This window comes from Eumetopias jubatus, unplaced genomic scaffold (genome assembly GCF_037043125.1).
Source record: "Eumetopias jubatus isolate StellerSeaLion01/CBP00866 unplaced genomic scaffold, mEumJub1_p1.0 scaffold_6, whole genome shotgun sequence".
NCBI lineage: Eukaryota > Metazoa > Chordata > Mammalia > Carnivora > Otariidae > Eumetopias > Eumetopias jubatus.
Window position 1 is genome coordinate 25984828 of NW_028274812.1, and position 72089 is coordinate 26056916.

The 72089-nt window shown below is 41.8% G+C and overlaps 1 protein-coding gene and 1 pseudogene across 1 annotated transcript; both read left to right on the top strand.

Moving 5' to 3' along the window:
* The first annotated feature begins 29662 nt into the window (after positions 1 to 29662).
* On the top strand, positions 29663 to 30204 carry LOC114222779 (eukaryotic translation initiation factor 1 pseudogene; annotated as a pseudogene).
* A 25086-nt stretch (positions 30205 to 55290) lies between these two features.
* CITED2 (Cbp/p300 interacting transactivator with ED-rich tail 2) lies at positions 55291 to 57634 on the top strand. Its single transcript, XM_028121437.2, has 2 exons — positions 55291 to 55473; positions 55943 to 57634. Exon 2 carries the CDS (start codon positions 55951 to 55953, stop codon positions 56764 to 56766), a length of 816 nt encoding a protein of 271 aa, XP_027977238.1. The 5' UTR covers positions 55291 to 55473; positions 55943 to 55950; the 3' UTR covers positions 56767 to 57634.
* The last annotated feature ends 14455 nt before the right edge of the window (positions 57635 to 72089 follow it).

Here is a 72089-nt window from a genome sequence, read left to right on the forward strand (position 1 = left end):
GAAAAAACAATGAACAAAAACACAGAGAATCAGGGGGAGGAGGAGGTTGATCTTTGTATGAAGAAGCCATTTATGCATTCGTTACAAAAAGTTTAACCAAACATTGACAGAGTACCTAACTAGTTCCTCTCCTGGGCTGGACACTGTGCCGACAGTGTCCTCCATGAGGACGTCTTAAGGGAGGATCAGTTCTCAACATGTTTGAACTGACAGCTGCTATGCAACAGCCTGGCACCTAAACAAATCGCTGGCCACTGGCCCTAAACCTGGGAATGGCCAAGGGCAGGTGCAGGCAACGGACACAAGGAGCATTCTCTCAGAGGTAAGACGGAAGCCCACTACCAGGGTGCTAGCTGAGCCCTTTAGATTAAAAATTATGTACAAATATTCATTAAAAAGAGCACCCAACTAAAAGCATCATCACCATCATCATCATCATCGACATAACTACTAGTCCCAACACGATCTGCGAGTAGCGGGACATTTGTCCTACACAGACGTGAAGTCCAGCCAAATATCCTTGTGGGCTAAAGCAACTGCAGGTCATAGACCCAATCAATAGAGGCTGAGCTATGGGATGAGGGCCAGAAAATTCTCTACTTTTATTTTTTCCACTTGGTAGAATAAGAACCCCTGTGCTGCATTGGTAAAGACCACTGCTGTGCCTCTTCCCTTTCCAAAAGGCAGGCGGGACATCACTATTTTGGAAACATGACATTTTTCACATTCATGAGCTGGGTTGGGTTTTGTTTTGCTGGGGTTGTTTCCCGTATAATGATTATTCACATACACCTGACTAACCACCTGTCAAATTAAAAGTCAGGGGCCTCCCGTCAGGAATTCTGGGGAAGGATTTTCTCCCATGGAGGCTTCATCAGGAGTTACCTGTTAGAACAACCCAGATCGCCCCAGCTGATTGCAGGCTCACTCTTGCCCCGTGGTCCTTTCCACCACTTCTAAGAGTCCTGGCAGATTCCTGGGAAGTCTGATTCCACGGAGTGGGGACTTAGCTGAAGTCAACTGAGAAAATGGTGTCCTCTCTCTCCCATTTGGACGCAGTGTCACAATAACATCCTTCCTAATAGTTTCTGTAAGGTTTATTTGGCTGTTTCTGCTTTTATTCTAAAATAGCTAGTCAGGGGTCTAAACTGCTGTGGATCACACATTGTCCTATGCAAGCTAATTCGTAATGCCAAAAATGTTCCTAATAATGGATTTTTTACCAGGCATTAAAGAAATATAATCAAGTGAAAGCAGCTGTATTGAAATACTCCTATAAACTCTAAGCACATTTGGATTCTTAGTTATTCCTCCATGGCAAATCAGTAGGTATTAAATGTGGGTATGCGAAGTGGTTACAATTCTTCAAGTTAAGTGAAACTCCCATCATTTCAATATTTCACTAACCTATAAGCAGCTGACTTTAAATTCATCTCATATTTATTAATGATTATGGTGATATATAAAATGATGTTCATCAGTATAAAATAGATATATTTGCCTCATCAGTATTTTGTACATTTATTTACACATTTTATAAACTACAAGCACCCACTTAGAAGCACTTCCTGCTATGCTTCACTAGAGAATAAAAATTCTATTTTTTAAAAATTATATTTGTTTATTGGCCCTTTCCTCTAGTCTCCTAGTTCTCTGACAAAAAAAAAAAAATTATCCTCAGTAATAAAAAATAAATATTCAGAGCTTGAAAACACATGACAATGAAGCAATGATCACATTTATATTTATGAAATACAATAAAAAATGTAATATATGCCATCACTGAGAATTTGCTATATGCCAGGAGCTGTGCTAAGCACGTTATGTCTGTTATCTCTTTTAATCCTCCTAACACTCCTGTATGTAAGTGCTATTGGTATTAGACCCATTTCATGCATGAATAACATAAGATATAGGGGAAGAGAAATATTCAAGGCTCCCCCGATTATAAGCTGTACTGCTGGGATTTCAGTCACAGTTCTGACTCTAGAGACTGAGCTCTTGGCACCCCAGCTACACTAGTGATAAATGAGTGATCTTAACTTGTAGGATCTTAGCTTGTTACGGATCACTCTGAGATTCTGATTAAAGTTATGGAAACTCTCTTCAGACAAATGCATCTCTCTTTCTCTCTCTGTCTTGTACACGTGCACGCCGTGAGCACACACACACACACACACACACTCACTGCATACCATTTCAGAGGATTTCTAGACCTCCTTGAAGACCATCCAGAGTTTTCTTGGAGTCCATTAGCCCCAAATTGTAGAACTCTCGTTTCAGTATTTCCTTCAGTATCTGTGTGTGGGGAATCAGGTCGCTGCCTGTTTAAGGAGCCCTGCTGTGCAAATGAAAAGGTTACCTGAGTGTGGAGAGTGACCTAGATCCTCGGACACCCGAATGCCTACCAGTGGCCAGAGCAATGAATTAAGATAAGAACAGAGTGGACAAGGAGAGAAAGACCCAGGACTCAAACCCACACGTCCGAATTAAGGAGCCCTGCCTTAAGGGGGTCTGTGTCAGGTTCTTCTAGGTCCCAAAAAGAGATGAGGGAGGAATGAATGGTTGTTGCAAGGATACACCCTAGAGAAAGAACCTCACAGAAGTAAGAGCAGGACCTGTGGTAGGGCCAGAATTTTCTGAGCACGGAATTGGACCAGAAGACTGTGCAGGTTCCACACAGCCATCCAGATGCCGGCAACAGGAACATGTGCGTTTGTCCCCCGTGGTCATTCCTTGTCCACTCCTTTCTCGTCTTTCTGACCTGCTTGTTCTTACTCCAGATCGCTTACCTCATCCCACAGAAACTCCTAGGTGTAAGTAAAACCTCTTGGTTTTTGTAAACTCCAGTTTCTGCTTCCTCGTAATTTCAGGTACTCTTACACCCATAGTTCTGACCTGACTTCAGGGCTTCTTTCTCGTGTCTTTTTTCAACTCCTGTTCCACCACCACCAGAAGGAACAGGGTTAGCTGCCCCATTCTTTCAGTATTTCCCAGTTCAAGAGCTTGATGGCAGCTCATGTTTTTTACATGAGGTCATGCCACAGGTTTTAAACGAGCCTTACATTTGGCTGTGATTGTGACACATGCCACCTTAATCCAGCCAGCTCCAGCTGGTGGCAGAGAGGGTAGGGGACTCCTCTATGGGACTGGGCACATCCATGCCAGGCGTGCGTTCCTCATTAGAAGATGTGGGGCAGAGAATTTCCTGTCGATGTCCAGGGACAAACTACAGGACAGACCCTCGGGATAGGCTGCCGTGGGAGATGCCAGGACAACCTCCCACCCTTCACACTGGGTCCATCTACGACTGGGGGAAAACATCTGCATCTGACGTCAGCCTGGTGTGCCCCTCAGCTGTGCACCATCCAGGATACCCGTGTCAAGGGATCTCTGTGTCACGCTTCGGGACACATCCTACCTCTCGGGATGTTCACTGGTTGCTCACTGAGCTTTTGAAGGAGGAAGTGGCTTAATGGGCACTGTGACACATGCAGTACAATAGAGTGACAGAGGTAGACAGGACTCTAAACATCGTCTACTCCACCCACGCATTCGGTGAAGCGGGAGGCCGGGCCTGTGAGGAGCTACGTGCTCGGAGAGACAGACAGAGAGGTGGCAGTGGGGCCCCGATTCCCAGCCCACTTCTCCCTTTAACACACCTATTCCATCAGCCACATTGGCTCTTCATTCCCTTGCTGTCATTGAGCGCTACCATTCTGTAACAAAACAGAAAAATAGAAAGGCCTGTGAAAACATCTCGCACTATAAAGATTCCATTCCAACTTGTGTACAGTGATAGGGTCTCTGTGACCATAAATATATGATTTATGGGAAATAATCTTAGATTAGAAGACTCACTCTGTCAGCCTCTATTTCTTCTTCCGAGCTCTAGCTATTTGTTATGCCCTCATCATTTATCTAAAAAACATGAACAGGGTGTCTGCTATTTTTCGGGCTCCGAGTGTAAAATCCTGTAGAACAATTGTTTTGTTCCTCAAAGAGCTTTTATACTCTAGGAGGGCAATGTTAGAGGCCTGCTGCCCCCAAGGGGTTATGGAGGCAAAGGAGGAGGGGGCAGTCAACTCGTGGCTGGAAGGGGGTCAGGCAGAGTTTGCCAGATGGACCCTTGAAATGTGAAGGCATAGGTAGAGGAGGGTTAGCCAAGCAGGGCAGGGCCTGGGCAGGCAGATGAGGGAACGCATTGTGCATCTGGGGAAGGCACACTATGGCCGAAGCAGAGCTCAAGGGGAAATCAGGGTGGGAATGGCAAGAGATGAGGCGGGCAAGTAAGTAGGGGCCCGGTAACAAAGAACTTCAAGGGCCATCCTCCCTGTTTACCTATTGGCCATGAGTTACAAAGCCAGATTTTGATTTTACAAGTTACTGTAATGGCTGCCTGGAGAATGTGTATCAAGAGCTGAAGACTGGGGCGCCTGGGTGGCTCAGTTGGTTAAGCGACTGCCTTCGGCTCAGGTCATGATCCTAGAGTCCCGGGACCGAGTCCCACATCAGGCTCCCTGCTCAGCAGGGAGTCTGCTTCTCCCTCTGACCCTCTTCCCTCTCGTGCTCTCTCTCTATCTCATTCTCTCTCTCAAATAAATAAATGAAATCTTAAAAAAAAAAAGAAGAGCTGAAGACTGAAAGAATGGAAACAAGTTAGGAGCCTGTTGCAATAATTTAGGAGAGTGGTGATGGTGTTCGGGCAATGGGACCAGAGAGAAGTGGGCATATTCTAGAGATTTTTAAAAGATATTATTTAAAGGCCGTGGAGATGGATTATATGCCCCGGGAGAGCAAGGCTGTGCAGGGGAGTAGGAGGGGAAGAGAACGCAGCACATTCCTGACCTGGGTGGGGTGATGGGCACTAGGAGGTTTCCTTTGGGACATTTGCCTGAGGTTCTGATTAAACAGCCAAGCAGAAAGTTCTGGTGGAAAACTGGACAGGAGATCCAGAGCTCAGCAGAGAAGTTGGCTGGAAATATAATCATCAACAGATACAGGTAAATGGTACTCAAATCAAAGAGTTACCCCAGAAACCTTTTCCAACTGCATGCACCATCCCCTTGAAATTCTCCAAATCCTTTTCTCCCCAGCCCCAACCCCAGAAGGGCTCTCCACGCCCAATTCTTGACTGTGTCAGCCATGAGTGCAGTTAAGTCATGAGCTCCAGTGTATAAAGCGAAGGAGAAGAGAACAGGGGACAGCACCCTTAGAGACACTGACATTTAAGGGATAGGTTAAAGGAAAAGAGCAGTGATAGAACCTGAGGAGCATCCAGGGAGATGGACAGAAAACTACTGGCGCCAAAAGTCCCAGAAGTCAGGAGAGGAGAGGATGTCACAAAGAAGGAGGTAGATGTGAAATAGACCCCAGAAGTGTTAACACTTTCTGCAGCGCCCACAGAGCTGTGACAGGGACCACATATGCATAAGTATATGCAGGTGCTTCCTACAATATAAAATAATATACTACATAAGCAGTTATTATTATAACTTTAAGACTCAAGACAGTTCCCACTGACTCTAGGCGTCCCTCCCTAGACCTTGCGGGCCTTCCTCCCAAGGTTCGCTGAACACCACGATTAGCTGGCCTGCACCCAGGGCGGAGGCTATGTTTAGTTGCCCTGCCCTCCGCACTAGAACGGTGCCCAGCCTACAGGAGACATGGAACACGTGCTTGCAGAATGAATGGATGGTTAGGATTGCATCACTGCATTCCATGATTCTCTTCAAAATGGAACAGATCCCAGTTCAGATTGCTTTTTTTCAAAAATAGAATCTAATAGGCTTATTCCTTTTTCCTGGCATCTCCTTGTTTCTGTTTTATTTTATGCCCTCACAGTTTAGAAAAAAAACAATCAGATCCTTATAGTTATAAAAATTATTTCCAATAGAAAAAAGTTATTTCCTACAGAAAAAAAGATACCTAAAAAAATATATCCTCCCTCTCATAACTTCCATTCTGCTGGGTGCCTTGTATCTCTCGAGAGCCCATGTTTATTGTCTGATCTCCAGCATGTTCATATCCAAATCAATCTGAACTAATTTTGCAAGTAAAATGTTTTGAGAACTCACCCGAAGTGCTTTCCTAAATTCTAAACATTTAACATCTGCTTGGCTGGACTCAGTTCCTAGTCTTTTTAGCCTACTTTAAATTTACCAATTTGAATTGTCATAATTTATCATTTCAAAATCTCTATTATTTATTGCCCTTGATTACATTATCACAGGTGTTCTGTACTACTTATGTTTCCCTCAATTTTCCTGATATTCTCTTGTGAAATCGTCATATCTAATTTACCAGGGGGTCATTTCTACTCTTTCTCCAGATTCTGCAAACTTATTTCTGAATCTCCTCCTAGGTCTCGTGTGCATTTTTAAGGATGATAAACTCAAGAAGTTTCTCTTCCAAACTTGCAGATTTTCAGGGCATTTACATTTCGGAGACCTACTTTTTATGAGCAGATATTTTTACAAGGTGGTTCTACTAGTGATCTAGTCTTTATTCTTCAGGGCTTACTCAGTTTTTCCAGGGCTGAAGATGAGCCTCCCCATACTCAGAGCATGCAGCCCTCCCCCCAGCCACCACCATGCTCCTAGTGTGTCTGCTCTTGGCTTTAGCACACAGGCCTTCCTTTTCCTCCTTTCACACCCAGCAGGGAGCAGTGAGGAGACCAGCCCCACCCTGCAACCTTTGGTCGGAGCCATCTATTGCTCTCAGCCTAACCATCCACCCCTTTCAACCTCAGGATAATAGCATGAACAAGTTTAAGAGCTTCTCATGGGCTTCTGTGTCCACCCTGCAACCTAAAAAGATGGAATGGATTTCTCTCTCTTCCTGCAGACATAGAGTTCAAGGCAGAAGAAAGATCAAAACAGTAGCTGCACATGCCTTACCCAGATTATATATATATGTGTGTGTGTGTATATATATATATCCAACTATATATATATACTCCAATCCCAGCTCAGGATTTATTAAATACCAAAAGCGCAACACATTCATATAGGCAGAGAGATCGATACCTATCTGAAGTCTCAGGAGCAGGCAGCTTAGGACCACCCCTCTTCCATGTTAGGAATTTATTCACCCCCAGATCTTCTGATGTCCCTATCTGTTGATGCCATGCTCACAGGAAAGAGAAGCTTACTTACCGGGCTCGGGTCAAGAATTTCAAGACCAGTCAGCGATTTGTCAGGAGCAAAGGGTTAATATAGACACGGACACTGGGGAAGTTACTGTGGACCATGGAGCCAAACCAATTTGTACCTATTGCATCCTAAAACATGAGCTCTTACTTAGAAAATATTTCTTGCTCACCCTCCCACATCTCTGCCAAAGGGTTTCAGTCCTCCCGACTGATATGTTTTTCTCCAGCAAACCTCTTAAACAGCCTTGTCCGTGGTCAACAGTGGAAATAAAAACTCCTGGGCTGCTTCACTTCTTTCAGTCTTTGGGAAACCAAAGAAAGAGAACAACTTGGAAAAACCATCAGTTAAAATTTTGGTATGCAAGTAAGATAAGATATGCAACATCCTGAAGCCTCATTTTGGTTATTTATAAAGAGGAAATAATTATATCTGTCTCTTAGGGTTGTAGTGAAGCCTGAATGATATGCCTAACGTAAAGCACAGAGCATCTTGCCTAGAAAGAGCTCAATAAACACGAGCTAGAATTATGTACGCGTGTATATACGTTGTCTTTCTTTAAGATGTATTGCTTTGCCAGGAAATGTGCCAACAGTATCACTCTAACCTCAGCAGATAAACAGCTGAGTTTCCAATGAACCCACATTCCTTTATACTAGAATTAGATCATTAGTATACATAGTAAGCATAGGTCCCTGAGTGTTGTCGAAGTATCTTATCGGTTGGAACCCTGATTCCACCTCTCTCTCTGGGTCCTTCAGCTCTCTTAGGCCTTCTGCTGTACCCCAGACCCCCTCATCTCTTCTATGCCTGGTACCCAAAGGTCCATAATGGGTAAACAATTTAGTTGTGCCTGAATCTTATCGGAGGGCATTCCACCAACCTAAGGGAAACTACCCATCTGGCAGAGGCACTCTGACGGTGGAAAATTACTGATCCACACTGAACTATATAAAAATCCATTCGTAAAAATCCTAAGAAGAGCAAACACTTCGCCTGGCAAGTTCTTCAGCGGGGTCCTTGTCTGGCAGGAGCAACCACCCTCACTAGGCACCAACCGAAAGGCCAGCCCTGAGCGGTGACAAATCTGGAATTCTCTGGCAGATGCCAGTCCAGGGCCGACTGCACAAAGGGGACCCTTCTTATGAACTCAGCACTGACTCTGAACACACGGAGAATTAGTTTTGGCTGGAAGGGAAAAGCCAATGTGGAAAATATAATCTGATGGACAGGATTTGAAATGAAAGACACAATACGGCCCCAGCTTCCCGGGCCTAAACCCTTACTGGGCAGAAGTATAAACACTTTTTGGAAGCTGAGACCAGGACACAATATGATACCACAGCAAAAACTCAAAAAGTAGCAAGCGGTTGGAACACTGAAAGACTGACTCTTATTTTCAAGCTGTGAATCACGGGGCTCTAATATAGAGAGGAAAAGGTGCATCAGCTACCATTGACCTTGCCTTGCCTGTGCTGAAAAACTCTCCTACTGCCTGTAGCGCTGTCTCACAAAAAGATGACTAAGACAAGTCCTGGCTTTTGAGGTGTTTGTCCCTGGTGGAGGAGGCTGGCAGGTAACTAAAATACCAGCCTTACTATGGAAAGTGCCAAAAGCTGAATAAAAGCAAAAAGCAGCCGGAGCAGATAGCTCTATTCTCCAGCGGTACGTGAGGGTCCACGCAGAAAAGGGGTCAGCCCATCGGGTCTTGGAGAGACAGCGGAGCAAGGGGGGGACGGTGGAGGAGAGCTCACGAGGCAGAGAGCACAGCGAGCACAGAGGCGGCTCAGAGGGGGAAGGACGGGGCGTGGCAAGGAACTGGCTCAGTCCGGTGGTGGCAGCCTCCCAGCCCAGTGGGGGCGGGGGATTGGGAAGGAGCTGAACATCCGGGAAGATTGGCCTTGGCTCCGTGGGCCTTTGGAACATTTCAGATCTGCTTTTAAAAGGAAAGTCTCTGCCACGGGTGTCAAGAATGAACTGGAATCAGGAAGAGAGTTGAAATGTGTATCTTTGCATATGTATTTTTTTTTTCTTTTCTGCTGTTTGAAAAAGCGATCCCAAATGCAAATTGACAATTGTCCGGTCATTACAGGCAGCAAGCACCTCTTCCTGGATATGTATTTACTCTCCATAGCAGGGATTCTCCACCGTAGGGGATCCCTCCACCCCGGCTGGTCTCACTCCACCTGCCTTGGGTGGGCCACAGCAGACACCTTCTTGCCGAGGGCGCCCCACAGGCTTCCCCCACCTCTAGTCCAAGGTGGCTTACGCTCTCTGCTGAATTTAGCTCACTGAGTGTGGGGTAGAGAATGGCCATCTGATGTGATGAAATAAGGTGGTGTGATAAAGGTGATGCAAACAGAAATCCTTCTACTGCTTTGCAGGCCCTATCAGCCCAGATCAGCTTTCGTCTAGACATTTGCTCTCCCATGTGCTCCTGGCGCAGGGAAGGCTGACCTTCACCGCGAAGGGGTCATTATTACCACTGCAAGTGTACAAGTCCCCACAATCATGTATGGTTTTGTCTCTGCTGGTTTTTTGTTTGCTTTACTGGGTTTCCTCAGTGAATTCCAGATGCAAATAGAATTAAAGGAATAATTCTAAAGGGATGTTATTAAGAACTGAGCTTTTTATACTTATCGTAAAAACACAATCTCATGCCTTGTTGCTAAAATGGAAACTTCTGATGACAATTTAAACATGAAATATCCAGCAGAAACAAACCATGATTATTTATAAAAGTCTCTATCAAGAAATTATTTACTTCTTTAGGCAATTTCCGCTTTGCTTGTGATTTAAGTCCTAAGAGTATATGCATCTAGTTACTCTCACAAAGTTAATGGAACTGTTTCTCATTATGTTTTTGATAGTACAGCATGTCAGATCTGACTCTCATCTTACTTTTCCTAATTATTTGTCAGCTTTCCTCACCTGTGTTTTATTTCTTGCAGAGCTTTTTCTCATTTCTTAAGGAAGGCGACATGTGGAGCCTTCGATGTGTTTGGGGGATGTTCTGTAATGCAGAAGGCCTTGTTCTGGACCAGGTGCTGACCACTCATCTTACAACAATAAGAGGACTAATTTGTAACTGTCTCCTGCAAAAGCTCTTGTCTGGGGCTACCAAATACTATCCTTTGCACCTGATTCAAAGAGGCAGGATCTCGGTGGGACCTGTTATACTTTCTCAAAGTGCCCCTAGTCATCAAACCGCATCTTTGTCTCTGCAGTGTGGAACTCATTGTGCTCTTCCCAGCCATCAAATTAAAAAAGAAGCAATTGACTATAGGATGGGTCATTGGGCAGAAACTCGCTTCTATGGTGATGACGGTGAGGAAAATTCTGGAACAGCACTTCAGACTGAAGAGAGATTTAGGAGAGATGAAGCCAAGAGAGTATCTGTCATTTTTCCAGCACACTTTCAAGTTGGATGAACACAGCTGATCTCTTAATTCCCAAACCAGTGGATTTTAAAGGGCAAACAGTCCCAGCGCAATACTGAAACAGATCGTCCCCGGTGTCCTCTTCAGCCACTGGTTAAGATGAGAGTGTCTTGGAATCAACACGGTAAAGAGAATACATCTTCCACCAACCACATGTGGGGAGCCGACACCTCCTCGATACACCGCAAACTGTTCCTACCATATAGAGTCCTAATGGAGAAATAAACCTGTCACATAAAAACTTCATCCCCAAGAAAGCTTTATTATCCAACAAAGGGGGAGAGGGTGGAAAAGAGAGATGAAAACTAACATTTTCTGAGCATTTCTACCTAAATGCCAGGTACTTCCTCTGTTATCCTTTTTTTTTTTTAAGATTTTATTTATTTGACAGAGAGAGACAGCCAGAGAGGGAACACAAGAAGGGGGAGTGGGCAGAGGGAGAAGCAGGCTTCCCACTGAGCAGGGAGCCCGATGCGGGTCTTGATCCCAGGACCCTGGGATCATGACCTGAGCCGAAGGCAGACACTTAACGACTGAGCCACCCAGGTGCCCCTGTTATCCCTTTTAATCCCTAAAAAAAAAAAAACTTGTAAGAGACCCTTATCCCATTTTACAGAAAAAGAAACTAAGCTTCAGAGAAGTGACCTAAATACACCAAGGTCACACAACTCCTAAAATGTCATGTCAGGTTCCAAATCCTATACTCCCTTATGTCAAAACCCATCTTCCCTTCAAGGAGCCACGCTGCCTAATTTTAACTTGTTGCAAGTCATTCGGTATTGGGTGTATATTCTAAATAAGAGAAGAGGGTGATAAAGACATGGAGCTAGAAATGCCCCAGTTTTTCACATTATTGGTCAGAGCAGTATTCTAGATTATTGAGGATAGGCTACAAAATAAAAGTCATTTATAGCTGGTGCTCAAAAACATTACATAATCATATTTTTGCAATAGCAGCAGAAGTAAATTTACTTTCCTTAATATGTTCTGGTTGTACTAACACTGAAATTAGACCGTGGGTGCTGAGCATGTAGCAACTAATGAAAAGGCACCCAAGAGCTTTTATAGAGAACCAATCTGGGGACAAAGGCTTTGCCACAGATTCCTATAGTAGGAGAAAAATGCCCCATGAAGGCCTGGGGACAAGGGGTGGTGAAGGTGGGGACCAAAGTAAAGGAATTTGGAGATAAAACTTTCACCTTTACATCCTGTCAAATTATACAATCTGACTGTACACAGGCAAATTCCCCCGGAACTTTAGGAAATCAGGTGTGTGTGTGTGTGTGTGTGTACTTGTACTCCAGTCCTGTTTGCTCTCTAAAGAAGACTTACCTAGACTGCACCCAAGGGCGTGGCCCATTTCCAGAAGATCAGTTGATGTTGAATCCCAGAAAGTAAGCAACAAGAGCTTGGAGCGCAGTATGCTAATTAATATTCACCAGTATCAGTAGAGTCTTAGGAAGAACAAAAAAAGATTTTGCACTTGACCAATGTTATGCTGTGGAAAAAAATCCCCCCACCATCATGAACAGGGTGGGTCACCCACTCTATAAGGAAATCTTGTGGCCTCTGAGGATAACCCTCTTATCAAGAACCACAGTGGTGACCATCAAGCACACATTCAAGTAAATTTCTTTTCAACCGTCATTTTCCTAGAATGGCAAATCTCCCAACATGTGTGTATCTACTTAATCACCATATTAGACATTCCCAATGAAGACCAGGTTTGTTCCACATATTGATTTGAAGCCAATTGTTTGAAATTGCTAACACTTTTTCACACACACACACACACACACACACAAAATGGCAAAAAAATATATATATACTACAAAAGTCTACAAAAGAATACTGAGCAAAAGGCAAGACACTGGGCTTCGAGGAGATTCTTTTTATCTTGGTCTCCTCATCCGTAAAATGGAGGTAATAATACTCTTTGTTGCCCACCTCATAGAAGTATTGAAAGGCACTTCTAGAAAATGTGTCAGTGAGCAATACAAGGCATTTTAACCTGGCTCAGCTCATAAAATTGGCATGGCATAGTATGGAATTAGTCTCAAGTGATAGATAGTCATGCCAGCAGTGAAAAACAACTAAGTAAGAAATTGTAATAAGGAAAAAATACTTAGCGGCATATTGAATGTTGAAGCTAGAGGAAAAGCAAGGGCGGAAGACGAAATAAAAGCACATTTGTTTCCTTTTCTGTTTTTTGTTTTTGTTTTAATCCCTTGATCCCATACCTTCTAACACGCTGTGTAACTTAGTTATGATCTTTACCGGGCATAGTCTGCCTCCCTTGCTAGACTGCATGCTCCCTGAGGGCAGGAACAGTAGGCAATCTGTTCACTGATGTGCCCCAAGCATCTGGCACAGCACCTGGCACCTGATGTCTCAGTAAATATTCTTCAACAAATGAATGTATAATGTGATCATGATGCAAGGCTCCCAGTGCACCTTCAAGAAAGAGACTGATGGAAAGTATTTCTTTGGGCCAGTTCCTTAACAAACATTCCTGGGAAAACCCGATGGCTGCTTTCTTTCAGTCAGGACTTCATGATCACCAAGAAATCTGGGATGGCTCTGGACGTGGCGAGATCTTCAGGAGCTGGGATTTTGCTTTCTGAATGGTGCCACACCAGGTTGTGAATCTTTGGAGTAAGAGCACTTCAATACGCCTCGCTCACACCACCTGCTTCTTTTCTCACTGGGCAGCACACCAACACCCCCTCTTTGCTCCCTCAACTACAAGGCCATCCAACTCCCCCACGAGTTGTCCTCTCCCTGCCCCGGGGCCTACTGATGCTTTTTCCTAAGAAGGATCCCCCCCACTTTTCCTAGAATTGCTGTCTTTTATCTAGAGGCCCTGAGCTGGGCGGTGGGGAGGAGGTTGCTGTGCACGGCAGTCCGGACTTCTCAGTGAGGCCAGGGAGCCCCACCCGCCTCTCCCCTCTGGGCAGGAAGGAGAATGGCCTGCCCATGCAGCCCGAGCCAGTTCTGGGATCCCTGCTCTCCTCCAGCCCTGCTGAAGAAGTTTGTGCTCCAAAGCCTTGGTCCTCACCAACGTTTCTGATTTAACTCATTGAATTTTAGAGCTGTTTAGAGACCTTAGAAACCAAATTCAACTCTCCCATTTTAGATGAGAAGAAACTGAGCCCAGAGAGGAAAACTGACCTGGTCAAGGTCACATAACCAACGAGTCAGGCAGGGAAGCCTTTCCCACCTCAGTCCCTGTAGGGCCAGGAATGTCGGCAAAAGTCACTTTTTTCCTAAGAGTGAACCCCAACAGTATTGTCAAAGTAGCAGCAAAAAAATGCATACATTTGTAGGAATGAATCGATTTTCGTAATTTTTTGAAATGCCTCTATCCAAATAAATCCAGTAGTAGTACTTACTTCATCTGTTAAAAAAAAAAAAATACTTTTTTTTTCCCCAAAGGTTTTCCTAGCTCGTTGCTTTAAATAACCTGTTCTCCTTAATGTATGTGAAACATGGTTTTCACTCACACACTTCACTGCTGTACTCTCAATGCATAATGTAGTCTTGTAAAGTGTGATTAAACTCAAAATTTCTTGATATAATCATTAAAACAAATGAGTGTCTACCTCAAGAGATGTGACTAAGTTTTCCAAAATTCTCATTATGGGTTAATAAAGTTAGGTTTGGGGGGAGGGGCGTATAGATGAAATAAAGTCAGTAAACAACTCCAAACAAATGTTTTTGCAAAAGTTAAATTGGTGTCACTGAGAAGGTAGGGGTTGCTTCTAAAGTCTGAATTGGCAGATTAAAGAAGACACAAAAAATGAGAACGTTCGGACCATGGTATTCTAGAGTTGAAAGGCCGTGAAGATGTATTATCTAGTCCAACCATTTTCAAAGTATGGATAAGAAAACAAAAGCCCAGAGCAGGGACTGGCTCACCCAAGGTCAGCAAGGTCTGCTGCTTCCCAGTCAGGTTCTCACTTTATCAGAGTTTTCACACTGGGTGGAAAAAGAAAGGAGTAATAGGGTAAGACCAGAGAGGAGCATGGAATTTTCAGGAAATGTCATGCGTTCCACCCAACCAATAGGAAAGCTCTCAAAGTGTTTGTGTCAATTCGATTTAGCTCTGGCAAAAGAGTAAATGGGGGCGCCTGGGTGGCTCAGTTGTTAAGCGTCTGCCTTGGGCTCAGGTCATGATCCCGGGATCCCCGCATCGGGCTCCCTGTTTGGTGGGAAGACTGCTTCTCCCTCTCTCACTTGCCCTGCTCGTGTTCCATCTCTCGCTGTGTCTCTCTCTCTGTCAAATAAATAAATAAACATCTTAAAAAAAAAAAGTAAATGGATCTTTCAGACTCAGTGGGGGGAAAAATGTGTAAGCAAAGGCTGGGTAAGCAAGCAGGTTTCTTTGGAGACAAATTTATTTCCAGGGATCAAGACAAGGCTAGGGAGAGATTGCCCATGGGAAGGAGTGTGAAGTTTGCCAAAGCCTCTACCAGAGTCCTGAAGTGCATTCTTAAGAAACTTGCCTCTAAGTCAGGGTTCTAAACCCAGAGGCTTTGGGCAATGTCCGTAGATATTTTTGGTTGTCACAGCTGTGGAGGGGACCACTACTGGCATCTAGCACATAGAGGCTAGGGATGCTGCAGAACATTCCAGAATACACAGGCTAGCCCTACCCCCTGCAAAAAAGTACCAGCCTCAGCTGTCAAGAGTACCAAGGCTGAGAAGGCTTCCTCTAACGGCTACTTGTCAATAAGTTTTCTGGCAGATGCATATTACTGCACCAAACGCTCCCTTCCAAACCCAAGAAATCACGTAACAATTCTCAGGACTCAGCTTTCTCTCTTTGGATCTTTAGATTTTTAACCCTCCCCTCCCCCCCAAAAAAAATCCAGATGAAGAGGAGGCAAGCAGAACAGGAAACAGCAATTTCAATAAAAATACTTAGTGCTGAAAATACATGCGTAGGAGAGACTATTTTCCACGCTCTTATATTTTCCTTGCTCTTTGTTGTCTTCCACCATCCTTGGTAAATTTGTTTTCATTTTAAGTGTTACAAGCAGTTATTATGTATTCCAGGCAGGGCTCCCAAGCTGTGACAATTTAAATGAGGGAGGTTTTTTTATAGGGAAAAAAATGATAAAAGTATAAATGGTTTGTTGAAACACTGAAGAAAAGCTTACTTCAGAGAGCAAAATGTTTTTATATGTAGTCTTAATATTAATCCAAAATGAAAATGTCCTTCACTTCAAAAGGGTAAGATTTGGCAGGTATAAGATATAAAAGGGCAAGGATATGTCCCCTCCACATTTAGAAATGCACATCTTCTGAAAAGGCTTTGAAATAAATAGAATATAAGAAGCTACAAGTAATTTTTAAAATGGCTTAACTCTTTTACACGTTCCACTCAAAGGAACAGAAGAGCTTACGATGGCACCATGGAAGAGCAGAAGGGACCTTGGATGAAGGATATGAAAACTTGGGTTCCAGTCTGGGGTCATTAACATTCCCCATGGCCTTGGGCAAATTGTACTTCTTATGTGTTCCTTTACTCTCCAATTTAATAATAATAATAATTAATAATAATAATTGCCTCACAGACTTCATAAGGTTGTTGTGAGGCTCAAAATGCATGTAAGTGTAAATGCCAGCATACAGCCTCCCCACCACCCCCACCCCCACCCCCACACAGCACCAGCACCGTAGACCTCTTTCTTTCTTTCTTTTTTTTTTTTTTTGAGATTTTATTTATTTGTCAGAGAGTGCAAGCAGGAGGAGCAGAAGGCAGAGGGAGAAGCACTGAGCAGGGAGCCTGATGCGGGATTTGATCTCAGGACCCTGAGATCATTACCTGAGCCAAAGGGGCAGACGCTTCACCGACTGAGCCACCCAAGCGTCCCTTTTTTCTTTTCTTTTTTTTAGCATAGACCCCTTTCATCAAAATAAGGAACAGTCACCACTGGCAAGCTAATGGGGCAGGATCACACCCAGAGCCATGACAAAGGAGAGCTTTTGATGGATTACTTACCGCACACTTTAAAATTTCCTTTTTTTGATTAAAAAGACATTTCTATAAGGTGAGGAATTATTGGAGTAGAATGACTATGACCTAAATAAATGTCTTTATAGAAAAAAGTCCTGACAAGGTGTCATGCCCTGAAACCAAAATGTTAAATGTTAACTACCAAAGAGAAAAATCTGCTTCCTTGAAACTTCCAACAAGCTGGCAAATGAGTGAAAGAGTTAGCAACAATTCCCAAGGGGCCAACCAGTGGAATTTATTTACTATGAAAAGTAACTCGAAATCTTATTGGTTATGTCATAGCATTAAAGGAGACAGGGACTATGTCGTTGGTTTGCAGAGGGAATGATACAAACAGAAGATTAATATTAAGGGAAAGAAAAGAAAAAGCAGCACTAGATGGTAAAGTGGCATATCCAAAAAGGAGGAGAGAAGTTTCTGGAAGTTGTTATTTTGTTTACAAGCCTCTGGTATATTTAATGCAAAATTTTACGGAGGCAACAAAATGGCAGACAAAGGAAAACTAGTAGATGTAATTTATTTAGGCTCTCAAAGGGCTTTTGATGAAGTGCTACACACAGACTGTTAAGGGAACTTGCCAACCACTGGGCAAGGGGTAAAAGGCTGTCAATCATGAGTTAAAAGTGAGTTAAGAGATAGAGGGGGAACGAAAGAATAAATGACCAGCTCCCAGCATGGAAAAGAGTTAATAGTGGGGTCGCAGCAATTGGTGTAAAAGTAGTATCCTCCAGGATATTTATTAACACCTTGAAAATAACTAAATAATAAGGAGCTGAAATTTGCCGACTAAACAAAACTATTTTGGTTCCCTAAATCTATACAGATGGATGTGAGAAACACAGAATCCAAACTCAGTAATTGGGTAAAACAGTGGCAGATGAAACTCAGAGCAGACAAGTGCAAAGTATTGCATTTTGGAAGTAGCAATTTAAACTACTCATCCACTCGGGTGAGTTCTGAATTAGTTCTACACTTACAAGGAAAAGATTTAGGCTCAAGGAAGACATCTTAATGAAGATGTATGCATGATGCTCAGTAGGGTTTTAAAAAAGAAAGAAAGAAAGAAAAAGAAAGAAAAAGAAAGAAGAAAGGAAAGAAAGAAAGAAAGAAAGAAAGAAAGAAAGAAAGAAAGAAAGAAAGAAAGAAAGAAAGAAAGAAAAAGAAAGAGAAAGAAAGAAAGAAAGAAAGAAAGAAAGAAAGAAAGAAAGAAAGAAAGAAAGAAAGAAAATACACTATTAAATTGCAGTAAAAATGAAAGTGAATGTATGACAATGTCATTACAGAAATCAATGGTGCCCACTTGTTCTACCTTCAATTAAAATCATCTTGTTTCCAAAGGAAGATGGTAAAAATAGAAAGAAACATCTGATAACACCCAGGAAGCTCATTACAGGTGGTGGGGACAGGCAAAATCTCATATGGGAAGTATTTAAAGTTATCAATTATTAATAATTTGAATGACGTGCAGATGAACATAGGGGGCACATAGGTTTTCCATAAAGGCAAAAACCTTTATTAATGTTTTTGCAACTTAGATTGTAGGGAGACTAGAAACCGTCTGTAAATGGCATCAAAGATAAACTGAATTGTCTTCTAATAAGAGATGCTATGGACTGGTAGGGGCCTCAGTTCTGCCTCATGAGATTCAGTCTGTCTTCTTACCTCTAGTTGCCATTTGTCATTTGTTCATAGATGGGAAATAAGTAAATGTATGTATTATAAAGTCTCATAAATATTTCAAATACCATTTGCAAATTATTTAGCTCTTCTTCCAAGCCAAGAAAGATGCATAAAGATCTAATATTGAAATCATGTACCAACTCCAGTAAAATAAAGGCAAGCGTCAGGTAAACACAATAGTGAAGTCATTACATTCACCTGACCCTGTAAGTTCCCGAATACACAAATCATTGCACACTCCTTTTTCCATCTTCCCCAAGAGACAATTTATCAATGGCTCTGACCACCGGGAGCAATAAGACTGCCCACCCCTGTGCCCTTCTCTTCCCCCCAATGTTTAAGTGAGATTGGCAACTGTGGTTACCAGGGGGTAATCAATCCCCAGGCTTCCAGAGATCAAGCATCTGCTGACGGAGGTCAGAAAGAAATGCTCTCCCACAATGCCGAGTACTTTATAATTGACCCAGTGCTTGTTGAGAAAATGACATCCTCACACTCAAGCTAAGGATCACACACTTGGGCAGGTACATGGAGGGCAGGGGTTGATGGTGGAAACAGTTACTGGCTGATTCCCTTCCTGCAGCATTTAGACCTTGCCAGAGGATTGGGGCTGAGCTATTGGAGTCTTGGCATTTTTTTTTAGCCTGTATGTACTATGTTGAGGCAATTGATGTGGTATGGAACTTCAGAAGTATTTTTCCTTGTTTGTTTTTCTTCCTGAAACCTAATCCCTGAGTACTGTGGTAAACAAAAATAAACGAAGAATGACTAGCAATAAAACATGAGCAAGAACAAACCAAATATTAATGTAAAAACAGCATTAATAGAAGCTAAAAATTGAATTTCACCACAGAAGAATCACAGTATAGCATGTTTTTCTTTTTTTAATCTTGCAAGTGGAGTGTGATTCTTCTGTAAGGGGTCAGCTTATCCTTAAGAAATGATATATTTTTTTCAGACAGGCATTTGAATGCTTAATAAAACATTTCAGATGACATAGATATTTTCCTCTTCAAATATGTACATTCTTTCTAAAAGAGGGCATAAGGTAACATTTTCACAGCAATTCTGCGAAGTATGAAAGGCAGAACAATTTTCTGGGTGTTGGCATAACACAAGAGCATGATATCAAGTGAAAAGTTACTGCCATGGGTCACTCTTTACTAAGTATCTTCACCTCTACACTCTTTGCCCCAAAATATCTTACAAGCTTCTTTCAAAAGGTAAACACACACACACACACACACACACACAGGGAGCTGTTGAATTCTTTGCTATCTTTAGATTACATCTACCCATCATTTATCTCTGTTCTACCAATGATGACTTGTAGATATCCATATTGCCATTCCCACTCCTCACTTGACCCTTCCCCAGTCCCTAGAAATGCCAGATTTTGTGAACGACAATATCAACACCACTATCATCCAAACTATTAAATTAAACATACACACCAGTGGAGTGAGAGAGACATATTCTACCAAAAGGGCAATTAAAATTCCTGTATGGGGGGCACCTGAGGGGCTCAGTTGGTTGAGAGTCCAACTCTTAATTTGGGCTCAGGTTGTGATCTCAGGGTAATGGGATCAAGCCCTGCTTTGGGCTCCATACTCAACAGGGAGTGTACTTGGAGAGTCTCTCTCCCTCTGCCTCTCTCTCTCTCTCTCAAATAAAAAAATCTTTAAAAATAAATAAAATAAAATCCTTATATAGTAAACAACTCATTCAGGTAGGTGGATATTACTCACCTGAGACAGTAACTCTCCAGAATAAAACCACAAAGAAAAAAAGAGTTCCTTAACAGCCAAAATAGATGTCAAAGTCCATGCAATTCCTTTTTAGATGAACCCTTCACGTTGTTGCTCAAAGCCAGTTTGCTTTTTTGTAAGTTAATTAATGTATTGATTGCATAAGAATATTTTCCTTGGTTCAGATCATTCTTGTACTCTATGAATTAAACTTTCATGGTAATGTAACAGCTTTGCAGAGATATGATTCACACAGCATGTAATTCACCCATTTAAAGTGTACAATTCAATGCTTTTTCAAAATTTTTTTTTTTATTTGACAGAGAGAGAAAGAAAGCACAAGCGGGGGGGACAGCAGAGGGAGAGGGAGAAGCAGACTCCCCACTGAGCAAGGAGCCTGACACAGGACTCGATCCCAGGACCCTAAGATCACGACCTGAGCTGAAGGCAGATGCTTAACTGACAGAGCCACCCAGCTGTCCCCAATTCAGTGTTTTTTAATACATTCACAAATATGCACAAATACCACCACAATCCATTTTAGAACATTTTCATCACCTCAAAAAGAAATGCCATATCCTTTAGCTACCACTCCTCTATTCCCTTGCTCCCAACCCTACCCTAGCCCTAAGCAATCACCAGTTTACTTTCTGTCTCTATGGATATCCCTATTCTGAGCTTTCATTTTAATGGAATCATATATGATCTTTGTGACTGGATTCTTTCACTTAGCGTAATGTTTTTAAGGTTTATCCCTATTGTAGCAAGTATCAGTACTGCATTCCTTTTTATGGCCAAATAATATTCCACTGTATGGATATACCACATCTTACGTCTCCATTTGTCAATTGATGGATATTTAGATCGTTTCTATTTTTTTGGCTACTGTGAATTAATGCTGCTGTAAATATTCACATACAAGTTTCTGTATAGACATATATTTTCATTTCTCTTGGATATATACCTGGGAATGGAACTGCTGAGTCATATGTATGGGTCTATGGATCTGTGTTTAATTATTTGATGAATTGACAGACTGTCTTCCAAAGCAACTACACCACTTCACTTTCCCCCCAAGTGTGTGAGGGTTCCGATTACTTCACATTTTCATCAACACTTACTATTGGACTTTTGGACCATAGCCATTCTGTTGAGTGTGAAATGGTATCTCATTATGGTTTTCATTTCCATTTCCCTGATGGCTATTGATGTCAAGCATGTTTTCATGTGCTTAATGGCCATTTGTATATCTTCCTCGAAGAAATATTGATTCAGATTCTTTGCCCATTTTTTTTAAATTGGGAGCCAGTTTACATTTACTTTACACATTATTTCAATAGCTGGTTTTTCAGCTAACAGATAATGAGAAATAGCAAATAATAAGTAGGTAGGAGCTCTTAGAGACAGACACACCAGCTATCCTGATGTAATAAGAGAAGGAAAAAAATTATAAAAAGCAAACATAAAACCTCAGAAAGCAGAACAGTCCTGTAGGATAGAAAGGACAGTTTCACTGGACCCTGGCAATATCTTTTTGTTACAATATGGAAAATGACTGAAGTTTACTGTGATTACCTTATATCTTCTTTACAGGATCATTTCAAATTCTATCCGGGCCATTTACAAAGGCTGGGAGGTCTATAATATCATTTAGGGCTGTAGCAAAGGGGGATTAACACTTGTTACCAACAGTGTACTACTCTTAAATGTTTAACAACCAATTCTCCAGGGAGAAGACAAGGTCTGATTCATACTCCCATAGCTGATTTCAAGCTACCGAAGTGATGTCAACTGGCACAGGAACTTCCTGAAAATTTAACAATTGGCTCACAAGCCAGCAGAAGCCAACTTGGACACATCACAGCATGATGTGTGACTGATAGAAACTAGACACTGTGTTAGTCTCTTTACATACATTACCTCATTTACTGCTCTCAATAATCTTTAAGAAGGAATAAATGTATTCATCCCCCAAATAACATGAGGCTCAGAAAGATTGTATAACCTTGATCAGGGAGACACAGCCAAGAAGTCCATTCTGGTCTTCCCAAAGACTGTGTTCTTCCTGGCATACTAAAGTGATCCTTCATTTTTAAGTTAGTCAAAAACAATTCTTAAATTGGATTAAAAGCACTTCTGAAGGAAAGTTATCCATTACTCTGAAAGTTTACTCCTTCGGAATACCACAAGCTTTTACATCAATGAGCAAGTGAAGTGTCATTCAAAGGTATTCAGAACCAGAAGCAGCTCACTGCAGCTTCACCAGAGACAAACGGACAGAGGCCTGTTATGTGATAAGGCCAAAAGTCAGAAAAGAGTTTGCAAACAAAGCTTCCCAGCACTCTGAGCAGTATAGAAAGTGGCTCTGAGTTACCTAGAGACAGTCCCTTCCAGTTTCACATTCAGCAGGAGCTCCAGCCAAGACCAGCCCCTGCCTGGGAGGGACTGCATGGGACTCTCACCACATCAATTCTGCATGCCCCTGGTTAACGCATTCTTGCATGCAAAGTCAGAGACTTACAGCAAAATGCAGGAAATGCCATTTCAGCATAAATTACATGACAATATTTCCCCCAACATGCATTGTGCATCAAAAACCAACGTAGCACCTGACCATACTTTTTTTTGGGGGGGGGAGGGTAAGTATATCTTGGAATGGAACATCACCAGGATTCTATTCAAATAAAACACCAAATTCTCCACCCAGAAGCTAATGATCACTATACTTAAAAATTTGTAATTAGACAAACTGTATGGAAGGAATCACTTATGCAATCAGTGGCAAGTTTCAACTTCTGTTTCCAGCCAGTATCAAAGAGGTGGGTTGATCCACCACAGGATAACACATTCCCTTTGCCCTCCCTGGCATCCGCTGCGGAATATATTACTCCATTATGGAAGCTGCTATTGTATGCCTGTTAGGTAAGGAGGATTTGTAATTCAGCAACCTAGCTTTGGTAATTATCTCTATGCCAGCCAAGGCTCAAACTTCACCACATACCAATGTCCAAAAGGCTTCAGTTCTCTAAACAATCTAAGAAAGATATCAGTCAAGGCCTCAGAAGGTCTACTTTTAACTTATGGCAAGAACATACAGCTATATCCTCTCAAGATTTTCAAGAAGCTGGGACTATTAATGTACAATACTCTTCATTGTGTTTTGCTCTGCTCTATATTAAAACCTGAATGAACTGGATAAAAAAAAAAATACATGCACTTTTCTCTAACCTTTCACCCAACAAAGAATACAATAAACAGTAGCCTCATTCAGAGATCTTTGGTACCAAGCAGAATGCTTTGACACTTAATATCGCCATGATTATAGGCTTAGTAGTAGACATGCAGGAGAGTAAAGGGAGAAAAGATAAGAGGAAAGCAGTGATGGACAAAATTTGGAGACTGCCCCCCATCCTTTCCTTCCCACAGCCCACATCGGTGGCATCCATGTCCCCCTTCTGCGGATGGCCCATTAATAGCTAAGACTGCTTTTGTGGACATCACAACACTCTACATCAGCCTTCAGCATGCCATGCTCTCTTGGTCTTCCTGTTATTCCTCTCATGCTCCACTTTGCAGGTTAGCCATGTGGAATCTCATGTCCTTAGGGCCAGGCTTTTGGTTGTTAAGAAATACAATACACTAGTCCGATGAGTTAATGGGAAAAGAATAAAGCAGATGGCACCCCTCATCGCCTTGCCTCCTGTAGGTACATTCAGACTGCTCCCTGGGGAAATGATGGCCATCTTTTATTGACACACCACCACCCCCCCGCCCTCTGCCAAGAGTGATCTCAGAGGTGAAGATCCCAGCGCAGACTATGAGAAGAGGGAACACCATGTCAAGCTTCATCCTTGGCCACTGGGATGGAGAGAGTCAAAGTGAGGATTGGGTGGTGTGAGATTACATGGCTAGACCTGGCCCCATCAGCATGCACCTTCTCAACAGTATGCGGATGGCCTGGCAGAAACCCAGCCAGCCTTCCCCGAGGGACTCATTTCCATTCCCATCTCGGTGCAGATTAACCACAATCAACATTTGAGTCACAACACCCAGCAAAGTGCATGGCTTGTAGAAAACAATGTTTTAGAATTCAAGCACCAGAAACACCAGTCTCTAGCAACAACCCTTATCATAACCAAGATGTTGTGAGTTGTGCAATCAATTTCATGTGGCTGGAAGGTTCTTTTGTTTGCCAGCCAGGTAAAACAAGGGCTGACTCTTTTAAACAATCTCCCTTCCCCTACATACCCCTCATACACAGAATTCCTTTTGAAGCCACTGAAAATTCCTGTCACAGAACAGAGGGATGAGAACAATCCGTTTGTTTCTATATAAACGTATGCTCTCCCTCCAACTCTTCTAGTTAGTTGCCTTTTCTTTTTCAGAACTCTTGTCAAAATTCTCACATTCCAGGAAGGCTTTTCCTACAATGGGTCTCCTCTAAATCAAAATGGCTCCAGTCCAAAGGTTGTGCCAAAGAAAAATTCAGTGAGCTGCCAGCAATGTCTGGCAGTCTGACTGACCTTTCCTTTCTCTCTGTTTTTATTTTTTAATTGTCGTGTCTATCCCAGTTAAGTGACAAACATGTGAGGTAGGAATTGCTTTTATCCTTGTGTTTTTACAGTGCTTCAGCTGATGACTCTACTCAATAAATTGAAAATCATTATTATATACAAATGCATATGCTAATGCATGACCTGCAAGCTCAGATGGCAGAGTGAATAAACAATTACTGGCAAACACCATGGCATGGCATTTCAATGAAGTCATCACAGAATCGCTAGCAATTATCTTTGCAAACTTAAGGTGAGGTGTCTGTGGACTGAAAAAAAGAAATGCACACTTGTGCTTTAAAAAGAGAAATAGGGAAAACTCAAAAAAACAGACTCAACACCTTAACATTCAGATCCAGAAATACATTACAATCTTATCAACACACACACACACATGCACACGCACACGCACGCACACACACATGCACGTAATACACCTAGGGGCATGCCGGGTAAAAGCAAGGCAGCTTTGTTCAAAAAAGAAATCCTATCACATCAGTCAAATGCTGTTCCTCAGAAGCATGACAAGATTGGTGAAACCAAGTAGAAGGCAAAGATATGAGATAGTTGGACAGTTTTCAGATTTTTCTTTCTTGACATTGGGCAATTAAAGAACTACATCCTGAAATTATCTTCTCATCAGGTGGACTCATAGTGTTTAGAAGGCCTTTCTCAGTAAGTAATTATTAATGGTTCAGTGTCAGTCCCGAGATGCATACCTCATGGGATTCCAAAGGGATTGGTCTTTACCTGATGCTATTTTTAGTAGTGACTTAGATGGTGGTAGAGAATATGGTTATTAAGTTCAGGGATGACATCAAACCGGGTGTGGTACATTCCACTTCGGAAAACTGGATAGAAGTGCAAATGATCTTGATGAACTGGAGAAGTGGGTGGACATAAACAGATTGAGGTTCTATAGTGTAATTCACATGGGAAGAAAAACAAACTACACAATTGTAGGATTCATTTTGTGATGTCATAAAGAAAACGACCGGGAGGTCACAGTCAACACAAACTATTGGTGTTTCTGCTTTAGCCTTAAAAGCATGACTGATTTAGTAAAAGAAAAACAAGAGGATTTTTCTTGATGTTCAGTATCCTGGAGTATTCTGTAGTGTCTTTAGCCCCGCATTTTTACAGTGGATTACGGAGAATGTGAGGCATTTAAGAAGAAATCAAGTTTTTCTTCTTGATTACAAGTTTGAGAAACAGCCCTTAGAGAAAATAACTAAAATAATAAAGCTACTTAGCCCAGAAAATGTTGAGGCAGGGACTTAACCATTTTCAAGCCTAGGGAGAGGAAGAAAGATGGAAGGAAATCAGTTTTAATGATATTAGAAAACCCTCCTAGCAAAAAAAGCCGTGGAAAACCAGAGAGCGTTGCAACTGGAATCAGACATTCATCACTAAAAACTTCAAAGGATGGGCCTTTCTCTGAATTTGGGAACAGCTTTATAAGTAAACAGAAGATTAGACTAACCATGTGAGAGTAAAAACAAAAGCAAAAATGGTGTTTCCCATTTATCTGTCTTCCCCCCTTTTATTTAAAAGGAAAGTGGTGGGAGGGAAAGAAGGGGAAGACCTGTTCACCATGTTTGGGGACCATCACTTCTCCTTATGAAACCAGATGGTGACTCAAGCTCCACCTCCCACCCATGGTTCTCCGGGTCCCAGCACCACACTGTTCACATGCTTTGTCATGTTGTTTTGGGAATAGTCTTCACAGGTGATCTTGAGCCCCAAAGACACCCAAGCCCTTTGCCATGTCTGAGTAGAATGCACCCTGATTCTTTAAAATTACACTTGGCTCACTCCCATCACTGGGTTTTTGCTCAAACCTTGGGCCCTGATCTGCATGCATAGTAACAACCTTTTGTCAACCTCCTAAGAACTTCCTACCTTTCAAGGCCGGATACCAACCCCACCTCTCCTAGAGCTCATCTAACCTCTCTTTGCCACAGCAATTTCTCCTTCCTAGGAATTCAGAGCTTTATGTACTATCATCAATGGCATCCATTTAATACATAGTCACATACAGCCATGTGACATCTCAGATACTCTTCCATCCCCCTTAACATATACCGTGCGTCTGCACTGTATTCCCTCAACTGAAAACTCTTTGATGGTGAGGATTATGTGTTACATTGTGTTGTATCCTCCTATAGCACCCAACTCAGCTAGTATATGCTCATGGTAGGGACAAAGTTCATATTCGCTTCATGAATGAAGGAATGATTAACGAGAATTTTTTGATTTTCATCTAGAAAAGTTGCCTTCTAGGGGCACCTGGGTGGCTCAGTGGCTTAAGCGGCTGCCTTCAGCTCAGGTCATGATCCCAGGGTCCTGGGACCGAGAGGTGTTGGGCTCCCTGGGGAGCAGAGAATCTGCATCTCCCTCTGGCTCTCCTGCTCATGCTCGCTTGCTCTCTCTCTCTCTTCCTCTCTCTCTCAAATAAAGAAAATCTTTAAAAATAAAAAGAAAGAAAGAAAGAAAAGTTGCCTTCTATCTTAGAAAACTATTTTTAAGGAGAGAAAATTTCGTGAGAAAATAATAACCTATTAAGGGGAAAATATTTTATAAATTCTTAGTGGGAAAAGTAAATATTAACATATAAAACCCAATTAAACAGTCACAATGGTTCTTTACATATAGAAAATATTAAATTACAGTCTCCAAAATTATGTAGATCATAAAAATTATGCAGTTGGTGATATTCTCATCTGAGTGAAACATTTTTCATCAGCACATGCAATTGTAAAAGCAAAAAGAAACTACCGTGTGTGTGTGTGTGTGTGTGTGTGTGTGTGTCTTTTAAGATGATTTGGTCTAATAAAATTTGAACACTTTTATTTTTTTAAGATTAACATTTAATGTGCATTTTACCCCAGCTCACTACAAATAGTATTTCTGCCAAGGTATCAGAGGTGGTAGCCATATTTAAAATATATCTAACCACATCTTAGATTTTGAGTTAGAACCATGGTTCATTTTACAAAGATCAGTATTACATGATAGTCACTAATCTGGGTTGCATTTGAACCTATGACCTAGAACCTAAAAGCACCATATCCATAGCACCTTTTCAAAAATCTCAGCATGAAGCATTATCTGAGAATGAGCAGACATTGCTACTATAAGCACTGTTCAGTTGTTTGTTATCTAAATACTGTTAGATGGTTAGATGTTGAGATCTTTGAAAAATAGCAAGCAGGCATCATGATGTGCATTGATTGAGGAGGTTGTCTGACATCGAACTAAAACTTGTTCTGTGCTTGAGTTACACTTTGAAGTAATTTCCCAGGAACCTATTGTGCATAGTAACACAGAATATTCCCCAAATTTCCAAAATAATTCTGGGTGTCCAAAGTTCTTGTAAAAGCAAGTGGAGTAGGTTGGGGGTGGGGAAATGAATTTTGGCATAAACTGTGGGTTTGAGAATCAGTCAAAAATAATAATTTCCTGCCAAAACCTACATTACCTCGTTTCTATCTGAGACTGTATAATAGAAGTCTGTTTCTATACTAACTCTTATGGGATTTCCGTTGAAGCCTGGCTACCACCCCCCCTAATTCAGTCACGTATGTTTGTCCAGTTGCCCTGGGCGGATGGGGGCAGGGCGGGGGGCGGGGCAGGGGAAGCTACGTTTTTGACTTTGTTAAGGGCCCTGAGCAGAGCAGTCAGCTGGGTATAATGGAATGCCTGCATCCCGCCAACGATGGCTGTACAATGGAAGGGAGTGCCTAGGGACCTGGGAATAGAACGGGTCCTTACAACAGTAATTCTTGGTGGTGCTGCTTCACCTATTCAGAGTAATCAGAAAAGGGATCTTCACTCTTCTGATCTGAGATCTGAGGTTTTCAGTAAGGAACAAGTTATAAATTCAGAGGCAAAGGGCTGGGGAAAGTTCTACTCCTTTCTGCCAGACACCGGCAGAAGATTCATGCTGAAGAGGGTGACAGCTGAGGAGCTGGCTTCAGGGGCCCGCCAACAGCACGCTTCCCAGCTGGTGACTTCATGCCTTCACGCAACTCAGTTAGCCTCTCTTAACCTTAGGTTCGTCATCTAAATATAATCTTTACCTCAGGTTGACATGAGAATTAAGTGAAATAATATTTGTACAGTGTTTATCACAGCACCTAGGACATACTAACCTCTCAACTAATTGGGCCTTGTGGGATCATCACTGTTATTTGGTATAAAGAAGCTCATAAAACATCCAGGGCAGCCAAGATAACCTGCACTGAAGCCACGTGCACTGAGGCAAGGCCTGAAATGAAGGATATCTCTAACCAGGTCCAGGTGTCTGGATAAACAGAACAGAGGCTCTGAGCTAGCGGCAGGGGGCCTATCTTTCACCTGTTTTCCCAGAGCCTCTGGTGATGCCCTAGACACAGGAGCATTTTTTTTTTTCAAGTATTTCCTGAATAAACTGTACAAAAGAGCAGGGTGCAAGGGGAAGGAGCAGAAGAAGCATCTGGAAGAATCTGAGGGACTAGATAAAAGCAATTATAAACTAAAATTCCAGAAACTTCTCTTCAAGTCAATATTCATTCTCTTCAGGTGCATTACCTTGACACGTTTTTCCCTTCTCTTTCCTCCTCCTCTCACCTTTTGGCCAAAATTTGTGATCTCCAAAAACTCAACCAGATGTAATTCATGACAACAATTGCCAAGCATGCCTCCATGCCTTTTTCATTCAATATTTGTGAGCAGGTCAGAGTGTGACAGACACAGGGCTAGGTGCCCAAAAATTGTGACCCATTTCAGGGATTCTTCTTGCTCATTCAATGAGTGTTCCCAAGGATGAGAGAAACCACAGGCCGAGAGGAGGAAATGGGACAAACCCATCCACTGCTCTCTAAGTACCCTTTCTTCTGGGTCTGGTAGCACATCAGACCTGCTTTTGCTGTTTGTCTGCCACTGGTGTCACTTCCTGGCTGTAGACCGAAGTGAGAGAAGAGGAAGAAGTAGATGACTTTCAGCAGCTTCCCCCTTGAGCCCCCTCGCTTCCCGACGCTCCGTCCCACCCCCGCCCCCGCCCGCCTTCTCCTGCCGCCGCCTTCCGCAGGCAGTTTCCACCGATGAAAAGGAATCGTATCGTATGTCCGCTATCCAGAACCTCCACTCTTTCGGCCTCTTTGCTGACGCAAGTAAGGGTGATGATCTGCTTCCTGCTGGCACTGAGGATTATATCCATATAAGAATTCAACAGAGAAACGGCAGGGAGACCCTTACTACTGTCCAAGGGATCGCTGATGATTACGATAAAAAGAAACTGGTGAAGGCGTTTAAGAAGAAATTTGCCTGCAGTGGTACTGTAATTGAGCATCCAGAATATGGAGAAGTAATTCAGCTACAGGGTGACCAGTGCAAGAACATATGCCAGTTATTGGTAGAGATTGGACTGGCTAAGAACAACCAGCTGAAGGTTCATGGGTTTTAAGTGCTTTGGGCTCATTGAAGCTTAAGTGAGGATTTCCTTGCAATGAGTAGAATTTCCCTTCTGTCCCTTGTCACAAGTTTTAAAACCTCACAGCTTGTATAATGTAACCATTTAGGGTCTGCTTTTAACTTGGACTAGTGTAACTCCTTCATGCAATAAACTGAAAAGAGAAAAAAAAAAAGGCATCTACCTACACCAGCAAAAAAGGTGTAGGGATGTGATTCATAAGTTCTTCTGATGGGAAATAGATCGTTCCTGTTTTCATCCCACTTCCAGTGCTTGCTCTGAAATTTCAGTCCTTCAAGTGCTGAGGATTTAGGAAGACTGGCTGCATTTGAGCCAAGAAGATACAGAATAGTTATGAGGTAAGAAGAAATTTTACTTTGTTTTCTAATTGAGTCACATACGAACACAGAATTTTCCCCCAAGTTCCCAAGATATTTCATGTGCGACTGACACTCTTCAAAAAAAATTAATCCTGGACATCCCCTCAAAATTTTTCAAAGCCAGAATGCTAGTTAGAAGATTTTAGGTCCAGGGGCTATTAAAAAATGGTGACCCAAAAATCCAAAGATCAGTTACATTTCAAATAAAATCATAATTTGGCATTTAGTGTCAGATGTATTAATTTCAACAAACAGTAGTGTGACATTTATCAGAATGTAAAAGCAATTTCAAACTTGGAAATACATGTTAAATAAATAGTAAAGGGGGATGTTACAAAAAAATTCATGAATTTTCCACCTAAAAGCTATGGCAATTCCAAAATTATGCTTAATCCCATTGACATTTATTACAATAGCACAGAGTGACTAGAAATCAGAGATGAATAGGATGCAGTCATTGCCTCACAGAGCTCCAACTTACCCTAGCTATGCAAGGCAAGAAAATAAGCAAGCAAATTGGTATGATACAAAGCGGCACAGCTTATTGTTGGCAATCATCCCAGAATGATCTCCTAATCCAATCTGGGGGAAATTGGGGGAAGCTTCTCTGAAGATTATGCATAAGAAAATCCTGAAAGGCAAAGAGGAATTTTCCAGGTGGGTACATGTCAGAAAGAGAGCAACAGCAGAAACCATCATGGAACTCAAGGCGGTTTGGCGAGGCTGGAATGAAGCATCCATATTGTGTGGGGTGGCAAGGAAGGAGACTGGGTAGAGATAAAACTGGAAAGTAGGTGAAGGTGGAGACACTGAAAGCCATGAAGTGACTGGTAGGGTAGAAATATATCCTGTATCGCCCAGGTAAACCCCATTTATACCTGTAACCTCAAGGTAATCATTAACAGTCCCCCCTTGCATGCTCAAAAGTGTTCCAAATTGATTGAGTTTTGCAGTCTTCCTTGTGATTGGCCCTAGAGATCCAAATATAAATAAAATCTGATCCCTGCCCTCCAAGAGCTCACAGGAATGGAAGAGGAAGACACAGAAAGAACTAATTATAACACAAATTAAAAGATAATATGCTAGGGGCACCTGGGTGGCTCAGTCGTTAGGCATCTGCCTTTGGCTCAGATCATGATCCCAGGATCCTGGGATGGAGCCCCACATCGGGCTCTCTGCTCAGCGGGAAGCCTGCTTCTCCCTCTCCCACTCCCCCTGCGTGTGTTCCCTCTCTCGCTGTGTCTCTCTCTGTCAAATAAATAAATCAAATCTTTAAAAAAAAAAAAAAAAGATAATATGCTGTAAGAATGAGTAAACGCTCCCACAAGTGACAACATCTGAGCAGAGCTCTGGAGGACAAGAAGAAATTATACAGGAATGCAAGACCATTGTAGGTATAAAAGGTCATGCCATGTTGCAGAAAGGCAAGTATCCAAATTGGTTGGAAGAGAAAGGACCTCCCTAGCCCTGGTGGCAATTGAAGCTGAAGAGTTAGCCTTGAAGACGAATTGTCAAGGGCCTTTGAACACCACATCAAGAAATGTGGAGTTGAAAATGGCAGCCACGAGGAGCCCTCAAAGATTTCTAATCAGGGGACTGATGGGATCCAATCTGGCTTTTGAATCAAAAACTCCAGCTTCTCCGTGGAGGCTGAACTAGAGTGAGGAGACACATAATGGCTGCACTTCGGATAGAATGGAATTCGATGCTGCAGATTTCAAAGCGTGATTGCGATCTTCTATGAAGCTTGGTTACTATGACTTTGGGAGTCCAGAAATGAAGAAAAGAGTAGCCTTATCTATGAATGATGGTAAGCAAGAAATGGAAGAATATTTACAATCCTAGGAAGATGTGTCAGCCAAACAGTACAAGGGATTGAGGAGATATTACAAAAGATTTGATGAGTTTACTACTCCAAAGGTTATGGCAATGTTTACACACTATAAATTTTGTAATAAATCATAAGACCAGATGAGCCCATGGAAAGGTTTGTGACAGAGCCAGAACTACTAATGAAGGAACTTTTGCCTTCACTGGAGGGGATGAAATTATTTATAATAATGGTGTTTTCTAAACCAAGTCAGTGAAATATCTGGCAAATTGGGAATTTGGGTTTTATTTCGATAAAGTAGCCTGCTGGCTGTTTTCATAACCAAAACAGACTGGCCAGAAGCCATAGGAAAGAGAGAAAAACTCATTTGTCTCCTTTGCTCTCTTATCTTTTTATTGTTTCTCTCTTTTATTTTGGAAGATGGTAACAATGAAATTTTTTAAGCGAAGGTAAGTTCAGCTCAATAAGCTATATTAAATTTAATGATCAGCAGATGGCAGACAAAGAAACCAGATCACTCTCACATCCAATTGTCAATGGAAAGGTTAAAAAAAATGTTCAACAGAGAAGCCAAATATGCCTAATAATAAGATAATTTCCTAAGCTTTCTGGAAAGGAGATTCTGTACAAATAAGAAGGTTATGGGCTACATGAGTCCATTAACAAAAGCACAGACTTTCCCATATTTGTACCACGACGGATAACTTTCATTAGGAGTTTTCCCCTATGAGTCCAATCTTTGAGAAATTTCTTCTACGAAATTAGCAGTATTTAAGTAACAGAGAACTTATTTTCGTATTGTTTTATTAATCACCCATAGCCTTTCCTGCCAATCAAAGTTTCTGATCATTAAAAGAAAATCCCTATCACCATATCAAATTGATATGATTTTAGCCAAAAGCAAAGAAACTTGACATTTTATTTTTTAGCCTACAGGGACTTATCTCAGCTTAATGTAGTGGTTTCTGTTAGCTTTTTTGAAATACTGAAAATAGCTCAAGGTGTCCATTACAATCTTCAAGGACTCTGAGGGATGTAGAAGCCTTTCACAGGGAACGTTCACACCAGAGAACAGACTTTCAGAGGGTGATTAAGAATAAGCAAACCTTGTATGCATTATATTCCCCTAACTCCTGTCCATTCTTTTTTTTTTTTTTTAAGATTATTTATTTATTTATTTATTAGAGAGAGAGTGCGCGCAAGCAGGGGGAGGAGCAGAGGGAGAGGGAGAAGCAGAGGAAGGAACCGGACCTGGGGCTTGCTCCCAGGACCCCAGGATCATGACCTGAGCCAAAGGCAGACACTTAACCAACTGAGCCAGCCAGGAGTCCCTTGTCCTTTCATTCCTACATTCACTCCATTTGACAAGAATTTATTGAGCACCATTAGTCACGTATTAGGCACCGAGGTAGCCATGGGGGATACAAAGACAAAATTCTCTGCCCTCAAAAAGCTCACAGCCTAGTCAGGGAAATAGAGATATGAACAAACCCAATACAATTTAACAAGAGCTCGACCGCACACTCATTCAGCACCATAGCTGCAGAGGCATTGTTTCTTAACGCCGCTGCCATGGGGAGCCTTGGAAGTTTTCCAGAGAAGTTAACAAGTGAGCAGAGACGTTACAGTGCAGAAGGAGCCAGCTAGTTGAACAAATGGGATAGCCCTTTCCAGGAAGTGGGAATAGGGACATAAAAAGCCATACGTCATGGAAAAGAATGAATGGGATGTACAGAAACAACTAGCAATTCAGCAGGAGAGGCAATGTAGTGTAGTGGTTAAACCCACAGACTGAGACCTCAGACCGCCTAGGAGAAGGGACTCTGGGCTCCACCACTTAGAAGCTGACGACTTCACAGGAGTGCATTCACCTCTCTAGGTCTCTGTTTTCCCATCTGTAAAATAGGGATGCCTCCTTCTTGGAGTCCTTAAGAAATCAAAGTGCACTGTAAAACATCTAACTCCGTGCTTGGTGCTTGGTAAACTGTGCTTATGCGCACAGCACCATACCATAGGGCTTACACGGTTTCTCTTAAAAAGCACACTGTGGGAGAGTGAAGGTGAGCAAGATGGCGGGAGCCAGTGCCGAAGGCTTTCTCTGCCATACTAAAAAGATGGCCCTGCCGTCTGTGGGTCCTCGAAGAATTTTAAGTGAGGAGTGAGAAGTGATGTGATATGATTTAGAGAGATCACTTTAACTGTAGTGTGTGGGATGGATTTAAGAAATGGGAGACTGAAGGCACATGGCGAACTACGGGATTATTTCAATGACACTGGTGGCACTTAGTATCACTGAGTGGTAATAGTTATAACTGTAATTGCCAAGTTGAATCAGCTAAGGAAAGAAAATATTAGTTTCGTTCAGTCACACCAGGTCTACAATATTCTGTGAGAACTTCTCTTCTGAAGTGTTTGTTTTTCTCCTTAAGAGCAACAAAGCATCTTTTGAATTAGCATCGCAACCAATGTGGGAACTTTGTTGTCAGCTCAATGCTGGGGAATGTATAGAAAGCCCTTTCTAAAGAGTTCCACACCTGTAAAAAGCTTCTTTGCCTTAAATGTGATGACTTAACTAATGGGATAAATAAACCCTCTTTGAAATGCAGAAGCAGCTTAGAAGGAGCCTCTAGGAAGTCGTATTTGATATGCACAAGCATCTTGAAAAATAGTTTCCCTCCCCCAGTCCCCACTTGGGGATCCATGGAAGACAATTCTTCAAGCCAGGCAAGAACACCAGCAGAGCTGGGTCTTCACAGCTTGGTCTCCACCCCCCGCCCCAGCAGCTGGGCTTTAAGAAAAGTACATATTGTAAACTGCCTTTTGCCAGAAATCTCCAACTTTAGGCTAACACAAGGCCGCCAAGGGAGATGGGGAGCTTGGGAAGTGTAAGTCAGAAAAAGGAGACCACCAAAGCTAGGGAATCTTGAGGAGATGATGCCGAAGGGATTCTGTCCACCAGGAAAATAACTCTACCATCAATTGTCCCATTCCTCTAAAAAGGTGTACCATAAAAAAATATTTACTGGATAGATACTTAGAAAGGGAAAGCCAAAACAGCTTTAAATAAAAGTTCTTAGGTAGGGGGGTGGGGAAATGAGAAAGTATTTGGAAAAAACGAAAGGACTCTGAGAGCTGAAAGCAAAGTGCCGTATTTGAAGCTAGTCTGTTTTGCCCAAATGGTTTCTTCACAGCCTCTTAAATGACAGCTTTTTCCCCTACTGAAGACCACCCAGATGTGATAATTTGGCATTTAGAAAGGCAGATGCCTGCAGCCCAGGGAGTTAGAAGTAACCCACGGGGCAACTCTAGTCAAATGCAAGTTCAAGGTACAAGGTGTCGCAATCACCACCGCTGGAGAGAATCCTATATTTTTCACCCCAGTCTTCTCTGGAGGCCTTGGAAACTCCTTCTGGAAAGTAGTGGAAGAAAAAAAAAAATCCTATAGTATCAACTTTAGGAAAATGGCATTTTTTGTTTCTTTCTCTTTTTAATGTCTGTCTGTATTTTCCATGAAAGTTACTTATTTACAATGGAAAGTTAATTTTCTTATAATTTTACTCTTCTATAATATGTTTACATCCATTGCTTTCATCGCAATCGTACAAAATTTATTAGAAATCAGCTGTAAATTGATTGCACTGCTACAATGTGATCTCCCCCTTGGTCTTCCAGCAAACTTCAATAAAACTTACTCTACATGCAAAAGGAAAAAAAAGTTATACCCCTATATAAATGTCAGAGGTACACAAAATCCATGGATGCAGCTGTCCTCAAAGAAAGCAGATGTAGAAATGCAACTGAGCAACTGTTACTAATAGGAAAAATAGTCATGATGATTCTAATAAATGTGAAAAAGAAGAAATGGATTGTTCAAGTCCAAAAGTAAGCACTCTGTGGAAAGTTTTGATTTTTGACACAGGAAACAAGAAACAAAACAGAGAGAGAGAAATACTCATGGTTCAATCTGGAAGTATAAATAGGAGCTTTATTGAGAGAAACAAACATATCAGTGGGTCATAGGGCAAATGAAGAGATATGGTTTAAGGAGTAAAATTCAGATGTCTTGCATTATTGCTATTTCCAAAGTAAATATTGATAGTGGATTTTTTTAAAGTATAAAACATTATGAAAATCTAGTCCCCATGGAAAGATCCTTTATGTGCTGTATAGTGTGTGTGTGTGTGTGTGTGTGTGTGTGTGTGTGTGTGTGTGTTTTATGCAAAGCACAAGAGCCAGCATGGTCCTTCTTCATAGGAATTTTTGATCTAAAATGTAGCAGGACAAGAATAAAGAGGCCTACACTATAAAACTACGGGAGAAATATTCTGAACAGTATCATGAAAGAAGGCTATTAAAGACTTTTTTTGATCAATATATCAGAAGTTAATGTGCCATGTTGAATAAACAACCAGAACATAAAAATTCACCTCTCAGCCAGAGTTGTCTGTCAAAGAGACATCTGTAATGGACAAAAAAAAATTATCTTAGCTTTATTTTTTAATAAAACTATTCTCTAGTATTTTCTCACTTATGTCATTCAATAGTCCTTGTAGGATAACTTACATGATAAATTCCTTTCAGATGTAAGAGTAACAAAAAAAAAAGTGTATCTTTCCTAATGAACTAGTAGTCCTTTCCTTAGTTGACAATGAAAGCCATGTAACACAACATATTTCTCCCTTCGCCTTGGCTACCAGGAAACTCTGAGAAAATTTGCTTCCCCCAGGGTTTACTGATATCATTATCCATTGTTCTTCCTCCTTTGATGTTTATCTTTCACTGTTTTATTCTTGTGTTAAAATTCTTCTGTCTTATTGTATCTTTTGAAAGCTGTTCTTTCATTCAAAGTTGGAAGGGAAGGTAGAAGGTAGAAAGAAGAAGAATGAGCATTTTGTTTTGTTCCATTCAGGATACTGTGGATTATCATCCTTTCCTCAAAGTGGAGAAAAGGAGGATGAAAGGCCAAAGAATTTTGGAGCAGTTTTTCTGCATTTGGAGAAACGAGAAAACACAACCCTGGCTTTGCAAAACTTAACTTTGGTCTGGAGTCATATTCTACCCCACTGTCTTTTAAAAGTCATAAACAATAATAGAAAGCCTTTCAACTGTGGAGTCAGGCAGACTTTCTCTGAAACCCCAGCTCTGCCACTTGGCAGCTCAGTAACTTCAGGCAAACCCCTTCGCTCTCTGGGCCTCTGGAAAGAGTACCATTTTAGCAGAGTTGATACTGAAATTCAGTAAGACAATGTAGATGGAAGGGCATGGCATACTATAGGGCACGTGAGGGACACTCAGCAAGTGAAGTTCGTCTCCTTTTTCTCTTCCTTTTACTTCCCCCAAGGGCACACTCCTTTTCAATTTCTAAGTCATCAGACACAGTGTTGTCTAAGGAGGAGAATCCAATGTGGCAGCTGATGACAGCCAAGAGCCAGCACTAAAGACCATTTTTATTCATTTTTTTCTCCCTTAGAGCCTATGTGGGTTTTTTTTTTTTTTTTGGCGGGGGGGATCTGTAGCCAATTGAATGAATCAATAATTAACTTTCCTATTCTTACTAAATAAAAGTAATATATAACGGCCAATTACAATGGCTACTTGAGCTTCCCATTGTTACCAACAACCGTTGAAATAAATTAAGTCAAAAGCAAAAACAACTGAAACTTTTAAATAGCCTGAACAACCTGATGGCCTATAGGGTTCAGGGTTCAGATGTATTGAAGGGCACTAGAAAGTTTGTCTTACTACCTTGGCTAACTTGTAGGAGTCTGGAACACTTCCAGTGAGGCATCACTAGTTTGGTGGCTAATGTGGTAGATGTTTCTGATAAAATCTACTGGGCCTGAGATACACTAACAATGGCATCAGAAGCAAAGGGTGCAGTCTTCATAGAGAATGAGCTGTGGGCAGTGGTCACCATGTTTTAGAATGTGATGTGATGAGCACTGGGTGGTATAGACAACTGATGAATTACTGAAGTCTACATCTGAAACTAATGATGTACTATATGTTGGCTAATTGAATTTAAATTTAAAAAGGGGGAAAAAAAGAATGTGATTCTTAGTTTCCATGTACAGAAACCCAATTTAAGTGCTATACACACTCTATGGTCTGACACATCCTAACCAAGATTCAGTTAAAATATATATATTCATGTCTAAATTTATTAATTTTTAATGGGAAAGGGACATGCTTTTTCAGTGGCTGAAATACTTAGGTCCACCAAGTAGAATGTCTTTTTGCAGTTATCACCCTATCATGATTCTTTTTTTTTTAATATCTTACAATTTTATTTCTCAATTATCCTTCAATAAAACTGAAAAAAAAAAACATTGTGAGGAACATTTATGTAGATCTACATAGACCTAGCTAGCTTATTTATTTTAACTGCTGTGTAGTATTCTGTAGTATGGCTGTAGTCTATTTGATGCATTCCCTTCTTTTACATATGCACAAGAGAGTCTCTAACGCATACATCTTGAGGTAGAATTTCTGGTTTGTTGGGTGTGGGACTTCTAACATGACTGTAGCAGTCCACACTCCAGTGCAACATTTACATTTGCTTCCCCACATTTTCATCCACATATTTCTGAACAACAAATACTATTAGACTTTTTAGTTTTTCCAAACTCATGAAAGTGAAACTAAATCTCATTGATACTTTATTCCAAATTTTCCTGATTACAAGTGAATGTGAGCATCATCTCATATATTTATTAATCGTTGGATTCCCTGTGGCTTACTGGGAAACGCTTGCTCTTCTTTCCCCCCCATTTTCCTATTGGGTGTTTTTGTTTTTGTTTTTATTATTAACTTGATTGCATTTCTTAAACATATTTTTACATTTTTTACATATTTCCATAGTTTAGATAGTTTAGGTAATAATCCTTTTCCTATTGTATATGTTACAAATAGATTGTTCTAGTCTGCTATCTGTCTTTCAACATTATTATCTCATTTGTCTTTCAGAAGCCTAAATTTTAACATAAAGTCATCAATTTTTTCCCATGTTATTTATGCTTTTTATATGTTGCTTAAGTTTTTCCCTACCCTAAAATCTTAACATTATTCCTTATATTTTCTTCTAGTTGTTCTAATTCTTAAAAGTTGAATTATTTATCAGAAATTTCACTAATAGACAAAGAATCAGCACAGGGAGAAGAATGATCATGGGAAATAGTTGACAGACACTATGGTAGAGCCACTGAGTGAACTTTCCCACACAGTGGAGGACACTTCTCAACATACCAAAATTTGGAGTTTTTTGGTCCAGGGCAGCTAAACACAGCCAAATTCTTACTCGTTAGATTCTATTTCATCTAGATGTCATGCTGACCTTCAGTTAACACCTCTTTCTTCAGACAACTCATTAGACCTCAGGTTTCATAGGTGATTCTAATCATTTATGCAACTCTGGCTTTTCCAACATGGTATCATTGCTCTATTGTCATAAGAGTGCCTCCCTGAGATTCATAGCCTGGCCAACATTGACTAGACGTGAGTGATTCCTGTTCTCCCCAGCCAAATGTGTATAAATAATCTCTTGAGGTATTTCTCTAGATAGCTAATCTCATGCAATATGTGTGGTCCTTCCTACTTACACTTCAAAATTCCAGTGATGCCTGACCTCACTCTATGCTCTGAAATTAAAAGAATTTTGTAATAAACAGGGGAGTTTGGAAAGAACAGTGATCAAGTGGTCTCTCTGGCACTGATAAAGGGACACAACTGAGTTAAGAGAAATGCTTGGTTAACTTGTCAATATAATCCATATTGGGCATTTTTCTTTTTCAGATTCTATTTGTCCACTGAGCAGTCTTCACCTGAGTCAGAACTGTAAGCTTGCCTCCAGGTGTTCCAGAATCCTAATTGTAGATCCTGATTTCCACCTTCTTGAGCACCATGTTTGCCCCCAGTATTTTCCAAACCAGTGCTTCTGCTTTCTGTAAATGGCTCTCATAAAATAATCTGAAAGCCCAATATCAAGATACTATCAATGGACTGATTCTATACCTTTGTTTGGACCAGGGGTCCCTGCTGTTTTACCCGCCTCGGAGGACACTCCTGGCCAACAGCATGACTTAGACATATGTGCTGGCTCCAGTTCTGATAGGGATTTGGCTTTCTAAAGATTCCTGAGAGCTAAGAATACTGTCACAACAGCCGTCTTTGCTCCATATGTGAGGGAAGGGTTCAGCTGCATGGAGGTTTTCTCTCTTGCCAGGTGTTCTCTTCAGGTTTGTCAGCAAGGCTTACACAACAGGGCATGAATTCCCCAAGATGGTTCGTAAAATCTTGTGTACCTCCTTCTGGCTCTTGAGTCTCTCTGTGTCTGGGGGCAAGTCATTTCACCTCCCTTAGCCTGAATTTCTATACTCTCTAAATGAAATGGGTTGGACTAGATGGTTTTCATGAGCCTTCCCACCTGTCACTTCCTATGATTCCATGAACCTTATGAGTTTACTTCAAAAGTTCCATTATCAGCATTCAAGGTGTGGCACGAATCAAGCACATTTCTGCATGTGGCTTGTGAAATCTTTCCCATTATTTTATAGTCACACTTTGTGCACCAACTGCTAGATAAACTAGCCGAGGATTATTTTTACTGAGATACAATTGACATATAACATTACATTAGTTTCAGGTGTACCACATAATGATTTGATATATGTATACATTGCAAAATGATCACCACAGTAAGTCTCGTTACCATTCATAAACACACACAATTACAGTTTTTTTTCTTGAGATGAGAACTTTTAAGATGTATTTTTTTAGCAACTTTCAAATATACTATACAGTATTACTAATCACAGTCACCATGCTGTACATTATAAGCCCAGGATTTATTTATTTTGTAACTAGAAGTTTGTAAGTTTTGACTACCTTCACCCATTTCACCCATTTCACCCACCCTCCACACCCCCATCTCCTGCCTCTGGCAACCACCAATCTGTTCTCTGTATCTATGAGTTTGGGGTTTTTTTGTTTGTTTGTTTTGAGTTTTGTTTTGTTTAGATTCCACATATAAATGAGATCAAACAGTATATTTCTTTCTCTGTACGACATGTTTCACTCAGAAAATACCCTCAAGGTCCACCCATGTTGTCGCAAATGGCAAGATTTCCATCCTTTTTACGGCCAAATAACATTCTTTGTTATTTGTTATATGTTAAAGCACATCTTCTTTACCCATTCATCCTTTGATAGACACTTGGATAAAGATTTTTTAAAATGTTGGTAACTTGATGCATCTAAAGAAAACAGAAAACTTTCTGGCTCTAGCTGCCTAGGCTCTTTCAGTTTTAGAAGCATTGCTACATCAAGTTGAATCACTACCATTATGATTCAGCTGTACACTCTTGGTGGCAAAGAGGGAGTCCCACAGAGAACCACCAATGATGGTCAAAGCACAACAGATCCAAACATCAGTGAACCTCTGTAGCATCTAAGCACAATCAGTAACTGTTAAGAGTCCCTTTCTAAAGAGTTTTGTAAAGCCAATTTACCCAGTGTGCTGTTTACCAAATTAATATATATCTGAACATAGTTTCTGACCTTCATTGAATTTTAGGTCTATATGTAAACAAATAAGACAGTTTCTGATCTATTAAGGAAACCATTTTTACTTTCTGAGAATAGCTTTACTTATCAAAATCTCTCCTCCCCTGGATTAATGTCCCTCCCTCAGCCAAGTACAGTAAAAAGGGGATAGGTTTGGGTGTCATACAAAGCTTGTTCTGAAATCACACTGTGCCAGGACTTAGGACACAAAGGAAAATAAGTCATGGTCCCCAGGATGGAGGAGATTTTGCTGGTGGCAGTGTGAGGAAGGGGGTGACATGTAGGAAAACCGTTCTCTGTCAGAGCTGGCTGACTGAGTTTCGCTTTGTGGGTTCCAATCTTGCGGCTTGTATCTAATCAGATCTCAGAGAGCAGAAATCATCCAGCCTTGTGAACTCTGGACTTCTTCCCTTATGTCTGCACTTTTGTCCACCTCCTTTTCAAGGAAACTCCCTGCTAAGCTAAAAAGACCATGGAAAGCACAACATGTTGGTGTTATGATGCTCTGGAACTTCTACCTAAATTCCTACTTCATAGAGAGCATCATGGTGCCCCGCTGCTGCACTAGAGAGCATGGGCATACCTGAGCATACTGCACACAGGTTCTTCTGTAGCACCCACTTTTATAATATCCTCTTAAATGTAGAAAGAAACAGGGTTGAGGAGCCCCTCCCTCCAGGCAGAGAACTGATTCTTGCTCAGAATTCTCTTCCTCCTGATGATACCATGAAAGAGTCACAAAGCCAGTAAAAAACACAGGAACGGAGGCCTAGAGGAGAGTTTAAATTCTGGGGGGTTGCGGGGGGCGGATTTGGAATCTTGAAAAGGTGGTGAACAACAAAAGTACTGAAAACATTGTGACAACATAAATAATAATTTTTATTAGATCCTCCTAAGTTATTTAGCATAGATTAGCAATTATAGAGAAAACTTTTAGAGGGTCCACAGAGTAGCCAACTAGAAAACTGAAAAACATTTTCAATTTCTTTTTTTTAAAAAAAGGTTTTAAATTAAATCTCAATTGCTTAACTGTAAGGGTGAAAGGAATTAGGATGTTTAGGTTTGTGATCACGCCCTCTGCGTCAGGAAGTGTTTTTGCACTGGGGATACAATGTTGTGACACTGGGATAAGATAGAAGTATGGTCCCTGCCCTCATGGTGACAGTAATCAAAGAGTCACAAAATAAATGTGGAACTCCACTTGGTGAGAAGGGCCATGAAGGAAAATCACAAGGCATTGCACATAATAGGAGCAATGCTGGGGGGCCTACACTGTCTGGGACAAAATCACCATAAAGCCGGAGAGAATGGCAAGGCATTATAAGAGACTGGTAAGTAGGATCCTGATGGTTCAGAATGTCAGATTATGTCAACAGACCCATTATAGTTGTAGTTCAGAGATAGGAAGGGAGGAAGGCCAAAGGATCATTCACAGCTCCTGTATCTTTCCTTTGGTGGTGATACCAGAGACCAAGTTCTGGTCTTCAGCTCAGCTGGTCCATCCATCTAGAGCTGTACTGGCTCCCAGTACTAACCAGAAAAGACTGATGAAGTGCAGTTTATTAACTTACGGCAGAGGTACGCCCTTCTGGTGCCTGGAATTCTTACGGCTACTAACTCTCAAAGTACCCTTTGAGGCCTCCAAAGGCCTCCAAAGCTGGAGCTATCCTGCTGAAGATGCTGATCCTGTCTTGTACATGTTTGTGCTCCTTTATTTCGCTTCCAAAAGATAATCTTCTCTCAAGGTTCTGAGGGTGCTTCTGTGGTGCCCCTGCATAATAACTCCAGAATCCAGGCTGAATATCAAATTAGCTTGGAAATCCCTTGCTCACGGGGCACCTGGGGGGCTCAGTCATTGGGCGTCTGCCTTCGGCTCAGGTCATGATCCCGGGGTCCTGGGATTGAGCCCCGCATCGGGCTCCCTGCTCCACAGGAAGCCTGCTTCTCCCTCTGCCACTCCCCCTGCTTGTGTTCCCTCTCCCACTGTCTCTCTCTGTCAAATAAATAAATAAATCTTTGGAAAAAAAAAAAAAGAAATCCCTTGCTCGCTACATATTAATGGTGTAAACAAGATTGTTTAAAATACTTAAAGAACTAAAGTAGCTACAAGCACGCCAAAAATACCACTTAAAATATAAATACTTGACACACTAACACAAATCATTCTCATCTAGTTATTACACAGGCATTTGAATGAATGGAAGAAGGAACTAATGAATCAACAAGTGAAAGAAGATCGAACCCCCAGACAATTTTGGGGTCATGTATTTATTTGATATAGGAAAGAAATCTGCTTTTTTTAAAAAATCCCCGTGTAGTTAACATACAATGTTATGTTAGTTACAGGTGTACAATAGAGTGATTCAACAATTCTGTACATTACTCAGTGCTCATCATGATAAGTGCGCTCTTACTCTCCTTCACCTGCTTCACCATCCCCCCCACCCCACCTCCCCTCTGGTAACCATCTATTTGTTTTCTATAGTTTTCTGTAGTTAAGAGTCTGTTTTTTGGTTTGTCTCTCTCTTTTTTCCCCTTTGTTCATGTATTTTGTTTCATAAATTCCACATATAAGTGAAATCATATGATATCTGTCTTTCTCTGACTGGCTTATTTTTTTTTAAGATTTTATTTATTCATTTCACAGAGAGAGAGAGAGAGAGAGAGAGAGAGAGGGCACAAGCAGGCGGTGTGGCAGGCAGAGGGAGAGGGAGAAGCAGGCTCCCCGCTGAGCAGAGAGCCGGACATGGGGCTCGAGCCCAGGACCCTGGGATCATGACCCAAGCAGAAGGCAGACGCTTAACCGACTGAGCCACCCAGGTGCCCCTGACTGGCTTATTTTGCTTAACATTATACTCTCTAGACCCATCCATGTTGTTGCAAAAGGCAAGATATTTTTCTTTTTCATGGCTGAATAATATTCATATATATGTATACCCCATATCTTCTTTATCCATTCACCTACCAATGGACACTTGGGCTGCTTCTATAATTTGGCTATTGTAAATAATGTTGCAATAAACATAATCTCTTCGAATGAGTGATTTTGTATTCTTTGGATAAATACCCAGTCATGCAATCACTGGATTATAGGGTAGTTCTAATTTTAATTTTTTAAGGAACCTCCAGACTGTCTCCCACGGTGGATGCACCAGTCCCCATCCCCACCAACAGTGCACGAGGGTCCCTTTCTCCCCACATCCTCACCAACACTTGTTGTTTCTTGAAGAATCTATATTTTTAAAAGAAAATGGCTAACCTTCCAACTTCCCAGTATTTAAACTCTCCAGTCCCTCCCTGCCTCAGCCACTGATCCAAATTATTTTTTTTTAAGATTTTATTTATTTATTTGACAGAGACAGAGACAGCGAGAGAGGGAACACAAGCAGGGGGGAGTGGGAGAGGGAGAAGCAGGCTTCCCACCCAGCAGGGGCCCCGATGTGGGGCTCCATCCCAGGACCCTGGGATCAAGACCTGAGCCGAAGGCAGATGCTTAACGACTCAGCCACCCAGGCGCCCCCAAATTATTTATTATAATCAATAATTATATGATCCAAAGTACTTTTGATATTAAAGCTGGATTCCACCAAAACCAGGTTTTTTTTTTTTCAACTGGAGTTCATGAGCCCTTCATACTGTTTAAAATGTGCGGGGGGGGGATTCTCTTTTCCTCTTCAAGAACTCTTTATGTTTTCATTTTGTCGGTAATTTTTAACAAATTATTGCAAGCATATTGTGCATCACCCAGATGACCATCTTTCAAATTTGGATTTGTGATTCCAACTGTGGTGGTGTCAAGCCATATTACTTTAAACATTAAACACTACAAAGAAAAGAATAGAGGTGGTTTTAAAATGTAAGGAATACGTTCACACCATATGGAAACCAAGTGAAGTCATGGTGCGCTCTGTACAAGTTTTTGCCGTGGTTCAAGTAGAGAATCTCATCGCACAGTGGGATATAGCATCAGAGGGCCAAACTTGGTAGAATAAAAATGTATTCTTGTTGCTAGATTCACACTCTAAGGGATGATTTGATTTTGACAAAACCCTCCACTAAATGCTGTTAATTTTAATTTTTATTGGTTCTCCAGTTTTATTTTTTGTTTAGCATGGAAATGAGTTCTAGTAGTACAGTTGTATAGGAGCTTTGAACACAAGGATGTCACATATTGTTTTCTATTTTCACATACTTAAGAAATATAATAAAAATAATTTAAGTAAGCATTTAAAGCCTCAGAGATGTTTTTCTCTTGAAAGGGGTCAATACATTACTTTTGAGAAACACTATTTTAAACCAGCATTTTTTCAATATTTCTGTCCTGCGAGTCCTCCTCCCTATTATTTCGTGAGCCACGTAGGTATTTTTTTAGTCATTTAAAAAAATTTTCGTATGCTACATCAAAAGAAGATAGTTCACAGAAACTATTAGGTTTTAAATAAGTATATTATTGAAGTATATTTTGTGGAATTTAAGTCAATCTTTAATGATATTTACTACACAAAAATATAAAAACAAAATATTTTGTCTTGTGTTGTGGACTTCTATTGCATGATTTCTTTAGAATCCATTAAGGAGGGACACCTGGGTGGCACAATTGGATAAGCTTTCCACTCTTGGTTTTGGCTCAAGTTGTGATTTTATGGTCATGAGATAGAGCCCCGCATTGGGCTCCCTGCTGAGCATGGAGTCTGCTTGAGATTCTCTCTCCCTCTCCCCCTGCTGAGCATGGAGTCTGCTTGAGATTCTCTCTCCCTCTCCCCCTGCTGAGCATGGAGTCTGCTTGAGATTCTCTCTCCCTCTCCCCCTGCTGAGCATGGAGTCAGCTTGAGATTCTCACTCCCTCTCCCCCTGCTGAGCATGGAGTCTGCTTGAGATTCTCTCTCCCTCTCCCTCTGCCCCTCCCACTCATGCACATCCATACTCTCCTGGAAATAAATAAATCTTAAAAAAAAGAATCAATTATTAAGGAAAAGCATCATTGTTGACAAACTGAAAATTGACAATATCTCTCTTTGGATTTTGTACTAAATGCATACTTAAGCATAGACTGAAATATAGCTACATGTAGGGACATCAGAAACTGACACAAAATACTTTCATTTCTTGATGCTTTTAGTTCTTGTATTTTGTACTTAAAAACCAACTGGGGTTTTTAAAAAGAATTCGTTTTGTTTGTAACTAATAAGATAAGAGGAAAAGAGTTGGAGGCTCTTATTTGTAAACACACCTCTACTATTGTTATATGTGACAGCTGAATCTTTATTTCTAATAAATTGAAGGCCAACTGTTTTCTCTTTCACCTCTGAGTTTTGAGTTGTAGAGTTATGTATTGGTGCTACATAAGAATTTTCATTATATGAATGTAGCCTCTGCATGGGGTGAGCACCATCCTAAGTCATAGGCAGAAAAATTATCACAATTATATTTCTCATTGATTTGTTTTATTCAGGGCCATTTCTCTTCGATCTTACAAAAAAAATCCCCAAAGGAAAAATAAAATAAGATAAAAACAGCACATGTACTAAAAAACAGAGAGAGAGGCAAACCATAAAAGACTCTTAGCTGTAGGGAACAAACTGAGGGTTGCTGGAAGCGGGGGGAACCGAATGGAGTAACTGGGTGATGGGCATGAAGGAGGGCACTTGATGTAACGAGCACTTGGTGATATATGCAACTGATGAATCACTAAATTCTATCCCTAAAACTAATAATACACCATATGTTAACTAACTTGAATTTAATTTTTAAAAAACATGAGAAAAAAAGGGGAAAAAAATCCCTATGTGAATGAGAATTAAAGCAACGCAAAGTTGTACAACGGTAAACGTCACCCTCTGATGGGGGTATTTAGCTAGAGGGTCAAGTTAAGTGCCTGCTCATCAGATGTGGGATGTCTCTGACCAGCTCGGTAGGCTCACTCAGCACACACTCAGAGACTTTTAAACTTCCATTTTGAACTGCAAAAATACTTTTAAATGATTTTATTTCTCACTTTTTAAAAAGTAGGAATTGATACAGATTCTGTTACTGCCTTTTACAACACATCCACCTATAATACAGAGCGCCAGTTGGGAAATGCTGGTTTAAGCCATTCAACACATCTCTTATCCTATTTCACTGAAGTCTTCATAAAGACTTAGTTCCCTCTGATAATCTGCTCTGGTGTTTTAAAATCCTGATGTTAAGGAAGTCCTTTACGGGCAAGTCACTTAACCTCTCAGGACCTCAGATTTCTCATTTAGAAAATGAAGGGGTTAGGATAAGATTCTTTTTAAAGTCCCACCTAGAATTAGAAGGCTATGATTTTTGTTTTATCTAAAACTTTAGTTTTCATAACTGCTTAATATCAGAACAATGTTTTAAAACAAATTCAAACGAGAAATCCTTAATATATAAAGCACATAAAAGTGAAGCTGAGAACACTCAAGGTCTGCAGAACACAATTCGAAAACCACGGATCTAAAGCTCTCTTTTAAAAAATGCTTTCCTTTTTTCTTTGTCTCAGTGGAAAAGGAAAACATCTGGAAAGGATCCACCATATTAGTTTCCCTATGTGTACACCAGAACATATGTATTAAGTCACCTGTCAGCTTTTCTTCCCCAGATTAAATAGCCATTATAAGTCCCATTTCCCATCCCTTTAAAATATATTCTCCCTCTTTTTTTTTTTAAACGAACTTTCTTTAGTCTCTGTAATTCTTTATTAAAATGTAAAGTTACAAACCAACCACAATCTCTGAGAAGAGCCAAGTGTAGCAAAAGGATTACTTCCAGCTCTATCATATGATATTCTCATTCCCAACACACTCTGAGTTGTTGCCTTTTTAATAACCACATTCCATTGCTGCCTACCATTCAACCAACAGCTTGGTCGGACCCACACTTATTTTTTCTTTTTTCTGTTTTTCTTTCTTTCTTCTTCTTTTTCTTTTTTTTTTTTTTCCTTTGGCTAAACTTGTTATATCTAGTCAAGTAATTTCCCACCTAATACCCATGTAATTTGTTATTGTCCTCATGGGCCCTTTGAAGTGTTTCCTATTGAATATAATTCTGTTTTTAATGGAGCATTTCCCTAATTAGTTAAGGTCACTGAAGTTTTCTTCTGCTTTCCAGCATAACTCATCCAACTTCATAACCAATGTGAATGTTCTCTAGTTTCGTGCTGAAGCTGTAGACTAATAAAATGTCAATTACCTAAAATGAATCTACACCGGAGATGTGTTATGGGATGAATTGCAATCCCATGAAATTCATATGTTGAAGCCCTATTCCCCAGCATCTCAGAATGTAACTACATTTGGATATATGGTCTTCAAAGAACTCACTGAATTAAAATGAGGTCATTTGGGTAGGTCCTAATGAAATCTGACACAAAGAGACAGCTGGGGCTTCAACACAGAGATAAACAAAGAAAACACCATGTGAAGATGCAGCAAGAAAGTGACCATCTGCAAGCCAAGGAGAGAGGCCTCAGATGAAACCGAATCTGCTGACACCTTGATCTTGGACTTCCAGCCTCCAGTACTGTGAGAAAATTTATGTCTGTTGTTGAAACCACCTAGTCTGTGGTATTTTGTTACAGCAGCCTGAGCAGACTAATACAACCTATGCTATGCATGACATTGTGCAGCCCCTTGGGGCTCACCAAGGAGTCTCCACCATTACAGAGAAGGCTACAGGAGGGCACATATACCCATAACTCAAGCCAGAATGAGTTATAAAGGAACATCTGAGCAAAGTGCCCTGAGAGCCACAAGGGAGCCAGAATTCTTTCCACTGGGGGATTGAGCCTTGAAACAGGTGATGTCACCTGAGCAGAACCTTCAAAGATGGGCAAAATTCCAATCATGGGAGGCAAGGGGAGAGGGTGGAACTTGGGGGGTGGGGAGAGGGTGGAATTTGGGGGGTGGGGGGAGGACAGAGCTTTATGAATGTAAACTACACTCACACCATACCTGGGGACAAGGTCGGTGGTTCACAAATCCGTCTAAATGTCAGAACTGGGGCGCCTGGGTGGCTCAGTCGTTAAGCGTCTGCCTTCGGCTCAGGTCATGATCCCAGGGTCTTGGGATCGAGCCCCACATCGGGCTCCCTGCTCCGCGGGAAGCCTGCTTCGCTTCTCCCTCTCCCACTCCCCCTGCTTGTGTTCCCTCTCTCACTGTGTCTCTCTCTGTCAAATAAATAAATAAAATCTTTTAAATAAATAAATAAATAAATAAATGTCAGAACTAACTAGAAGTTTCTTAAAAAATACATAGATCCGCAGACCCTACTCCTAATCTGCTGAGTCAGGAGTTCCAGAGAAAATGTCCTGGAATCTTTATTTTAACCAATTTTTCAGGTGCATTGTATTGACTTCACCAAGTTTAAAGATCCGTTTTGAATAAAACATCTCCCTGCCTTCTCCCTCTCCCCTTTTTACCACTATATTTCTACTGAATGAGAAAATACATAAAGACAGAAAAAACTACTATGAGTTTAGTGATGATTTCAAGTGAATTTGTATTTTATTACATGGAACCAAATCCACAGGTTTAAAACTGATATGAATGTATCATTTTTACTTAAGCACATACATATAAGACATTATTTATTCAACTTGCAGAAATGCAAGGTTGCATGTAAGGCTTCTACCTCCTTATTAACCATGAGTCCTCACCCTGACACTAAAGTCCATCCACAGTTTCTGGATCAGGAACTATGGGTCCAGTGACAGCTCCTACACCAAATTATGCTACAGACCCTGCAAAGGAGGGAGAACAGAAGTGGAGGGGGAGAAAGGCAGAAAGAGGGACTGTCATCACAGCTCATGCTCAGAGGATCCTGCCTTATTATGGTGGCCACATGGATGTTGGAATAAGGTGACAGTAGTGTTTTCCTCACCGGCTAAGACCTAGAGCCAGGGTCTTAGGAGGAGGGGAAGGGGACAAAGGGCCCAACCAGTGTCTGTCTGTTTCTTTCTCTCCCCTTTTCCCTAATCGCTCTGAGAAGGTGGTCATCTTTTTTTATTTTTGTTTGTTTGTTTGTTTTTCTTAACTGAAACTCAAAATCCTCCCTTCTGAAGTGATGAAAGTAATTCCTACTTGTTAAGGTACAGATTAGGTGAGATCACTTATATAAAGTATAAAACCTAGTACTGGACTCCACCCTATTTGCCAGCCCCACTCCCACCCCACCAACACGTGTATAAACTCTTCCACATATATTTTTGAAGCTGGGTCCTTGAGGCAGCCTTTCCTCAACTCAGGGTTTCCTGAAGCCCAAAGCTTACCTCAGAAAAGCTCCATTTCAATCAAAAATTCACACCAATAGGGGCCTACTTCCATAATTCAACAGTCAGTGACCCCCAGATGAGCTGTCTTCCCAGGGGGATCACAGTTTTGCTCAAGTGCATCCAAGGCCACATGCAGACAGTGGTACCCTGCTGTTCTTTCTAGATTCTTCTCCTTCCAGCCTTGAAAGTCACCTTCTCCAGAAAATCTTCTCTGACATCCCCCCTCATAAATCCTTCATTAGTTTCCCTCAGTATCTGCTGTCTTTCTTTCTCTTTCTTTCTTCCTTTTTCTTTCTTTCTTTCTTTCTTTTTCTTTCTTCTTTCTCTTTTTCTTTTTCTTTCTTTCTTCTTTCTTTCCTTCCTTCCTTCCTTCCTTCCTTCCTTCCTTCTTTCTTTCTTTCTTTTATTCATTCATTCATTCATTCATCTAATCAGGAAAGACTAATCATGCCAGGACTTACTTTACACACTGAATAAACAAACAAGCAAAGTCTCTGCTCTCCTGGGGCTGCCATTCTAGGATGGGGGGGGGAAGACAGTAAAAATTCAATATGCAGTATGTCAGGTGGGGATAAATGCTAAGAGGAAAAACAAAACAGTGTTAAGAAAGCAAAAGGGGATATTGCTCTTTGGGTAGGACAGTCAGGCAGGAAGACCTCACCGAGATAATGTCTGAGCAGAAACATGAAGAAATGAATGTGTAGGCCAGCAGGATATCTGGGAAGAGAGTTCCAGGCAGCATCTTTTTTCCCACAGTGGCAGGGGTCTTGTGTTTTTCGGTTTCTCCACCCCTGTTATAGGCTGAATTGTGCCACCCCAGAATTACTGGAATCCTAACTAACCCCCAGTACTTCAGAACGTGACCGTATTTGTTGATAGGGTCTCAGCAGAGGTAATCGAGTTAGAGTGAGGTCATCAGGAGAGGGCCTAATCCAATATGACTGCTGTCCTTATAGAAAGGGGAAATTTTAGACAGAGATAGGCACATAGCAAAACACTATGTAGAGATAAAGGCAGAGGTGGGGCAATGATGGCCAGCAAATGACCAACTCTAGCAGAGAGACATGGAATAGATTCTCCCTCACAACCCTCAGAACCAGGCCTGCCTACACTTGGAAATGGCACTTCTAGCCTCCAGAACCGTGACAACGATTTCCTGCTCTTTAAGCCTGAGTGGCATAAACAAAGTTTATAGTACTTCGTCATGGCAGCCCTAGGAAAATAATATGGCCATCTATCGCTGTGAAGGTCACACACAGACCACTGGCTTGCGCGGTTCAGAGGATAAAGCCCTGGTTATGTGGGGCTCTGCGTTCCCCTGGGTGACTGTAACCACCCCTAACTGGACTCCCTGTTTCCAGGCTTACTTTCTCAATCCATTCTCCACAGTCCTGTCCTGACCTCTCTAAAATGAAAACGTGATCATCTCCTTTGTTCACCTGCTTCTCGGTGTCTTCAGGATACAACCCGAGTTTCTCAGCTTGGGAACCAAAGACCACAGGATCCAGCCTCAGTTTACCTCTCCCACCTTGTTTCTCTCATCTCTGGCCCCTCCTCTGGTGGCCTAACTTCCACTCATCCTCAGACCTCAGTTTAGTTACCAGCTACACTGGGAGGCCTTCCGAAGACCCCTAAGACCAGGTTCGGTGTCCCTCCTATGTATTTCCAGAATACAATCCTTGTGTTGAATGCTGGTGTTGCATTTATTACGGTGTGCCCTACGCCTGCTAGGCCTGTTTGTCCATCTTCTCTCTTTGAACATGAGTTCCTATATTGGTTGTTTCTCTAGGCCCTAGGAAAGTGCCTGGCTCTTGGGGAACATTCACCGGACAGATGAATAAATGCACAAAGCATGCTGTGTTTTAACCAGCTGGTCCCAGAACTAAATTTTTTTCCCTTTAAGGGGTGGGGGATGGGGAGGTGACCTTTTAAGAGATTTCCCAATAGCCTGTGAAACCACTGGACCTGGATGAAGCTGCACCTTTCCTTAATGGTTCCAAGAGGAATTTAGATTAGACATTGAAGAGCTGGTCCTTGTGTCGCAAGACACTGCAGTATAAGGAAGGGAAATAAACAATCTATTGGACAATTTTTGAGTCTGGGGTTGACCAGTATTTTGGAGCCCATTTTTTGATAGGAAGTGGCACCTGCAGGTTTCTTCCCAGCCTCTGATTCTGTAGCTGCAAGCCCATGACCTACAGGTAAAAGGGGTGGGTGGACACAGAGTAGGGGATTATTGCAACCAACAACGCAATGTGTTCTGTGCACAAGAGTCCAAAAAGTAAATATTTTTGAGGTTTAAAAAATATTGCACACACACAAAAGAAATTATTGCGCACACAGTTATAAATGCTGTAGAGACTGGAAAAGGAAAGAGAGGAAGATAGTAACAATGTTTAAATATATATTACATTTGTATACCTAAGTATATCTATCCATATATCTAACTAGAGGAAGACAGAGGGGTAAGAGATTAACATAATCAGGATTCGCTCTTTTTGCAAATTCCTGAAAGGGGAAATGTATGTATCAGAATTTCCAGTCCTCAAAAAATAGGGCCTAAAAAAAGTCCTGTGAGCAAGAAGGGAGAAAAGGAGGGGTGGAGGGCGGGGGACTAGCTCTTCGCAGCAGGAAGTCTTCAATGGCTATCGAGTTATGAAGAAACAACTCTGAACAGAAGTCCTCATTCGGAGCGCTAAACTCGCTTTTACCACATAAAGAGCAATATAAAAGCTCGGAGCAGTCTCGTCATGGTGTTGGGAAAACAACTCGGCTTCCCCATGTGAGAAAGCAAGAGAGCTCCGACCGGGTAGTAGCCCAGACCGGTGTAAGGGTTTTTATTTGCAAGTCAATGAGCCAAATGGACGACTAGGCTACTTGTGCCGCGTCCTGGGAAGCAAGGTTATTATTACCGCCTATTGCCCCACTGAACAATCTCACTGAAAAGGAAGAGTCCCAGCAGTGTGTGTGCGCACGGAGCCATACGGGACGTGCAGCTACGTGCCCACCTCCAGAACGACTTTATTTACAAAGCGATTACCATGTTATCTATTTGTTTTCCTTTTCCAGCAACAGCAGCTTTACTCAGCCCTCGAATTTCTTAATTACAAACCCGTTCGCTTCTAAATCAACCCCAAATCGTCAGGCAGAGCCCGGAGGGAGGCTGTGCAAGTTTGCACACACCCCCACCTCCCGGATCAAGGGCAACAGCAGAAGCAAGAAACTGTGTATGTGCAAAAAGGTGGATCTGGGGACGAGGATCGCTGAGTTTGTTTACAGAGCAGAGACGCCTCAGCTCGGATGCCAAAGCTACCAAGAGCTGCAAACGCAAACTTAGCAGAAGCACACGTACCCCGGGAGCGGCGAGCGGGCCCGAAAGCGCGGACCGGACTCCCGAGCGCGGGAGCGGAGGCGGCCGGGCCCGCGAGCGCGCTCCGTCCACCTGCAGCCGCTGCCGATCCCCGCCCCCAGCTCCTGTCCTTGAAAGGAGTGGCGGGGGTGGGGGGAATGCATCTACACGCAGAACATCTAGATCAGGTTTACCCAGCGCCCCTGTAAAAACACAAAGGCACAGCCCAGGAAAGTGTGCTCGGGGTTAGGGGCATTATTTGTCCGGGGATTTAAAACCGCATTCGGGGAAACAGCCATTCTTCGCAGCCTGGGGGGCGGGGGGGGGGGGGGGAGTGTTGCAAAGCCGGGGAGGCAGAAGGGCACTATGGAGGAAGGGGGCGCTGAGAGAACCCCTTTTTCCCCTAGAAGGCACCTCAGATCGCTAGGTGAGCCGAGCGGGAGAGCTGGTGGGGGCGATTCCGACCAGAGGGGAGCGGTGCATTTTCCTCGCTCCTCTCAGGGCAGGCGCTACTTTGGAGCTAGGAGTCCAGGGGGCATTTTCTCCCCGCTACGGGGGCCGCAGGGCTAGTCCCGCGTTTCTGGGGCACACGGAAACCAGAGTCGGCGGCAGCGAGGCGGCGCCTGGGCCCGCAGCCTCTGCGCACGTGCCTCTGGCCGCGGGGACGCGGCTCGCCTACCCGGTCCGGCGTGCCCGGGGCTCCGGAGTCCGCGTTTTGCCGCCGCCCACCCTGGAGGCTCGCTCCGCCCTTCCTGAAATCCCTTATATTAACTGTGGCCAAAGCCCTAAGAAACACAGCTCATTGTTGGCAGCTGCCGGGCCGTCTTACCGAGCTGTGAGGGCAGCAGAGGGGAAATAAAAGGGAACGGCTCCGATTCTGCCCCAGCGGCCACTGCAAGACCTCCGTGCCGACATCGCGACAGCGAGCGCCCTGCACACCAGGAAGGCCCCCTCTATGTGCTGCTGAGCCGGTCCTGGACCCGACGATCCCGCCCTCGGTCTTCGGAGCAGAAATCGCAAAGACGGAAGGTAAGCGCGGCGGGCGAAGCTGGCTGGGGCGCCTGCCAGCCCAGTCCTCCGAGGGCTGGGTTTGCCCGGAGGAAGAGCGTGAGGCGGAGCTGGGGAATAACAACAGGATGTGCAACAACAGGATGAGGAGGGCTGATTTAATGCCTGAAGTTCGCGGCAGGGCTACGGGGCACTTCCTTTATTAGGCGACTTCGGGGAGCAGAGGGGGGTGTGGGCTCGGGTCCGCCCGCACGATCGCAGGGGAAGGGGCTGTTTGTTCAGCGCCCAGCTCTGTTGTGGGTTGGCAGGTCCGCCGTGGTGGCGAGCCCGGGTGCACAGGCTACTAGTAGGATCCCAGGGAGAGCGAGCGATTTCGCAGCCGACGTGCGTCCGGGGAGCCTAGTGGGGTAGAGGCGAGAAAAAGTGGGGTGCGCCGTGGTGGGCTGCACGTGTGGCGCGGGTCTTAACCGTCTGCCCTTTTTACTTGCAGGACTGGAAATGGCAGACCATATGATGGCCATGAACCACGGGCGCTTCCCCGACGGCACCAACGGGCTGCACCACCACCCTGCCCATCGCATGGGCATGGGGCAGTTCCCGAGCCCCCATCACCACCAGCAGCAGCAGCCCCAACACGCCTTCAACGCCCTCATGGGCGAGCACATACACTACGGCGCGGGCAACATGAATGCCACGAGCGGCATCAGGCATGCGATGGGGCCGGGGACTGTGAACGGCGGGCACCCCCCGAGCGCGCTGGCCCCCGCAGCCAGGTTTAACAACTCCCAGTTCATGGGCCCCCCGGTGGCCAGCCAGGGAGGCTCCCTGCCGGCCAGCATGCAGCTGCAGAAGCTCAACAACCAGTATTTCAACCATCACCCCTACCCCCACAACCACTACATGCCGGATTTGCACCCTGCTGCAGGCCACCAGATGAACGGGACAAACCAGCACTTCCGAGATTGCAACCCCAAGCACAGCGGCGGCAGCAGCACCCCCGGCGGCTCGGGCGGCAGCAGCACCCCCGGCGGCTCCGGCGGCACCTCGGGTGGCGGCGCGGGCAGCGGCAACAGCGGCGGCGGCGGCGGCAGCGGCAGCAACATGCCCGCCTCCGTGGCCCACGTCCCTGCTGCAATGCTGCCGCCCAATGTCATAGACACTGATTTCATCGACGAGGAAGTGCTTATGTCCTTAGTGATAGAAATGGGTTTGGACCGCATCAAGGAGCTGCCCGAACTCTGGCTGGGGCAAAACGAGTTTGATTTTATGACGGACTTCGTGTGCAAACAGCAGCCCAGCAGAGTAAGCTGTTGACTTGACCGAAACCCCGGCGAAAAGAAATCAAACCCTGCCCCCCCCAACTTCGGTGTGAATTAAAAAACATTCCCTTAGACACAGTATCTCACTTTTCAGATCTTGAAAGGTTTGAGAACTTGGAAACAAAGTAAACTATAAACTTGTACAAATTGGTTTAAAAAAAATTGCTGCCACTTTTTTTTTCTGTTTTTGTTTCGTTTTTGTAGCCTTGACATTCACCTCCCTTATGTAGTTGAAATATCTAGCTAACTTGGTCTTTTTTGTTGTTTGTTTTTACTCCTTATTTCCTCACTTTCTCCAGTGCTCAACTGTTAGATATTAATCTTGGCAAACTGCTTAATCTTGTGGATTTTGTGGATGGTTTCAAATGACTGAACTGCATTCAGATTTACGAGTGAAAGGAAAAATTGCATTAGTTGGTTGCATGAACTTTGAAGGGCAGATATTACTGCACAAACTCTGCCATCTCGCTTTATTTTTTAAACTATGCATTTGAGTACAGACTAAAATTTTTTTTAATATGCTAAACTGGAAGATTAAACAGATGTGGGCCAAACCGTTCTGGATCAGGAAAAGTCATACTGTTCACTTTCAAGTTGGCTGTCCCCCTCCCCCATATGTACAGACAATAATAGGGTGTGGAATGTCGTCAGTGGCAAACATTTCACAGATTTTTATTTTGTTTCTGTCTTCAACATTTTTGACACTGTGCTAATAGTTATATTCAGTACATGAAAAGATACTACTGTGTTGAAAGCTTTTTAGGAAATTTTGACAGTATTTTTGTACAAAACATTTTTTTGAAAAAATACTTGTTAATTTATTCTATTTTAATTTGCCAATGTCAATAAAAAGTTAAGAAATACTTGTTTTCTAGAAGTCATTTGGGGGGGGGGTTGTTCCTTTCCGTGGCTTTATTTTTCCCCTCTTTAAGTTGAACACTTTATTGATGAGAGTAAGCATTCCAAAGGATAAATTACAGGACACTAAAACAGGTCATGATGAGCTTAAGTGGAGAGCAGGATTTAACATAATTGGCATAATGCTTCATTGTTACCATTGTAACATGCCTCTTGGTGTGGTTTAATCAGAAGCTGCAAAGTTGTCAAAGACCATTTTTTTTCTTAATTGCCATCATTTTCAAGTGTACTCCAGAGTTAGGTTTGTACCATTAAATACCGTAAATATTTTTTTCAGTGTGGGGGGGGAACCAAGTGTTTCTGGTTATACCTGATTCAACTACGTAAATGAAGGTAGAGCGGGATAATACGCTGGGAGATTGATGAGGATGGCATTAAACATAAATCTACCTTTTTCTCTAGTGACGAATTTTATTTCTCAGCAAAAGTCCTAAGGAGAGGCACACATTTTCTAGCTTAATCTCTGAAATAGCTTCTGACTGGTTTATAGTCCTAAGAGGAAGAGGGGGCAGAATTCCACCTTGAGGCTTTCTATTTTGTTCCATAATATTTAAAATTTACACAGGGAGGTTGATTCAAAGGTCAAATTACAGTCTTCACAAGATGTTCCCTCTCAAGCATGCCCTGTTTTCCAGAATTCTGAGCTTTTTCTGTTAACAGGCAAGGGGTGCAAAGGACATAAGGGGGTATATAGCTCAGTGGTAGAGCATTTGACTGCAAAGGACGTAAGGATGAGATTGTTTTAATTTTACCTAAATGTGTTATCAAGAAGACATAATTATGGTTAAGTCGGTGTCGAGTTTTGCCTTATATAATCAAGTAAAAAGTCATATTGTTAAATTCTCAAGTTACCCCAGTTTGAAGATGGAATTTTGTTTTCCCTTTCATGTTTTCCTAGCTTATCTTATAAGAACAATACATCTACATTCAAGAAAGAATACAGCCTTTTCTATTCGACCCACTGGAGAAGTGAAGAAATAGAACTGGAGGGAAATCTCACAAATAATACTTTAAAAGAGCATTTCATTTAGACTCTTAGATTCTAATCTTAAATCCCATATTTCATAGTAAAAAAAAATCAGAGAAGGAAACAGAAGTATTAAATTACAGTGAGTCTGGCAGAAAGGCTGGTTTCGGAATAATTCAGATCACCTACATTCTATAATTCTATTTGCAAGGCAAGCCATTAAAATTAAGATGCACACTCCACTGGGCTCTTGATACCTCTGTAACTGACACTTCCTTATTCAAAATTATGTTCTAAATAAAGAATTTCTTTGAAAATATAAAATCATTTGAAACTGTTCACCCCATTTTTAAAAACTCATCCAGATTTCCCACATTAATAGTTCAAGCTGAAGTTTTCTTCAGCTAAAATATGTCAATACTAAATCTGCAATCAGCAGTAAATCTTCCTGGCTAAGCATTTTAGCAGTAAGTTTTTCTTTTCTTTTTTCCAGAGGCTCAAGTGAAAAAATATGTTTGCATACATACTAATACAGCAATTCATGCTCTTTCTCACTGTGCCAGGAAAAAAGGAAAGCTATTGGAGGCATGGGTTTTTTTTTTTTTTTTTGCATAAAGAAAGACGCAAAAGAATAGTCTTGCCACCACCCTTCACCATTTATTGTGCCAGGAAATAAGCCACAACACCTGCTCTGTCCCTAAATTCCTCCCTGCTGCTCTAACACCGGAACACGTATGGGAGATGCAGAGCCCAAGGAACTATTATTAGATCCTGAGCCCATCTCTGCCAGAACCGAGGACTCAGAGGAGCTGGTTTTTTAAAAGCACAATTTCTCCTCAGTGCAAATACAACCCTCCCCCAACCCCGTTCATTTGAATGATCTCTGTTTCATGAAAACTCTTTCTTGATCAACAATTGAGTAGATTCTATGTGATATCGGCAGGTCTCTTAAGCAGAGGAAAAATAACTCCTTGTTTGAACAACCTGATTAATGAAACCTGTACAGTGACCTAGATCACCGGGCTACTGGCGGACATTTGCAAAACCTTTTGTGGTCTTGCTTCCTACCAAGTTGCTTATAGCATATGGGGAAATTTGACCTCTGTACCTTGGCTGTTTTTCAAAAAGTTCTAATATGGTACAAGAGTGCTTCTGTTCTTTAAGCTTTGCCCACAAATAGACACTCCACGCTTGATTTTTCAAGATGAGATCAATGATAAGCAAGAACATCATAGAAACATGTCAGAAAAATAACACATTGATAAAAACTTGTCCCTCTGCCTTGTGGCTGCTAAAATCCTGGTGGCAGTATTTTTGCTGGAGCTGATAAAGCCATTACAACTATGGATGGGTCTTTGAAGGACAGTTACCTAATCACCACTGTTTATGGGGTGCTAGGCTAGAGCGCTAGTACCAGAAGGCTGACATCTACTGTGAAGTTTACGGTCTCCGTGACTTTTACTACTGTAAATGCCTGGGATAGCTATAAATTGATGTCAACGTTAAAGGCCAGATCCTTTAGAGCAAAATATTAATCCACTAATCTATTATGGGTGGCCGGCTTTGAAATACAAACTTTGCAGTCCCAGACCATTAGGTGTTTTCGCCCCCTTGTGGTACTTATTTAGAAGGTCAAAGGAAAGCCATTTGCCCAAGAGGGATTTTTGTTGTTGTTGTTGTTGTTTTATTGTTTGTTTACCATTTCTGAGTGCTTCACTTTCTTTCTTGAAGCAAACAGCACATATTTGAGCAGCACAATTTTTAGCAAAGATTCCAAAGTAAACTCCCTTGATGCAAATAAGAGTGTTTTACTTACCAAAGACCTTAACTTATGATGAAATGTACCTAGTTGAGATTTGCCTCACATTTCAAAATAGGCATTGGTTAAGGGAATTTCTTTTATCAAAGTATAAAGAGCAAAGCTCTAGCCTGTCGGTTAAAGCTGATACCCTGCACCCTCACAACAGCACTGTTGGTCTGGGACAAGTGCAAATAACAATGCATCTGATGGTAAGGTTTTGGAGAGGTGGAGGGAACTCTCTAGGAATGCAGAATGCAGTTATCTGTGTTGGAATGTGACCAAGCCACAGGCTCTAATCTTGTGAAAGGGCCACAGGATGTTTAATGAGAATGAGTGCTGCTGTCTAATTGATTCAGTAAAATTTACTTTAAAATAAGCTTGGCAGATAACCTTGTCTCCAAAAAATAAATAAATTTAGAATTCAAGGAATTTAGGACCCAAGCCATTGGCAATTTTCTCTCCGACCGTATTGTTTCGCTAGGCACAAAAGAGGTGTTACACAGCTTCAGAGATGGTATTTATCATTTTGGTCCCGTACCACTATCATCAGAATCAGAGCTCCCAGGCAGGTTGAAGCAAGAACAAGAGGTAGCACATCAAGTGACTTAGCCGATGAGCCCCTATTATCATGTGTTCTGTTTGTCTTTTCCCCCCAGAATAGAAGAAACAATGGCAATGGCAGAATTTTAATTGCCATGGACTGGCTTAGATTACTTGACCTATTTTTATCCAGCGAGGAGAGAAATGATTCTGTTTTTCCTGGTAGCAATACTTCTCATTTAAATTGGAAAAAGAAATATAAAGACATTTCTCTATCAAATGCTCTACTGCTCATAAATAGTTGTAGTTTGCTTTATACTAAATAAGACTCACATACATTTTTGAAAAATTTTAAGACACCCGAAGTAAAGAACTTTTCCCCCTCGTTGGAGAACTTAAATCCATAAGGAAGGCTAAATACCGAACTGAAAATACACTAAGAGCTGCTGGTGTGAATTCCCACAGTATTTGGCTATTTATGAACATAATACAAGAAAGGCTAAGAGCAACTGGGGTCTCCTGTGTTGAGGATCTGAATCCATGTGGGTCCTTGGGAAAGAGAGTATCAACCAACACCTTCCATTTGGGTCTCAGAGCAAGTAATGGCTCCTTAGTGTGTGGATCCTTATCAGCTCCTTCTGTCCCCACGATGAGCATTGAAGTTGACAGAGCCAGCCCCGGGAGCCAGCGGGGGGTCCTTTTTGAGAATTCTGCTTGGCTACACCAAGACATGCCGAGTGACCTAAAGCAGACACAAGGTGAACGATGAGTATGATGACTAGGTTTATAGGCTGTTGGTTTTCATGAGGCTGAGCTAATCTGAAAGATTAGTAAGGCAGGGAACAGTGTGGGTGAGGACGGTGCTTCTCAGGGTTCTGGGCATTTTCCCGTGGTATCACCAATGTGATCCACCCTGAAATCCTTCCCCTTCTTCCCTCTCCAGTGGGCCGGTTCCTTGATCACATTTCGGGTTGCTGAACAAAGCAGACATGGCATTCTGGCTCCAAAGGGGCTTGTGGCCGGCCAAGGTTAGTGTGCTCTGCCTCGCAGGAGATATGCAAATAGGCGAGTGGCTTTTGACCAGTTAAAAGGGCTAAAGAACCCTGTGGGCCTATTCTTTAACAGCGGGTGGGGAGCGCGAGTTAGGCTTGAGTAAAAGTCAAACTCTTCATGAAACCAGAAAAAAAGTTGTCAGAGGACATCCAACTCCAGGGTGTGATATTATTTTATGAACACTTGTAGGGGACAGGATGCTAGAGTGGAGGAAATGTGATCAGGGCTATTGAAGCCTCTTCTTTTTGTGTCTCCCTAGGGACTGATAGAAAATTTGGCCCTGTGGTTTCTTTAACTAGCTTGACCACAGAGCTTTTTTAATTTCTGGTAACCCACCTTTTTGTTGTTGTCGTTGCTCCCCCTTTGCTTCATGACCATATCTCCATGCTGACAAACACATAGTACTTAAATTGTTCATAAAAATCCTTAAGTCACCTTGTAAATATTGCCTGGATACATTTATTTTGGCTAACTCTTTGAAGGAAGATCTTGGATGCCAAATGATGCCTAGTTCCATATTTCTTCTCTTAATCTTATGTGTTTAGCAAATATGTGAACGATGGAGCCAGTAGGTGAAAAGTAATTGAACCGCTATGCTCTTAATATGAACCTAAAATAAGTATCTAAATGTTTCTTAGATCCCTGTCTGCTACCATGCTTTAGGACAAAGATTCTCAGCTAGGTGGGGCCACCCCTCTAGGAGACAGATCAGAATGGGGAGAAGGTATAGGACAGTAACTTGAAAAAACATATTCCATACTATCATGTCTTTGGGAAACTGTTTAAATACGTATTATTTCAGTAGGACTTCTTAAAAATCTTTTTGACCGATGGGGCATGGACTTTAAACTGGTGAGAAACACTGTTCAGGCTACATGATTTTTACCAAACCAGAGAAATTCACCCTTCAGCCAGCATTACTTAACAAATAATTTTGTTAAGCTTCCTATGACTGAGCTGACTTTGCTGGGCACCTACTATGGGACAGGCATGGTGATGGGCACTTTATGTATGGAATCTTATTGGATCCTCACAATATTCCTACAAAGCTCATGTCATTATTCCAGTATTAGATAAGGAGACTGTTATTTGGAGAGGAAGTAAATTGCTCAAAGGCAATACAGCTGGTAGGAGGCTGAGTGGTTTTCCAGACCTCGCTTCTAATACATAACACTACCGTTCTAAACCAAATTAGTCTTATTCTTGGATGTCACAATTGTAAGCTCATCAGTCAATTTAATAATGTGCTGCAGAAAAAAAAAAAAAAGCACTACATTATATGTACGCAAATGATAAAGTATACTAACACAACTATGACACGGAGCTATCCGTACAGTGACATACCATTTATTTTTGGGATTCACAACATTTGGGTCTATACTTCTCACATCCAGTCTAAAGATTCTTCTTGTTCAGCCCCAACAGTGCAAGAGTAGCGTAGGTGGTGAGTCTGCCTAATCCCTTCTTGTTCACACTTCAAGTCAAATGAAATAGTACCAGTGATTTAAATTTTTTGATTTTGTTTTTTATTTCTTAATTGAATTAGCTGGATAGTAAAGTTTCTTTCGCAAGTTAAGGGAACACCTTAGCTTTGTCCATTTCATAATCTATTAAATCAGAATGTCAATGGCTAGATTCTTCCACGTAAACAGAACCACCTCACAACGTGACACGCTGCCTGGAAGCAACTATGATTTAACATTGTTCACAAGAGTCAGGCTGATTTCAGAATATTAGCATGCCAAAAATAGACACATCTCAAAATAAAGAAAATATAGTATTTAGTTACTTTACACTTAAATAAGCTTCCTCAATCTATCTAAACTTTCTTGATGGAGGTGCAAGCCCACTTCCTCTTGCTTTGGTCTTCAGTGGAAACAGAAAAATTTTCCATTAATAATCGTAGTAAAAAGAATAGTACAGGAGCAGTAAAAACCATGGGTCGTAGTCTTAGCTCTGCAACCAAATAGCTGGGTAACTTAATCACTGTTGGCTCAAGTTTCTCCATCAGTAAAATGAAGATATATGTTTAATTAATATATATCCCGTATTCAAATTCTCAAGAAGGAAACATAAACCCATTCCGATCATTTTCTTCCCCTGGAAAACTGCAGTAGAATAGGATAAAACCTCTTCAAAATCTTTACATCCCTTCTTGCCATTCTTTTTCCAAGATAAACGTGAGTCTGGGGATGTGTTGCCATTCAGGTCAACTCTTCAATGGTTGGAGTCATCCTTATAACTGTCCCCCTTCATTGCCATAATAAACACCATAAAAACTAGAGTTGGCTACTGAAATTTCTCAATCTGTAAGCAAATGCCAAAAAATTGCCACTTGCAAAGATGTAGGTAACTATGCAACATTCTTGGCTGATGAAGTGGTTGAAGTATATATATTATGTATTGAAAATAATTTGATCAATTCTTCATTCAGTTTCTGCTCTATGTTCTTACAGGTCAATTTCATTTTTCGAACCCCATAAATATCAGATGCAGAATAAATATTTGGGCACTCTTTCCTTCAAACAACTCTTCCTGGACCATCATCATCATCACTGTTATTGTTTATTTTCTGGAAAAGACAATCCTATATTAAAGCTAAAATACAGGAACCTAGCAGGTGCTAGACACTGTGAGTTTTCAAGCAGGTAAGAGGTACACATCTGTGCCCTTTTATTTCCTTTCCCCCAACTTCCCAACACACACAGTCTCTTTTCTGTTTTATACCACCGCAGTCCTCAGTTTGGGGAAATCAAGTATTTAGCTAGATGACAAACAGAGTCATTGAAAATAGTTATACAGAGGAAACTGTACACTATAATACATAACTACCCAAGAAATAATTATTGACTGACATGTAAAGGGGAAGGAGCTGAAGAATCATGATCAACTATTACAATAAAATTTGTTCCTTTTCACTACTTGGCCACTAGGTGTAGCTGAAGGTCCATAAGTTCATATCTACACTTAAGTCACCTACTAGATTGTCGCAAGCTTGAAGAACTTGCTTCCTGCCCTTGCTGTTTGTTTTATTTATTGAGATGTAAAATGTTCCATGTGATCTATTAGAACTCAAAATTAAAGATAAGCCAATGATACCTCAATACACTCTGCCCACACACCATTGCTCACTACAGTCTGATAGAAACTGGAAATGGACAAAAGGTGTCTTTGAACAGCTCTCCACTTTCCCACCCCTCTATCCCCTTCCCTTTCCAAAGTGCTCTCATCCTGCCTTCCCTTCACTCAGGTACCAGTGGCTCAATGTTCTGCCCTACGGGGAACATTTATATCTTAGGAGAGAAACTGCAGAGAGTACAACATTTAAACTGAAGGAGTAAGTTTTGAGTGGTAGGTTTTTGTGCACCTGTCTGAAAGAGATTTGAAGGTTGCTAGGTCTTTCTCTGCCTTTCTCTGACCCTTAAATCATTCCCCTCTCCTGTTTCTCCTCTTCTCTCTCAAGCCAGTCCGTTTGATGTCTTATATTAAGCCCTTTGCTCTTCCCTTAAGTATTGATGTTCACCAGACTTCTCACCTCACCCTACTTGCCAATTCCATAAATTCCTAAAGGTTCTGATACCATCAGAAAGGGTTCTAACACTGAGGATTCCAATACCTGTATCTTCAGCCCCAGCCTCCTTCCCACATTCTGCCTGCTACTGAATGAACACACATACACACACACACACACACACACACACACACACACACACACACACACACACACGATGACTTCTGATAAGCATTTAAGCACATCATGTCCAAGACTCATTCAGTCCTCTCACCCTTGTCCCCTGTGTTGCATTCCTGGTAATGGAACTACCATTCTTTTAGATTCACAAGCCAGAAGTCTAGAAATCCTAGATTTCTTCCTTTTTATCCACCTCAGCTCCCATCAATCTAACTGGTCAATGCAATTTGCCCTTGCTGTCCCTGTGCCTGAAATGTGCTCTCCTTCCTAAACATCCCTTTGCTTTTTCAATGACCACATTAATTAAAATGGAAAACTACCTTCTGTTTTTCCCCATGGCATTCCCCATCCTTTTAATCCTGCTCAGTTTTTCTCCAGAGCGCTCATGGTGGTTTTCAAATCAATCTGTAAAGTCCTAGACACTCATCTCATCAAAAGGTGTATTCCCTGAATCTACCACATAGCTTCAGAGGCTGAGTCAGAAAACACCATATTGCTACCTTCTAGTTCTCTTGGGACATTTGCCCTTGGAGCCCTGAGCTGCAATATAAGAAGCCCAACTATCCTGAAGCTGTCATACCATGAGGAAGTCAGGCCACCTAGAAAAGCCACGTATAGGTGCATCTACCAACACGCTCCCACATGATAGCCAGTAACAACCTCCAGTGTGAGTGAAGATGCCTCCAAATGCTTCCACGCTCCAGCATTGAGTTGCCCTTAGCTGTTAAGTCTTTCCAGCAGGAGCCCCAGATGTTAGATATTATAGAGCAGAGACAAACCATGATCCTGGTACCCTTTCTGAACCCCTGTCCCACAGAATCCATGAGCATCATAAAATGGAGAGTTCTGGGGTGATTTGATAAATGGCTATCATAACTGAATAGCACTTACCACTATCTCGCATAATACATAATTTACTTATTCAAATTATTTCCGGATTCTCTCCCTACTTTAAATTATGAGCCCTATGAGGATAGGAATTTTTGTCTATGTTGTTCATTATACCCAGAAGAATACTGGTACATGGTAGGTGCTTAATAAATATTTGTTGATTAAATGAATGACTCGACGAGTGAATGAATTCATTTCACCTTTGTTGTGTCATTCTCCTCTCCATCCCCCTCTTATTGTCTTAGTTCAGACACTATTTCTTACTTAGACCGCAATAACTTCCTATCTGGTCTCACTTCCTCCGATTTTACCCCCTACCATCCAAGCTTTTTGCTTCAGGAAGAGTTATTCTAAGATATAGATTTGATCCTATTACTCAGGCCAACTGAAACGGTTCATCTACGCAGTCATGTTCATATCCCAATGACCCTGTCTCCCAATGACATGAATGGTTGGACCATAGGCAAGTAGCTGTCCAAAGGCTAGTACATTGGCTGGCCAGGAAAATTCCAACCAAGAGACAGAGAAATTGTAGTCAGATCACAGTGGTGTTTAAACTAAAATCATCTTTAGGTGAGCCCAGGATGCCCTTTTGGGGTCATATGCTCATATTGAAGACCAGAGAAACTAGCCTGCAGAAGTCCACAGGAGAGGAACACTGGGGTCAGAACAAAGCAATACGAAGAGACCATATGACCCCAGATACAGAGGGAGAGAGAAGATACGTCTGTCCCCAGCAGATCTCTGATTCCCCAGTTCAGGGCCCATGACACCCACCTGTGCATTGTTCCTATGAGATATCCCCAGGCTTTTCTGTGTTTGCTCTAACTTGAGTGATTTAAAGAGAAACGCCTCTCTTACTACTCTGCGCTCTTGTGTATGTTGCTCCCTCTGCCTGGAAGGCTCTCCTCATCTTCATCCTCTTGTTGAAGTGTCCTTCAAAATCCATTTCAAGTGTCTTCTTCTCCAAAAGACCTTTCAACTTTGTGACACCCCTATACATTGTAGATACCTCTATTTATTTGGATTTATCATGCAGTACTACAATTATTTCATATTATTTCATAATAAGCTCCTCTTTCGCACTTTGCAATTGGAGTAGTCCCCCTTTATCTGTGGTTTCACTATCCATGATTTCAGTTACCTACTGTCAACATGGTCCAGAAATAAATGATGATATGTCAAAAGGTCAACAGGAGCCTAACACTAGGTTATAATGTCTACGTCATTCACCTCACCACATCTCATCACACAGGCATTTTTTCATTTCACATCATCAAGTGAGGAAGAAGGGCGGATACAGTACAGTAAGATATTTTGAGACAGAGACTACACTCACATAACCTTTATTACAGTGTATTGTTATAATTGTTCTATTTTATTAGTCATTATTGTTGTTAATCTCTTACTGTGCCTAATTTGTAAACTGAACTTTATCATAGATATGTGTGTGTTGGAAAAAACATGGTATATATAGGGTCCAGTACTATTTGTGGCTGCAGGCATCTAGTGGGGGACTTGGAACCTATCCCCCATAGATGGGGAGGACTATTGTATATATATATTAAGAAATATTCAGCTACAAGTAACAGAAACCCTGATTTTGACTTAAACCATAAGGAGATGTATCAGCCATCCTAAGTCAATGGAAGGAAAGGCTCAGAGGTTGGTTAATTCACTGATTCAACAATGTCAACAGGGACTTGGGTTCTTATCTTTCTTTTTTTTTATTTTTTTAAAGATTTTATTTATTTATTTATTTGAGAGAGAGAGAATGAGAGAGAGAGCATGAGATGGGGGAGGATCAGAGGGAGAAGCAGACTCCCCGCTGAGCAGGGAGCCGACGTGGGACTCGATCCCGGGACTCCGGGATCATGACCTGAGCTGAAGGCAGTCGCTTAACCAACTGAGCCACCCAGGCGCCCCTGGGTTCTTATCTTTCTAATGGGCTATCCTCAGTGTTGGCCTCACCTTGTACCGGTGACAGGTAGCATTAACAGAGCATATGGGACATACGGACCCAACAAGTTCCAAAAGAAAAGTTCTCCTCCTTCTGTGGAAGAGAAAGCTTTTCACAGAAACAGTCATTCCCCTGTGTATCATATCTTGTAGCCCTTTCTGAACCAACCACTGAGACTGGTTTTACCATGGGATGGAAGTAACACAGTTGACTTAAACTAATCACCTCGGGTTGGAGTAGATAGAAACTGGACCAGCAATTCTAATACTAGAAGAGTTAAAAGCTGAGTTGATCCTTTCTGAAACTGAAGGCAGAGAGTTTTTTTTTTTTTGCTGGAACTGAACAGGACTATTTTTAAAATTGTTATATTTTCAAATAGATCTCCTTCATATAATAAAGATGTATAGCCAACAAAATTATATTGTAAATCACTCAGAGTAGGTTTATTTGATAAAGGTGTAAATGCCTTCTATAAAGTGGTATTTGTTAATATAAATAAATATTCTCTTAAAAAGAAGTATATAATCATTATGTCTTCATTTCTAGCCCTTAAAAATCCCCTTGGTAATATGATTAATAAACAATTTCTCTGAACCAAGAAAATCATGTACATGTTGGCAGGTGATTAATCTCAGTGCAAAATGAATGGAACCTAGTATTTATGAACAATTTACCGATAGCTAGCTCTGTGGTCTATTTCCATGATCAGATGCACTGGCCCATATGCCAACGCCAAAAAGGAAACAAGAGTCCGGTAAGATTGAAACAAGGGGACAAGAGAAATCTAATACACGGCATCTTTTGTTCTGTCCATTCATTGCTTGCCCGACCCTTCCGCAAAATGCCCCTTTCTGCATTCCAGTCATGTACATCCACTCGAGAACTCCCATGATCTTACTTGGCCACAGCGACTGGTTAAGGCTACCCAGATAGACTCCACTGAACCAATCATCGTACCTTATCTTCCTGGTTGCAGCTAATTTGTCCACAGATAACACTTGACCCAGTAAAAACCTTCCCCAGGAAGTTTTTAACTTCACAATAGAGAGATCAAGTTTTAATCCCTCTCTAGTGATGAAATTGAGCCTGGAAACTGCTGTGAGCCATGTTTCCAGCTGTGTGGAAGAAGCTAGTCTGCGACAATGAAGACAATATGAAGAGAGAAGCAGAGACAAAAAAGTGATCTGTTACCATCGAAGTCCCTGAGGTCTACTTGCAATTTTGCCTTTCCTGGAGTTTGGTTACATGAGACAATACAATATCCTGTTTCTGCATTAATTTTAGTTGGGTTCAATTACGTGAAACAAAATCACCCTGACTAATACATACTAACCCAAGTTTCATCTCCATTTGGTTTTTTTTTTCAATGTGTCACTGAAATGTATGTTTGAAGGGGAACTTCTATTTTAGAGCGATACTAGTGAGTGACTTAAAACTGTTTTTGTTTTTTTTTTTAATGAACAACATGAGGTATATAAAGTGCCGGCAGTAAAATGCACTTTTTTCCTCTCAGATGAAGCTTCCAGCACCCTCTTCCACTAATTGTAATATTACAATTAGCAATGGAGACGGCCCAGAATTCCCTTCAGGACTGAAGAGCCTATTCCCTCAGTTGCTGGGAATGCCGCCAACAGACAGCCCACGGCTGACAACTCTCCTTCAGGACAGTCTCATTACTTCACCCAAGGTCACATCCCTTTCCCAAGGCAGCCTGCCTCCAGTGACTACTTAACGTTTGGTACAAAGGCCTGGCTCCCTTGCCCCGCCTCAGGACAACTCTGGGAGGCTGTCCTAGCGTCAGAGCTTGCCACAGAGAGGGCTGAGGACTTCCCCGGGACTGCATTAAAGGCCATCTTCTCCTCACCGCCCTGGCTCCCTTCCCTTCCAAAGCCATTGCTTCCAACAGTGCTTCCCACTCAACTCCCATCTCAGAGGCCACCCCCTGAGAAACTCAACCTGCAACACAGTGTTATTTAGAAATCATCAACCATAAAGATATTCTATGGCCCTTTAGGAAAAACTCAACAATATATTTAATGGTTCCTTAAATTTTCCTAGCACGCTTCTAAGCATTACAGAGGACTGAAGAAAAGTAAAAGGCACATCTCCTGCCCTTAAGGAATTCAGTCTCATTGGACACATGCAACTTAAGCAATCATTTTCATGCAACTCAGCAGTGTGCTCAGACGAGGAAAACTAAAATGAAGCCCAAATTGGCACACAGTAGATGATTCATAAATATTCATTGGATGGTTGGAAGGAAGGAAGGAAGGAAGGAAGGAAGGAAGGAAGGAAGGAAGGAAGGATGGGAAGAGATATCTGTGAGCTGGGATAGACCAGAAAATACATGTGAAGCCTATCCACATTTGCCACAGTCAACTTTCTTCTATTGTTAACCCCCTTTGTCATCTCCTACTTTTCACGTCAAAAAATAGAATAATCAACCCAAATGAACACACAAAATCCTACTAGGAACTCAGGTTTGGTTTGGGAGAATTTGGGGGGAAAAGAGCCTGCCCTTTGCGCCTACACCAGAATCCAGTCTCTAACATACTCTCTGGATGGCCAGAGTGAACCGACCGCACCCTACCTCACAAGTGAGCTGCGGAGAGAGTTATTCTATGGTCAGTAATGATCATACCAACACTGATAATAATATCTTATATCACGGTAGTGTTTTATAGACCTGGCTCTTACCTTATTTGACCCTCACATCATCCTGGGAGGTAGAAAGGGTAAATATCACTGTACCCCCCTTTCACAGATGGAGACACTGAGGTCTAGAGGGCCTACATATTAGAGCAGAAATTAAAATGAAGTCCTACTTTCATTGCAGTCCTATAAACCACTAGAATTTACAAAGACTATTGATGGGGTTCTGTCTCTGAAGGCTACCAATTGAGAATTATTTAGTAATAAGATAATTGATATTTTTAGTTCCAGCAGCACAATTAGTTTTGGACTCAGTAAAGGTCAGTCAAAGTTAACCAAGCAGAATTTGTATTATTGCATATATTAATCAGAAATGATGTATCTGAATATAAGTCTGGAATTAGAAAAACAGAAAGAAGTTTGTCCTTACTTATATCCATATTTGGACAGATAACTATGTATATTACATTCTAGGTAATAAATATCTTTATCTTCTATCTAGGATCTTATTTACAATTGCACAGTTTCCCAGAAGATAAAAGCTAGATTCTGATCAGAAACTTATTTCCTTTTCTACTCAGTTGTATGGCACAACATTCTATTCGTAACTGAGATACACTTATTTTGGATGTCTACTTTGGCGGGTCCCTTGTGGGGCGCGGGTGGGGGTGGGGGTAGAAATACATGGGAGAAGAAATGAGGCTGTCAGCTCCTGCCATGTACCTTCGACTCAGATCAGCTTGCTATTTCCTCTACCTGTCTTCAGCCAGCATATGGCAAAAACATCAGTTCATTTTCTCTTCCCTTCATGAGTGAATTGAGGTCATCTCTTGTGCAGTCATTAT

Excerpts from the sequence above, each read along its gene's own strand:
- CITED2 (XM_028121437.2), top strand. The coding sequence starts at position 55,951 with ATGGCAGACCATATGATGGCCATGAACCACGGGCGCTTCCCCGACGGC.